At 34.8% G+C, this 64937-nt stretch overlaps 7 protein-coding genes across 12 annotated transcripts in view; 5 read left to right on the top strand and 2 right to left on the bottom strand.

Moving 5' to 3' along the window:
* The first annotated feature begins 5354 nt into the window (after positions 1-5354).
* On the top strand, positions 5355-16732 carry LOC125808534 (uncharacterized). The gene is made up of 20 exons (XM_049488218.1): positions 5355-5529; positions 5713-5801; positions 6047-6156; positions 6445-6499; positions 7347-7435; positions 8794-8860; positions 8938-9000; positions 9197-9367; positions 9487-9580; positions 9664-9740; positions 9851-9923; positions 11493-11536; positions 11687-11754; positions 12596-12681; positions 12783-12940; positions 13033-14368; positions 14787-15055; positions 15481-15684; positions 15763-15919; positions 16243-16732. Exons 1-20 carry the CDS (start codon positions 5418-5420, stop codon positions 16530-16532), a joined length of 3612 nt encoding a protein of 1203 aa, XP_049344175.1. The 5' UTR covers positions 5355-5417; the 3' UTR covers positions 16533-16732.
* A 441-nt stretch (positions 16733-17173) lies between these two features.
* Positions 17174-22434, bottom strand: LOC125808500 (polycomb group protein FERTILIZATION-INDEPENDENT ENDOSPERM). The gene is made up of 13 exons (XM_049488198.1): positions 22171-22434; positions 20823-20888; positions 20600-20722; positions 20181-20261; positions 19922-20014; positions 19718-19793; positions 18899-18978; positions 18734-18805; positions 18334-18393; positions 18151-18247; positions 17754-17817; positions 17607-17666; positions 17174-17522 (listed from the first exon to the last, which is right to left on the bottom strand). Exons 1-13 carry the CDS (start codon positions 22348-22350, stop codon positions 17456-17458), a joined length of 1119 nt encoding a protein of 372 aa, XP_049344155.1. The 5' UTR covers positions 22351-22434; the 3' UTR covers positions 17174-17455.
* A 1610-nt stretch (positions 22435-24044) lies between these two features.
* LOC125839961 (uncharacterized) lies at positions 24045-24694 on the top strand. Its single transcript, XM_049518927.1, has one exon. It carries the CDS (start codon positions 24073-24075, stop codon positions 24688-24690), a length of 618 nt encoding a protein of 205 aa, XP_049374884.1. The 5' UTR covers positions 24045-24072; the 3' UTR covers positions 24691-24694.
* A 1144-nt stretch (positions 24695-25838) lies between these two features.
* On the bottom strand, positions 25839-37923 carry LOC125840874 (pentatricopeptide repeat-containing protein At4g04790, mitochondrial-like). Of its 2 annotated transcripts, XM_049519855.1 has the most exons (17): positions 37467-37529; positions 37096-37143; positions 35831-35938; positions 34913-35539; positions 34420-34599; positions 33938-33999; positions 33400-33507; positions 33157-33270; positions 31737-31832; positions 31536-31634; positions 29607-29726; positions 28528-28632; positions 27897-28061; positions 27690-27817; positions 27535-27613; positions 27074-27291; positions 25839-26157 (listed from the first exon to the last, which is right to left on the bottom strand). In XM_049519855.1, the coding sequence occupies exons 4-17, from the start codon at positions 35433-35435 to the stop codon at positions 25968-25970; spliced, it is 2187 nt and encodes a 728-aa protein (XP_049375812.1). In that variant the 5' UTR covers positions 35436-35539; positions 35831-35938; positions 37096-37143; positions 37467-37529; the 3' UTR covers positions 25839-25967. The 2 variants fall into 2 exon arrangements, with proteins under 2 accessions (XP_049375812.1, XP_049375804.1); XM_049519847.1 differs by lacking the exon at positions 35831-35938 and having other exon boundaries at positions 37467-37923.
* Positions 37924-39706: 1783 nt separating this feature from the next.
* Positions 39707-45312, top strand: LOC125807552 (putative multidrug resistance protein). Its single transcript, XM_049487284.1, has 7 exons — positions 39707-39895; positions 39984-40038; positions 40320-40507; positions 40935-41392; positions 41582-42122; positions 42475-44447; positions 44919-45312. The coding sequence occupies exons 1-7, from the start codon at positions 39707-39709 to the stop codon at positions 45292-45294; spliced, it is 3780 nt and encodes a 1259-aa protein (XP_049343241.1). The 3' UTR covers positions 45295-45312.
* Positions 45313-49100: 3788 nt separating this feature from the next.
* Positions 49101-51273, top strand: LOC125840914 (polyubiquitin 11). 5 transcript variants are annotated; one of them, XM_049519918.1, is made up of 3 exons: positions 49156-49212; positions 49745-50325; positions 50782-51273. In XM_049519918.1, exons 2-3 carry the CDS (start codon positions 49745-49747, stop codon positions 51116-51118), a joined length of 918 nt encoding a protein of 305 aa, XP_049375875.1. In that variant the 5' UTR covers positions 49156-49212; the 3' UTR covers positions 51119-51273. The 5 variants fall into 5 exon arrangements, with proteins under 5 accessions (XP_049375854.1, XP_049375875.1, XP_049375859.1 ...); XM_049519902.1 differs by having other exon boundaries at positions 50554-51273; XM_049519910.1 differs by having other exon boundaries at positions 49745-50553.
* A 12545-nt stretch (positions 51274-63818) lies between these two features.
* LOC125840995 (protein translation factor SUI1 homolog) overlaps positions 63819-64937 on the top strand; it is a 2965-nt gene continuing 1846 nt past the window's right edge. Inside the window, exon 1 of the mRNA XM_049519993.1 lies at positions 63819-63975. The gene's annotated coding sequence lies outside the window, so the exon portion shown is untranslated. The remainder of the gene's footprint in view (positions 63976-64937) is intronic.

Raw genomic sequence — 64937 nt, 5'->3', positions numbered from 1 at the left:
TAGGAGAAGCAAGCGCTAGCTGGTAAGTGTTCAATACCTTCATTCCTAATTCTTTATAGTATATCCTATTTTTCCTGTTTCTTTTGCTTACGGGAACCAGTTCTGCACTCTCCACCTGTAGATGCTTACAAGTCTGTCAAATACATCAGACAAGTAGTTTTTGAACATCATTGATTGGTCGGTTGGGTCATCTAAACCTGAGAAATGGCGATATAACAATTTACCATTACTATTTGAATAATTTCCTTTTTACACCAATATATCACTTCACTCTATTTGACAACATTCAAACATTGAGTGCAAAATGGTAAGTCTATAGGCTCGAAACTTATAAATCACATTCTATTGTTTATGCTCAAATTCCCTTGCATCTTTTGGCAGGCTATTAGCAAAAACTTGTGAGCATTTTTATTTACCTGTTAAGGTTTGGTTTCAGACAGTCACGTGATTTGGTTTTCTCGCTCTCTTGTTTGATTATTTCACCAGGGCACCTATGGCATCAATACGCAATCTTCTTCTATATACTACAAATGAGAAATGGGAGGTAAGTTGCATTTATTTTAGATGAGATGACTTGTGTAGTTGTTGCTTAAGAATGACTCAAACAATATGCTAATGTACTAGGTTGTAAATCTAAAGGAAGCTAGGAATTACTCTAGAGGCAAGGAGAACATATATGTGTTCAAAGTAATTACATTTCCTTTTCTACTATTTAGAAAATTTCCCAATTTATTCTTCTCATGTTTGCATCATTGTGTGGTGTTGCATCATCTACTTTTCTTTTAATAACAGAAACTTAAGTGGGAACATCTATCTATTGACCTGTCACCTCATCCCGATATGTTTGTGGATGCAAAATTTGGAAGCTCTCAAGGGTGGAGTAACAAGAGAGATGAAGATGGAGAAAGATGAGTATTTTTTGGCGGGGAGAGATTCATTGAAGGATTATCTGGAGAGGCTGATGTAATTGAAATTGGTCTCACAATTTTCTTTCTATGATCATAGGTTATGATTTGAGGCATACAGACGATAGATATTAATGGATTTCTTGGATTCACATTGTTATCAGTTTACGATTCAGAGGACTGATCAGCTAAATGGTCCACTAGAGTTTAACGCTAAATTGCACATCACAGAAGGTGCTCGTTCAGGCATGTAGAAAAAATCATGCATTTTGTAGATCTTGTCATGTTTTGGTCTTTACAATCTGCTTATTACTATTTTGATTCTGCAGGATTACGAGCGCTTCTTCACTTCATGACAGGATTTTACCTCTATAAACAGAGGAGATGTTAAGCCAAATCAGCAAGTATGACTGACTCCATTGTCATTATTAACTTAATACTATACGAAAAATATTATAAGTTGTTGTTCTTCTCATAGCAAATTGATGAAAAATGGATCTTAAATGTTGGTATAAGTTCACTAGTTTAACTATTGAAAAGCGAAATATGATAAGTATTTTGTGACGGATAAAATTATTGTCATAATATATATTAACTAAATTTTGGTATCTAAAATCAATGGCTCGACTAGCTCATCACATTGTGTGTTAAACTCATTTTTGTATGTACATATTTTTTTTATGAAGTTAACAGGTGCACATGCATCCATTCTCGCACATGGGTCTACCTATGCTTCTAGGACATTATAATGCCAATGATATACAAAAGGGCATGAAAAAATGTTTTTAGCAACATATACTGTTATGGAAGCAGTGGTGCAGCAGCCACATCAGGCCTGATGAGTTCGAGTTTTGCCTTCACACCAGTACAAGGGATTGAGCTATCGAATCCTCAGGCATATTGGGGAGGAACTCAAAGCACCTATTTCTCTGAGACATGAACATATTCGATGATTAAGAGACAAAAGGCCCTTTTTGGTGTTTGAGATTGCAAGTTCAATCATGTTTCATTTGGTAGACAATGTTGTTGCATTAGCCTATAACTAAAACTAGCAATGAGTTACTTTATAGCTTTATGTTTACTGTGAAATACTGTTTTAACATCTAATAGTACTAGTTTTCCAGTTTTATCTTTTCACATTCAATCCGATCATAATGCTATTTGATTCCCGACTTTAGTTGTTTGGTCAATTTCGAGATGTTCTGTTAGCTTTCTAGCTTCAAAAAGAAACAGATTGATGAGTTTATCCCTGAGAGCAATGTTCCTTTGATTATGTGAGGATAGTATCGCACCTGATTATGATCTTGATGAGGTGACCAATTTTTCTATCTCGCATTCCTTTCTTTGATGTTATGTGCATGTGAGTTCAAACCACTTGAACTATTTGACCTCTTTCAGGAAAGGGCCTTACACACAGCTGATCCCGTCAATAGAAGGAAAGAAAGGTCTCTTTAGCCTACGAGCATATAAAAGGTGATTTGGTGCTGTGATGGTAGGGGTCCTAGTGGACATTTCTTTTGTTTTTATTTATGTTGGATAGATCAATTGTTACTGGTGCCAAGTAAACCTAAGGTAAAAGGAGAAGGAAGAAGATATTTGCTTTTGTATTTATTGTAGATAGAAATACCACACACCACGATTATAAAAATATCTAAAAAAACATATCATATATGCACAGTTCAAATGAATTGAAGTTTATACACCACTTGCCAACAATTGTCATTAAAACAAGAAGTATAGACTATTGATTATAGCTTGTATAGTTTCGCAGCTAGTAAAAGGGTAAAGTTCTCCTGTATTTTGTACCGAACTTAACACAATCAACATAGATAATCGAACTGAGATTCCACAGTCAAATTCCACCTAGTCCAATTTTAAGTGTACAAATGTCTACAAAATCTGGTGGCAAAAATCAGTGTACATATCTACAAAATAAAGTTGCAAAAATCTACTGCAGGCAAGTATATTGCACTAAACGCATGGAATGATAACTTCTAAAACCAGAATAAATAAAGTATTACAATTTACAGCCAATCAGATTATATTAACATGTAAATAAATTCATAAAGAAAGAAAATGATTATCAAAATGAAAAAAGGAGAAAAGGCAAACAATTACAGATTAGACTCAGGAAGCTTGATTAGTGGAATGGTAAAGTGGTAACAGCTAAGACGTAGCAAAATCAATTTTATAATTCTTATCATACGCTCTCCCCCACCTTTTTATTATTAAATTAGTATTATTATTATTTTTACTTTTAATATTATTCATTATTTAATGTTTTCATCATTACTTATTTATTCTTCCATTTGTTTCAAACATGCTCTCTCAAAAAGGTTCTTCAATCAATTATATATCATAAACGATCTTTATTTTAAAATAGAGTAAGTTCTACGTATATTTTATTCTTTCCAGATTTATTTATAAAACTACAAGGCTCTCTCTCTCTCTATATATATATATAAACCGACTTATAGAATCATATCAAGTACTTTTGATTCTCTTTTTGAAGACTTATAGAAAGTTGTAAACGTAAATTTATTCATATACAATAACTGACAAATCACACAAACAATGTAAATTGCTTTAGGTAAGAAACTCAACTGAAAGACATTGACAAGGGTATGATCCTGACAGTTATAAATGGTTGAAATGATTTTTTTACGAATATATAATAGATGTTAAACTTTTTTCATTTTTTTCTTGTGTTTACTTCTTTTCATATTTCGAACTCTTTAGTGAAAATTATGAATTCATCACTCCTATTGCATTATGGAATACTACCTGACTGGGTATCTTATTAGGGATCGTTTGTAGAATGTATTAAAAAAAAAAATGCATACATTAAGGGGTCGTTTGGTAGAGTGTATTAGGAATATAATGCATGCATTAGATGTGTGTATTAGCAATACTTTGTTTGGTACACTTTTTCATGTCATGTATAACTAATAATGCAAGCATTAGTTATACATAAGTTGTGTATTACTAATACCAAGGAATTCTAGGTATTAGTAATACATAGCATTTTAACACTAGCATTAGATTAAATAATTACAAAACTATCCTTAAAGTCTTTTCATTTCTTTGTTGTCATAAGTTTTTATTTTTATGGTGATTTGTTTTTTAGTGTCTTTTAATTTATTGGTGTCTTAATAGGCTTTATGGCCTCTTAAGTATCTTAAAAAAATAAAATCTAATTTCAATATAATTTAATCAAAATTTTTACTATTGTGACGATAAATTTTAAGCAGCCCACTGCTTCACCCCAACTTATTAATCAAAAAAACAAAACTTATTCTTTTTTCACATTCGTTATGCTTTTCTTAATTAGCAGTACATAAATTCATCCTTAAAATATGATTAAAAAAAATGAAGGTAGAATTTTTTTGTTGTAAAAGAATCTGATCTTAGTTGATTTATCTTAATAGCCAAGTAATAATTAGATGTGAACAAGTAAATTACTATCTTCTTCTTGGGTTGATTGCATTACTTTCCTGTATTTTATTAGTATTTGATGACAACCTAAATGCTTTGTTTTCAATGTAGACAAACAAAAATACTTTGCCAATTTTTTACAAAAGTATTTTAACTCAATAGTATAACTATTTAATATTATTTTTGAAAAAGAAAAGAAAAAGAAGAATGAAGAGTTAATGATGTTTTAGCAAAGGAAGTGTACAAATAAATAAAGTGTGAAGGGTATTTTTGTAAACATATATTTTTTAATATAAATTATGCAAAATTTGTTATTTTTAATACATCAAATCAAACAATGTAAGAAATAATGCTTGCATAACTAATGTAGGCATAACTAACCCTATTTTGCATTATTATTTGATGCATTTTTTAAGCCTATATATTAATCATACACTATATTGTGTATTGATATGTATATTATCGTAATATAAAGAATTTTAACACATACATTAGATTGATTAACGACATAACTAAGCTAAAAAGTAGAGGATATTTTGGTAATTAATAGAAATTATGCAACACTTGTTATTTCTAATACATTAAACCAAATCGTGTATAAGAAATAATATCAGTATAACTAATACGAGTTTTATTTAATGCAAGCATTTTAATTACAAGATGAAGAAAACAAAACATCTGTGATGATCAATACTGACATTTCCGTCCACAGTAGCATCCATTGTCCTCTTCCTGACAAAAACACCACTCATTTTTCCCAGATCCAATACATTCATCCATCTCCCCACAATCTTCAAATCTTCATCATTCCCCAGAAAATAAATTCATCATCAATCAATTCACTACTTATAATTGTAGTAATTACTTCAACACCATCACCGAAAGTTAATAATACTGCTCCAGGCCCCACCGAATCTCTATCGCACGTGATTCCTACGTGCTACCGACTCCTCCGTTTTCACCAATCCATATATCCATTTCTGCGTCTGAAGAAAGAGATCACATTCACACTACCCGGCCGCCGCAGTCGTTTTCCGGTGCCGGTGAAGTTATCCGTTGTGTTAGATCTGGTGAGAGATGGAGTCGATACTGGCTAGAGCATTGGAGTATACATTGAAGTATTGGTTAAAGTCATTTACCCGAGATCAGTTCAAATTGCAGGGACGTACGGCGCAACTTTCCAATTTAGGTCGATTTTTTCTTCTTATTGCTTTTCGAGTTTCGAGATTCCCTTAGTATATTTTGAATCGTCAATTAGTTTCTAAATATGTAAAATTCTCTGGAAATTCGAGCTGGCCTCATTTATTAGGACAGAGATAGTAAGTTATTTGAAGCTTGTTACTTAATTATATTGGTGATTGATTTGTCGTAGATATAAATGGAGATGCGTTACATGCGAGCACGGGATTACCACCGGCATTGAATGTTACAACGGCGAAAGTTGGGAAATTGGAGATCATTGTTAGTGGTTTTTCTCTCTTTAGTGATGTTTGGATTGCTAGATTCATTAGTTTATGAATGAAAATACAAAAAAATGATCTTTATTAGCTCAGTTGGTTGGCAATCTAAACTTTCATCTTTTTGCTGAGGGTTTGATTTTCCGATTTGTAATCCCTCTGCCCCATTTTAAAAAAAAAAAATTGAAGTCTAATTGTCTATTGTTATAATTGTCCTTTTTTTGTTTAACTTTGGTTTTTCAACTCAAGCTTCCGTCAGTGAGCAATGTGCAAACAGAGCCAATAGTTGTGCAAATTGATAGACTTGATTTAGTTCTGGAAGAAAGAGATGATCTTGATACACCTAAGAGCTCTAGCAGGTATTATAGAGGCTCAACGTGATTGATTACCTTTTTGGATAGTAGCTCACGCGTTTGGCCATATATTTTGAAGTTAAAACTTGAAAAATTGATTTTTTGAAGTTGTGTTTGGACATGCATTTTATTTGGAAAATATTTGAAGCTTTTTGAATGGAAGTTCAAATTTCTGCAAAACAGAGATTTGAAGATGAAATTTTCAAAAGTTGATCCAAAATCTATGGCCAAATACTAGCTTGAGCTTGGTTTGATTATTGTTGTCTCACTTGGTATCGTACTGCTTTCCATCAGTCCGGTGTCATCTGGTAGCTCCTCGAAGGGAAGTGGATATGGATTTGCTGACAAGGTTAGCAACATAATAGTATCAGCTCACTTGGTTTTGATGTTATGTAAGAGTGTTTGAGTTAATTCCTTGCGGGGCAATGGGAATTGTGTGTGCATAATTTGTTTAGATTTGATGATTTCATACACAATTTTGAATGTGATAATATAAAGTTGATTACTAACTAGCAAGTTGCAATTATGATATCCATCATCACACGGGTATTTCAAGAGAAGGATGAAATACTTAAAAATGCTTAAAATTTTAAGATTGCTGATGTAAAGCATAATTCAATGGATTCAGTAGACCCTTAGTATTGTTTAATCAGCTTAAACTTTTTAAAGGTCTACAGATGGTCATATCTTTCCAAATAAGTGGGTAATTAAAGCACCAAGTTATTGATTTAAGCTCTTGGTCATGGTGTTGTAATTATTATTTTGCTTCTTCATATTATCCATCACCAAACTGAAAAGGGAAGGCGGTACATAGGGCTCTTCTACTGTTGAAATCATATGATATCCAAACATCAACATGCATCAATTTGGTAATTGCAATATGCCTCTTTTCTTTTAAGAAATCAATGTAACTGTGTTTCTTTGTTTTCCCTTTTTTCTTTGGCAGAAAACTCTAAGCAGAACTGAGTTGTAATAGATATTTTGTTACATGAAAGTAACTCTACTTTGGTCAAGTGCCCTGACTATTCTATGCTAACTGATTTCTCTGTGTACTACATTCGTCACTACTCTTCTTATTTTGCTTTGTCTTTGTGTTTAAATTCTCAAGTTCTGGAAAGATCATATACTTGTAAAGAGATTAGGTTTGGGTGACCTTTCAGGATGAGTGATCATGTATATTGGTCTTTTATTGTCAGATTGCAGATGGCATGACATTACAAGTCCATACAGTTAATCTTCTACTTGAAACTCACGGAGGTGCTCGACGCCGAGGAGGAGCAAGCTGGTAAATGTTCAATACCTTCATTCCTGATTCTTTATATCCTATTTTTCCTGTTTCTTTTGCTTACGAGAACCAATTCTGCACTCTCCACCTGTTTCAAAATTGGACTGGATATCCTTACCCGTCAATGCTTTCTGATTCTCTATTCTATTATCAGATCCTCAAGCAAGAAACAAGTACATAATTGAATAGAACAAGATGGACCATGGTGATGGTAGTGGGACTAATGTTGATCAGTTCCGTCTAAACTCTAGCCCATCACATTTCACGTGCGCTTTAAACCCAATTTGAAACCATTCTTCCTTAACTGCAGAATTTAAACTTTAAGAACATAACTAGAAATTTAGTACACTCAGTGAGCCTGGTTATATTTCTGCAGATTCTTTTAATGAATGACTGAGAACTATTGAGCTGCTGACATTCAAAGTAAAATTAAAGATTTCAGGCAGAACAAAATTTTACAAATAGTAATAGGAGCAATAGGCGAAGAAGCTTAATGAAGAGACCACTTCTGATGCTAGGAGTGAAAGCATGTTAATAATATGGATTTGGATTTTTATCAAAAAAAATAATATGGATTTGGATTTAGGCCTGGACACCACGGTCATAAAATTAAAAAAAAAAAATGGATTTGGATTTAGAGTGGCTTCACAGAAAAGAAAAACATATGGGTTTGAAGTCACTTTGAACTTGGAAAAGAACAAGGTAGTGACTCCTAGGGTTGAGATTTTATAGATTATAGCTTGATATAACAACAAAAAATGTTCCAGAAGCCAATAGCAGTAAAACTCAAAGCAAAGCATAAATAAATCACTGGACATGGTTTAGATATTGGCATATTGCTCCATATAAAACAAAAAGTTGTTCTTTTTTCTATTTATGTCCAGATCAAAATCGCGTATTATCCTAGTTTGATCTTTTTGATACTCAATTCTATGTCCAAAAGAAAAGAGAAGAAAGAAAAGCATGTAGATGCTTAGAAGACTGGCAAATATGTCAGATAAGTAGTTCTTGAACATCATAGATTGGTTGATTGGGTCATCTAAACCTGAGAAATGGCAATGTAACAATTCACGATTTACCATTATTATTTGCATATTGCCTTTCTACACCAATATATCGCTGCACTCTATTTTGAGAGCATTTAGATATTGAGTGCAAAATGGTACGTCGAAAGGCTCCAAACTTATAAATCACATTCTATTGTTTATGCTCAGATTCCCTTGCATCTTTTGGCAGGCTCTTAGCAAAAACTTGTGAGCATTTTTATTTACCTGTTAGGTTTGGTTTCAAACAGTCATGTGATTTTAGTTTTCTATGTTAGATAATGTTCTCTCTTTCTTGTTTGATTATTTCACCAGGGCATCACCTATGGCATCAATCACTATACGCAATCTTCTTCTCTATACTACAAATGAGAACTGGGAGGTAAGTTGCATTTATTTTAGATGAGATGACTTGTGTAGTTGTTGCTTAAGAATGACTCAAACAATATGCTATTGCAGGTTGTAAATCTAAAGGAAGCTAGGGATTTCTCTAGTGGCAAGGAGTTCATATATGTGTTCAAAGTAATTACATTTCTTTTTCTACTATTTAGAAAATTTTCCCAATTTATTTACATGAATGATATTTTATACTTCTCGAGGTAATATCTACAAGATTGTTCTGAGTACCTTATTCTTTTATGCAGTGTCCTAAATCCTTAATTACTCATGTTTGCATCGTTGTGTCGTGTTGCATCATCTACTTTTCTTTTAATAACAGAAACTTGAGTGGGAACATCTATCTATTGACCTGTTACCTCATCCTGATATGTTCGCGGATGCAAATTTTGGAAGCTCTCAAGGGGGGAATAACAAGAGAGATGAAGATGGAGCAAAGCGAGTATTTTTTGGCGGGGAGAGATTCATTGAAGGAATATCTGGAGAAGCTCATGTAATTCAAATTGGGCACTCAATTTTCTTTCTATGAATTTTGGATATGAACATAGGTTATGATTTGAGGCATACAGACCATTGATATTAATGGATTTCTTGCCTTCACATTGCTATCAGATAACGATTCAGAGGACTGAACTAAATAGTCCACTAGGACTTGAAGTTCAATTGCACATCACAGAAACTGTTTGTCCAGCTCTTAGTGAACCAGGCATGTAGAAAAAATTGTGCATTTTGTGGATCTTTTCGTGTCTTGTTCTTTATAATTTGCTTATTACTATTTTGATTCTGCAGGATTACGAGCGCTTCTTCGCTTCATGACAGGATTGTATGTCTGTATAAACAGAGGAGATGTCAAGCCTAACCAGCAAGTATGAATGACTCCATTGTCATTGACTTACTAAAATGGAGCCTAAATGTTGATATAATCTTATTGTACTTCACCTTTCTGATTTTTACAATGGATTGTTAACTGTGACAGCATACAGAAGCAGCTGGGCGGTCTTTGGTCTCCGTTGTTGTGGATCACATTTTTCTACGTTTGAAGGACACAGGTTAGGTTGGCCACCTCTAATAGATGTATTATTTTCCCTTTGTAGGGGGCAGGCGGTGAGAGGATTCATAACTACGAAAAGCTAACTATATATCTATCTGAATTAAACCTATTAAACCAAAAAAACAGAGATGAAATTTAACACTTAGAGTTTTTTTTTTTTCTAAAGGTAATAGTATATTCATCTCTGTGCTGGTAGCACGTTAACAAAAATGATCAATAAGTTCAAACTGTCCTTCTCTACTTACAAGGACACTAAAAAGTGTAGTATTGGTTCTGTTTCAATCTCAGGAGACAAAATATAATCCAGCTTAATCTTTTGTAAAGAATTATATTTCTAAACAACTTTGTTATATTTACTTCTTTTTATCTTTGATGTTTGCTTTTGTTCAACTTCAAGTAAACTTTAGTCTTCATGAAACCTTAAAACAAAAAGTACTCCCCCTCTAATAGCTTAAGCTTTTAGATTTGGTAACTCGACTGAGCAGGCAAAAGTCTTGACTTCGTGCGTCATATCACCCTGTGCTTGGCTCAAGAAATGAATCAAGCCCACATGTAAGGATGCTACTGCAAAATAAATGTGTCCTCACTCTAATAGTTATTTGTATACATTTTACACAAAAGATAAGGAAGCAACGAGAAAGAGATTCTAGTACATTTTACATCCCTTGCACTCTTTTGTAAGACATTCCATTTCTTTCATTTGTGTTGGAGAAAAATGCACAAAAAGTGTTTTTATATTGCCTTTCTTCTCTTAAAATCCAAACTTGCGAGTTCCTTTGTGATAGTCCTAGGTAACACTTGTGCTATGTTGAACATTGAGAATGTAGATTTGAAAAAGATGTTGACAAACCTACGATGCACGTGAAGATGACCGTTTTCCCCTTTGAACTCCTCACACAAGGAGACAAAATTACCATCATCTGCCTCCTAGTTACCCTTCAGATAGTTTCAAATTAAGGTGATTTTACATCATTGATTTGTGTATAAATTCTTCAATATCCTCCACTCCCAGTCCTCAGTGGCCTTCTACAGAAACAATATCCCAAGTGATTTTGTAACTATCTGTTCCTAAATAGTTTCCCATCATTGCCTAACTATAATTATGCTGCTCCAAACACTAATGGGAAGTGTGAACCTGTACCATTTGACTGTGCTCAATGCCCCAAACAAATATCTGGAATTTTCTACTTTTTGCCTTTAACAGCACTGAACTTCATTTTATGGAAGATCAGATTGTTGCATCTCATGGAGGAGTCCACTTTAAGATTTGTTGGGTCACTTTGCTGGTTTCCTTTTTGTTTTTTTTTGCTTGAAGACAGCTGAAGCAAACAATGCTTCGATGTAGTTCAATGCATGAACTGTCTGCTACCCCTTGAGCAATCTATAACATCCAAAGTGATCTGGATATATTATGTTTTTATTGAGGATCTATGAGTGGATGTTTTGCTTGCCTTCTCTGCAAAGTCTTTGATTTAAATGGAGGATACTGTAATCCATACTGTAAGGTTTCTTACATCACATTAGTTTCTTTCAAAAGTTTCACTAATAGTGTCGGTTTGCTTTGCAGAATTTCAGCTTGAACTTTTGATGCAGTCTTTATTCTTTTCTCGGGTACAATTTCTTATTGATCCAAAAAGGCTTCTATTTTATCTTCTTTGTTGATTCATGAACTGAGATGCAGCGCATTATATGCTGGTGGAACCAGCGGTTATTTTGTTTGTTTTTCATTAGGGCCTTTATATTGGATTTTCCCTTCTGCAGGGAAGTATTGCAGGTGGAGAAAGTGCCAAATGCTTGACTCGTCTTATGATAGGAGGAGCCTTTTTAAGGCAAGTTTCTGTGATTATGCTATCATTAGCACAATGTCGCATACTACATAAACTGCAAAGAATGCATTGACTGCAAATTAAGATTATCTGAGCAAAAATATTTTTATTGTTTATCACTAGTTGCAACCAAATAACCATGTTTGCTTAGAATTTTCTGCATTCTATATATCTGGCTCTGGTAACTCTGTATGTAAGCTTAACTTCAGTTTATGAGTCTCAGAGATATCATCACAAAATCTTTACCTTCACAGTCATGCAAGAGATGAACTAATTCTGTTGTCACTGTAACTATAGCTTGAATTATGCAAGTTTTCAAATATGAACCGTTTTAACCTGTGAAACAGTGAATGACTGTCTTAGAGCTCAGTTCACTAAACTATTTCATTATTATGTTTTGTATCTCATAGAGGGCTGACTCAATCTGCAGTAGTTTCTGCAGCGTACTGCTCATATCAATTGTTCTCTGACAAACTGCTTGTGAGTATATGTTCTTGTACTTGGAGCATTTGTGTCATCAAATACTTTTGGGTTTGATCCTCATTAAAAGGAGTAAATGGAGTTTCCCTTTGTTCTACTTCTAAACTATATCTATTTGCTGGAGTTCATGCAGTTAGCTTTAACAATTCTTACTTTGCCCTTCTGGCAAGAGGAATATGGAGCCAAAGATCTCAAAAACAACTTATGTCGGCAAAAGTAAACTCTAATTTAGTCTCATAGGGTCCGTTACTTGATAACAATCTGATTAAGTTGATACAAAGTCCTCCCTGAAAAACTCTTTTGCTGAATTTGAGAGTTGAGTTTCTATTGCACGTTCTAAGTGCACCAAATGATTTAAATGCAGGGATACATTTTCACGCCCTCCGTGCACCTTGGTGCAGCCATCTGAGTTGACAGATTCTGATGATGTTTTGAACATTCCAGACTTTGGTACTAACATCAATTTTGGGGGACATTTGTTCTGTCGATAGATTGCTTAATTTAGAATTTATGGTTGAAGTTGAATGTATTTCTCATTTTTCTTAATTCAGGTAAAGATTTTTGTCCTCCCATTTATCCTCTAGGGGACCAGCAGGGGAACTTCAGAGCTGGGGTCCCCCTGATCTCTCTTCATTCTCTTCAGCTCAAACCTTCGCCATCTCCACCAATTTTTGCTTCTACCACAGTTATCAATTGTCAGCCCCTTATGGTATTCATGTACTACTAGATACAACCTCATATTGTCTTTTTCTTTTGGCTATCTGATGATGAACTATGCTGCTCTTCTTGTTTGTTTGCCAGATTCATCTTCAGGAAGAATCATGTTTGAGGATATGTTCCTTTTTAGCTGATGGGATTGTAGTTAATCCTGGCGGTGTAGTGCTATCAGATTTCTCGATAAACTCCCTCACATTCAATCTTAAGGGGTTAGATATCATTGTCCCGTTAGACACGGGAACAGGAAATCATACTGTTCCAGGTGGAGATGATGTTTGTCATAGTTTGTTTGGTGGGGCAAGCCTTCATATAGAAGATTTCATCCTTTCTGAGTCACCTACTCTTAAGCTGGGGCTACTAAACCTCGATAAGGATCCGGCATGCTTCAGTCTGTGGGAAGATCAACCAATTGATGGTAGCCAGAAGAAATGGACTGCTGGTGCTTCAGTCATTAGTCTCTCTCTACAAACATGTAACGATTCAACTGGACTCCAAAATTCTCTTGCATTACCTTCAAATTCATGGAGATGTGTTGAGCTGAAAGGTGCTTGCCTTGAAGTAGCAATGGCTACTGCAGATGGAGGCCCTTTAACAAATGTCCCACCTCCGGGAGGAATTGTTAGAGTGGGAGTTGCCTGTCAGCAGTATTTGTCCAACACTTCAGTTGAGCAATTATTTTTTGTCCTAGATTTTTACACATATTTTGGGAGAGTAAGCGAAAAGATAGCGGTTGCTGGGAGGTTCAATTCGCAGGAGGAAGTAAGTCATAAATCTTTAGGTCGATCATTAAGCAAAAAGGTTCCCGGTGATGCTGCTGTTTGTTTATCAGTAAATGATCTGCACCTAAGATTTTTGGAATCTTCTGCCGCTGACATTTCAGGAATGCCGTTGGTTCAATTTATAGGCAAAGGGCTGTCCATCAAAGTTACTCATAGAACCTTGGGGGGTGCTATAGCCATTTCGTCGAGTTTCCTTTGGGAAGGTGTTGAAGTTGATTGTGCAGACACTCTGAGTAGCTTGCCACGTGAGGACAGCTTGGCGTGGACTTCAAACCAAAATGGCCAATTTGTGGAGAATGGACGTCAACTTAGATCTGTCTTTTGGGTGCAAAACAGGAAGATCTATCAATCAAATGGCAATTTTGTTTCAGTTCCCTTCTTGGACGTAAAAATGGTACAGGTGATCCCTTATAAAACACAGGACATGGAGTGTCACAGTCTAAATGTTTCAGCTTGTATTGCTGGCGTCCGCCTTGGGGGAGGAATGAATTACACAGAAGCCTTACTTCATAAGTTTGGAATTCTTGGGCCAGATGGTGGTCCTGGGGAAGGGCTTACTAAAGGATTGAAGCATCTGTCTGCTGGGCCCTTGTCTAAACTTTTGAAAGCAACACCTCTTACCCTTGATGAACATCAAGATGGTTAGACTCTTCAACTTATGATGATGCTATATACTTCTGCCATCCTTTTTTGGTTGTGCACTTTTTCTTTGGCACTTTCGCTAAGAGAATAGTTGAATATATGGGCCATTTAATAGTTGTGAGTAAATATAGTGGAGCCACAGTATGCCTTTTTCGCTGAAAAGAATAATTAGACGATAAAATGATGTAAAAAAGAGGATAGATGGTCTGCAAAGCTGTCTTATTTTGAACGTGTTAAAACTTACCCTTTAAGGAAAGTGGGCTGCATTTGTAACAACTTAAAAGGGAAATTAGGCACAGGCATTTCGAGATGGAGAGAGTATTCATTTTCTTTGCCATCTATGATTTCAGTGATTAACTTTGCTTGTGATCTTGATCAATGGTCTTCTCATTTCTTTCTGGTTTTCCTTCTTTTTAGATGGAAAGGACACTGGTAGATTACAGTTGGAAACACCTGATGACGTGGACATATCCATAGAATTCAAAGATTGGTTATTTGCTCTGGAAGGTGCACAAGAAGAAGCAGAAAGGTGGTGGTTCTGTGATCATGAAGATTCTGTCAGAGAAGAGCGGTGTTGGCACACAACTTTCCAGAACATTTGTGTCAAAGCAAGCAGTTCTAAGCATGTACCAAATGACAGCGGAAAATCTCCTGGCAAAAAAAGATACCCCCTCGAGTTGATTACTGTAAGCACTTTATTCTTACTGTGCAATATATTTGCCTTGGTGGAAACGATAAACTTGACTCATGTTAGAAAATACTTCATATCTTGCATATGGGTTTTTTCCAACTGTAGCTTTAAAACAATGTCTAGACAAGAAACATGGCAATGATTGTTTTGTAGTTTTCCACCTATCTTTATAGCTTAAAACAGATAACTATGCACTAACCTTAGTCTTTATGCAAATAACTAATTGCTTTTGTTCTCTTGTTTTAATACTGGCCTGAGATGTGTTTAAATGGAGCAACATGGTCAGTATTCATATAGTCGATCCCAACTTGATTTGGATTGAGGCGTAGTAGTTATTGTCATTTTTGGTCACTTACTTGTAACCGTTTTTCTCTTCATGAAGATTTTTAAGACAAGGAACCTAACTAGGAGCTGCTGCAGGTTGGTATGGAAGGTCTGCAGATCTTAAAACCACGTTCTCCACATAGTATCAGGCAAGATGGTCCTGAAGGACCTCTTAAAGAGACTGCTGAGAGATTTGGTGGTATGAACATCGAAGTAGACATAGTGAATTGCGAAGACGATATTGATGATGGATTGGGGAAGTGGATTGTCGAAAATTTGAAATTTTCTGTCAAACAGCCGGTACAAAGATTTTGCAAGTTTGTCCTTTGATTTCTATCTCCCTGCTTTGTGTAATAAAGAAGTTTGTGTATTTGGCAGATTGAGGCAGTAGTGACTAAGGCTGAGCTCAAGTATCTTGCTTTCTTGTGCAAGTCTGAGGTTGACTCCATGGGTCGGATCGCCGCTGGAATTCTACGGGTACTTAAGTTAGAAAGTAAAATTGGTGCAGGAGCAATCAGTCAACTAAGTAACTTAGGTAATTTTGGCATCTTATTTGGAACTTCATTTTCACAATATATTTCTTCATTTTGTAGTCTCGAGATTCTATACATAAGCAAGCTTACTGAATCAGTAGCACTTCTAATTACTAAAATAGAAGTTTCTGCCCTAAGGTAGCTGAGCTCGGCTCCAAAATATTCCCTTCAACAAAGAGCAATGCCATATTTGTAGGATATTACACATTGAACATTTAGTATATGGTGCCATCTCTTGGCTTTTTCCACTCTTGACCATTATATTGTGCTAATGCATTGTTTGCTGGTTGATGATTTAGTGATTTGGACTCATTAATACTTGCAGGAAGTGAAAGCTTTGATAGAATATTTACTCCTGAAAAACTCAGCAGAGATTATAGCAGCAGTAGTATGGGACTTAGTCCATCGTCAAATGTCACTGGTGGAAGCCGAAACCCATATCTTGAGTCAACAGTAGCTTCTCTTGAGGACATGATCAAGGAATCACAGACCAAATGTTCTGCTTTAAGTGTTGAACTAGCTAATTCGACATCTTCTCTCGATGACGTTAAAGAGCTGAGTCAGAAACTGGAGAACATGCAGAAATTATTGATGCAATTGCGGACTCAAGTTTAATTTGTTTGTCCTCCCCCGAAAGTCATTTTTGGTAGTATGTTATTTTGCTATAGTTAAAGAATCATACAGGCTTTCCATTCTTTTTGTACATATGTACTACCCAAAATATGTTGAGCATGTAGCACAGCGAGAAAATGTAGTAGAAGAAGAAACCTCAGTTGCATAGCAAATTTTGTATCGATGTATGGTCGAATTTCATCACCCAATTATGTTAGGGTTTATCGATATTGTATTGTATTTGCCATCATTTTGGAAGATCATTATGTTGGCCAAATTGAACATCATTGATTTTTAGCACAACCTCTGCGTTTCTTGATCCTTGAATGGAGTATTTTGCTGTTCTGCTTTCAGTATATAGAAAATCATTATGTTAGCCAAATTGAGCTTCATTTTTGGCACAACCACTGCCTTCATGAGATACAATTAGTCACATTTAGATGGTGTTTGGCTATGGTTATAAACTAGTCAAGCTGGTTTATAAGGCACTTTTTAACTTATGTACAAATTTGGTAAACATCAAAGTATTAATAAGCTAAGTACGTACAAGCCAAAATCATCAATAGTTTTTCTAATTCTCAAAATAACTTTTGCAAAAGAATATTCCCAAATACAGAGTGATTGTTTTTCCTCCTTACTTTTACAAGGTATTTTAGTCAATCGAAATAATACGAAGAATAAGATAAAAGGGGAGTCATAATAATAATACTCATAAAGAAAACTAGACAAGTTTGACATCCTATTAACCTTCCCATCTTCCCTGATCATCGACCTCCATATGTCCAGCACTAATAGTACAAGTTTAATTCACTGGCACATCGAGATGGTCTCACGAGAAAGAGGTCAGAGATAAAGTTAAGCAGAATTTACAGGTGTGCTTGCATGTTTAGATATACTTTGGATCCTTCATAATAGTACATTCAAACTCAAGAAGTTGTTGCTACCACATCCCAGCGCCATATAGTCCCATCTTCACAGCAGCTAAGTATGGTGCTGAAGAATAAAGACAATCGGTTAATGCAAAGATTGCCAAAACATACACAAGAAGCAGTTAAAAAAGTGATTTTGGATCTTAACCTTCCATCAAAAGACATGGCAGTCTGTCTAATTGGTTGTTTAGATTGAACATGAGACAGCCTGCAAAAGTTAAGCACAAACACTTCAAATCCAAAACATTAATGAGGAGCATCAGAAACTAGGGAGAGGGGATGGATAGAGATTAACTTTGCAATCAAAGTTGGCGGGCTTGTTTGTACTTCCCAGACAAAGATCTTGCCTTCTCTATTTCCTGTTAGACATAAGGTCAACGGGTGAATTCCAGTACAAGCTTGAGTCGAAACATACTATGAGTAACCTAACATGCATGCAACGAATGGACCTAAAAACTTTCCGTTTATATTTTACTTGGGATATTATTAGATAATCTCGACAGCCTTTGGGTTACAAATGACTTCATGCCACACTCAGCAACACCAGATTTGGGGGGGGGGGGGGGGGGTACACAAGCAGTAACATTTGATTCCAAATTTGAGCATTATCCAGTGAACAGTCCACTAACAGAAAAACTGTTGAGAAAACTCAGTAAGCAAATACAAGATTTTGATTTAACACTTAGAATTACCTATAGCTGCTGTTTTGTAGTGATAATCAAATGAAAGCTTGATGAACCATATATCACACTCCGGCACAGGATACTTTTGGAGGACGTCACCGGTGCCCTAAACGTAGAGCTATATACATTAGGAAATTTTCCAATTTTAGAAAATAATTATCAAAAAAATGGTTCAAACATGACCAAACTAACCTCTCCAGCAGATTGTTCTTTCATCTTTGGTTCCCATAATAGAATTTCATTGTCAACACTCTTGAGTATTTCCAACAAAATTTATGGATCAGTACAAGTAAAATATGAGAAGACCATGTAAAAGACCAGAAGATATCCTCAATCCATTATTAACATGTAATTTTCAACTTGAGGTAGACAACTCATGGTTAAGAAAGAAAGCTATTCTTTGCTTTTCCAGAGGTTCCCAGATTTGCTCTGATTTCCCCTTTGATGAAATCAGAAGAGTAAATATCTCCCAGTAAGGAAGATAAAGCCAACCAATAATTTATACAACAGAACAGTTCTTTTCTACTAAGCTCATATAGAAGAACAGTCAGAAAAGAAAGAACTTAGGTAGAAAGCAGGTCAATGTGAATACCTTGGACAAGATAAAATCACCAAGCCATCTGTTACAGTCAACGTAGTTGTTATGGACAGAAGCTATTAACAACTGAAAGGATAAAAAGAAGGTTACGACAAGAAACCAATCAAACTTTCAGAAGAAAGAAGGCAGGGAAGGAGAGAATTAACAAGAGTTACTCACTGGAAACTGTACATATTTAGTGGGAAACTTGGAAGGAAGATCCGTCCAAGTAAACGATTTCTCCACATATGTCCAGAATTCTGTAGCACAAGCAGTTCATCAGAAAAGAAATATCAGCTCATGTTGATGTTACTTTTTTTATATATACTGTTAACATTACTCAAATTGATGCTACTTCATTTTATTTTTCAAACTTGTGTAACAACAGAGCACCAATGGAACAGATGACACAATACATAATCTGACTCATAGCCAATGCTACATCCTTTCCAGGGACAACAGTAAGGTAATTGCTGATAGGTGTGACTATAACTAGGGAAGTAAAGTAGTTTAGATAAAAAGCATTGTGAACACCAGAATACATAAATGTCTAGGATAACTGCATGCTGCCTAATATTCCTTCTAGGTAGTTGGTACATTGATAACTACGGTTGGATCTTTGAAAATATTGACATCATTTTTACACTTGTAACCGAAGACAAAGATATCCTTGTAGAAATATGTGCTAATAAATTAATGTATTCCACAATGAAAATTGTGTGCAAGTCATTAGTTCAACACGTCCAGGTAGTCGTGTGAGATTCAGGATATATAGGTGACAAAATCACCAAATCCAGAAAAGTACAGGCATAGCACAACATCATCATCCTAAAGGTTCTGGAAAAGCCTTGTGAATACACCCAATAACAAGTTGCTCCTCTAAAGATCACCCTCCGTTTTTCTCTTTTTCAAAGTTTTAGTCTGTGATGATACGTAGTTGTATATCATATGTCATTTTTCAATAATATATGTGAAACTGAAAAGGGTTACAGGTTTTACCTTTCATTGACCAGATCTTAACAGTGTTATCCATTCCACAGCTAGCAATCCGATATATATCAGTAGGATGGAAGTCCTACAAACATCACAAACCAGCTGATATGCTTAAATACTGGTTCCCAGTATTAGTAACAGATGTGAAAGACATTACTTTGCCACAAACTCCATCCTTGGAGTGGAACTGCAATTAACAGAGAAACTTACCACACTAAGTACTTCATTCCGATGACCTCCAGCACCAGCAAATACCAAAATGCATATTCCAGTATGAACATTCCACAAACGAACAGATTCATCCTGTGACACTCGTGATAATTAAAATATGCCATGTGAAATAGTTGCAAAATTGATTGATACTCCACATACATCTTGCAACTGTGCAAATGTTTTTTTTCCAATAAAGAGGATCAAATATAATTTTCCTTGCGGGGGAAGGAAATAGAGGAATACATAAGGTACATACTTTGCTGGCAGATAATACAAGAGATGGTTTCAAGGGTTGAGTCCTAATTTCATTTACTGAGTCTCCGTGCCCCACAAAGCTCTGTTCAATCATAAGCAAGTAGATTAAAATAGATTAATAGACATATGATATTAAGTTAACATGTAACTAGCTTCAACTTTTAAGAGAAACCTTCTCTTTCAAGTTTGTAGTGTTAATACAACTTAACATGGAACGAATCATGAAGGAATACTTAACTTGTTAATATCATGATGAATAAGATGGATTGAATAATGGAAAAAGGAAATACTTTAGTTTTCAGATAAAGATTAATTAGATGGCTGTTAAAAACTCATGCAGATATTCATTTTTTATAACTAAAAGAGCAACTACTTTTGTTTGATCATGTAAAATGTGAATCAAAGATTTCAGGTCAAGACCTTGTGTATCTTCTCTTTCCCAGCATCAATAACACGAATAACTCCATTTATTCCACCAGCCACTAAGAATGGACTCCCATCAATATTGCAGGCCCAGCTTACAGTGTAAAAGGATTCATCTTTCTGATTTATACAGCACATGGAAAAACCAAAAGTTTTTTAAGTCTATGAGATAACATATGTACGGAACAGATGGAACAACTGTGTGCTTGCAACTTCTTACATCTTCATCAATATAAGACTGCAGCACAGCAATAACACCACCTTCGAGACACTGATATACAGTCACCTGACAAACAACCAGAAAATAAAGACACTAGTCAGGGTATCGACAATTGGCATACCATAAAAACATATCCTAACTTCCTGAGGCTAGCACTATTCTTCTGCAGTTATCTTCTTTCAGGTCGGTTTTCTGAAACAACTCTCAGATGACATATCTAGACCATTAAAAGACACATCATTTACAAGAGCATGCACTTTTCCAAATTCTAAATTTATTTTTACATCATCCATAACTCTCAACTTAGATAAGAAATACAACAAGATATATAATAGCATAACTCCACACTGCTTAAGAGATTATACAAGATTACAATCCATACCCAATTCCGAGAATCATAACCTTTGACATGAACAATTTATAATAGTAAGGTAAACCATTAGGTAATTATTATCAATCTGTTAAATATGTGGCACTCCGCAAGTGTGGAGAAACATACAGAAATTGTCGATCATTACACCATATAACATAAGTTTGTACAAAGCTGGCTCACCCATCCTATGTCCTAACTACATAAAGACATTTTAGTTTGTGATGCATCAATGAATCTACCAAGATAAGCATAAGAGCAATTGTAGGAAACAAAAAGGGTCCTTGAACCATCAATCAACATTAAAGCAACTTGCGAGTCCAATTTTAGCACATTTCATCTGAAACAAGCAGCAGCTCAGCTAATATTGACCCCGAGGCATTTAAAAAAATAAGACGGACCAAGATGAAAAAAAAAAGAAAAGATTGATACTTCCTACCTAAATTGTACAAATTTTGAACTTCCATACTAATACATGAACCCAACAATCACAACAACAACAACAACAACCCTTCAACCTAAAAAACCTGGGTCGTTTATACCCGTACCCATTAACCCGTTTCATTTCAGAACTCAAGACAAATGAATGAAAAAATTGAACTTCCATACCAATACACGAAGCCAATAATCACAAGAATAACAACAACAACAAAAAAAAAAGAGCAACCCGTCAGCCTCAAACAATTGGGACAGTTACACCCATACCCGTCAACCCGTTTCATTCTAGAACTCAAGACAAATCCTAAAAGAATGAAAATTTCGAACTTTAATACTAATACATGAAGCCAACAACCACAATAACAACAACAACAACAGCAACCCATCAACCTCATACAATTGGGTCGTTCATAACCGTACCCGTTTACCCGTTTCATTGCAGAGCTCAAATTAGTAAAAGAAAAGTGTTATATTCCACAAATTCGAGTCAGCACAATAAACTAAATACAATTTTGACGAACCCCAAATGAAAAAACTCACTCGATTTCCGCCCACAGTAGCAAAGACATTGAAGTAGCGCGAATCAATGAAGTTGAAGACGACGCCATATAATGGGCGTTTGCCTTCTTGGAGTCTGTTCGTCACTCTATACTCCTTTTTTCTTGACGGCGTTAATGATCCAACAACAGGTTCACATCCTAGAGGTACTCTAGCCGCCATTGCTATCACTCTGCCAAAGCTTAGAGAGGAACGAAAAACTCTACATATTTACAGTGTCCCTAAAATATTTGTTAAAAAAAAAAAAACGTACGTGACATTTTTCTTTTTTTGGAATACTAAAGTAAACGTTTGGACATATGATTTCATATTATGAGATGAAATTAAACGCTTGTGACCTGATCCAAATTTTACAGAAAGCATGATTTGAGAATTTTAAATCATGATTTAGATTTTTTAAATACAAAATTGACTCATGATTTTATATTTTGCTAAAAAATCCACTTTATTTTATATGTAAAAAAAAAATTATAATTCATATCATTACTGTTTAAACCATTTATATCTCATATAATTATTTTCATCAATATAAAATTTATTTTATTTTAAATTAATTCTTACTTTACAATTTATATTACCAAATTCATTATTTTTATCAAGTTTAACTATTTCATTCAAATCAATGTTTGATAAAAATAATTTACCATCATTAACAAATCATTGTGACATTAATTGAAAAAACAATTTTCTTTACTAACAACTTGAATACTATTCATGTTTGATCAATAAATATTGTATTTTTTTAAAATAATTTTGTGATAGTGTATATGCGATTTTATAATTTTTTGTTTATTTGGTAAGATTGTATAAAAATTAGGATAATTCTAATAGTTTTACAATTTATGAAATTTTGTGTTTATGAGAAAACACATAATATAAAAAAGTCCAAATTGCATGTCAAAACAAAACTTTCACTTCATCTCATGATTTCATATCACATGATCAAACGGGCCCTAAAAAAGAAAGCGTCTCACGTAAACTAGAATGGATGAAATATAATACTCCCTCTATTTATTTTATGTGACACTATTTCAGTAGGAGAATAAAGAGATTTTTGAAGTTAAATTATTTTTAATTAGAGTAGGTGATATTCTTCTATAATGAACTAAAAAGAAAATAGTATCACATAAAATGGGACAAAACAAATGTTGTATTCCGTCTGTATTAAAATACTTGTCATATTTTATTTTTTCAAGAGTTAATTTAATAAAATATTAGTTTTAATTAAAGGTAGGTCGAACAAGTATATGGGAGAGCTCATTAGGCAAGACATGACGCATCTTCAGCTTATCGAAGACATGACCTTAGATAGGAGGGGTTGAAGATCGCGTACCAAGGATAGTTGGTTAGGAGGTACTAGAGAGTTATTTTTACTTTTCGAGGGTGTAGGCTTGTTGTTGTACTAGTTGTATTATTCTTGATGATATCATCTATCATCATTTGTTGTTTAATATGTATCAACATTCCTTTCTTATCGACTTCGCACTGTTTTCTTTGTTAGTTACTTCTACATTGTTTTACTTCTTCTTTATATTTGAATTTGCTGAGATGAGGGTCTTTCGAAAACAATCTCTTTACCTCTACAAGATAGTGATAAAATCTGCATACACTTTATCCTCTCAGACTCTACTTGTGAGATATCACTGCATTGTTGTTGTTCTTTACTATTGCCAAGATTACACAAGAAATAGTGTAAGTCGTACCTTTTTTCAATATCGAAAACTAAACGTGACAAATATTTTGAGACGTGATCCTAGTTCAAGTTGCCTTGTCAAGATATTTAGCTCAATCAAGATATTCACTTTTATCAAATAGTATATTGACAAAAGTAAATACTACGTACACTATATAGACCTTATCAGCTTTGTTGGAGAATTTAAAACAATGGCTTCTTCTTCAAATATTCTTCAACTCCACCATATCCATCTTCTTCCTTCAATTCATCCAATTTCTTCCATAAAGCAGTTCACTATCAAATGCACTTCCAATTCATTAACTGAATCTTCTTCAGACCCAGAATTCCTGACCCCAAATTCAGAAACAACAATTAGCCCAGAAAAATTCCCAATAGAAAAACGTCGAAAATCCGAGATAATCCGTGAGAGAAAATCAAGAACTGAGCTCATAAAGCAAGACCCACCAAATTTCGAAATTGGGTGGAAGAGAACAAAGTCAATTCCATTAGATAAGCCAATTGGGTATGTGATAATGGATTTTTTGGAGAAATTGGAAGAGTTAATGGCTAGGGATTTTGGGTCGACGGCGTTGTTAGCGAAAGTGGGAGAAATAGTTGCAGAAAGAGCTAGGGAAGAAGCGGAAGTGTTGAAGGAAGAAGGGAAAGTGGAGGAGAGAATGGTGACGGAATTGTACAGAGTTTTGAAGCTTATGGAAATGGATTTAGCTATGGTGAGTGCTGCTGTGAAAGAAGAGACATTGAATGAAAGACTTGAACAAGCTAAAGCACGTTGTAGGCAAGCCATTCTTGTTGCTAATTCTTTTTGAGAGGTTTTTGCTTGTGGAAAGGTAGAATCTTTTTAACATTTGTACTGTATTTAAGTGTGTATTTTGTTATCAACTTGGGTTGTGGTAAGATGATTGTTGATCCTTCCATCTTTACTCGAGATTTTGGGTTCGAGTTCCAATGTAAGTACCAAATATCTATGGTAGGATGATTGTTAATCCTTCCAAATTTATTAAGAGATTTTGGATTTGAGTTCCAATGTAAGTACTGAACATCTGTGATATGATGATTGTTGATCCTTCCTTCTTTATTTAGAGATTTTGGGTTTGAGTTCCAATATAAGTACCGAACATCTATGGTATTATGATTGTTGATCCTTCCATCTTTATTAGGAGATTTTAGGTTCGAGTTCCAATGCAATTATCAAACGTTTGGTGAAAACAAAAGTGTTATCTTTCATTTCCCATTGGTGGTGAAAATGAAAACAAAGGCCTTTGATATCCCTCTTATTAGGAATTCTAAATTCATATTCAAATTAGTCAAATCAACCTTTCATAAAGAGCCTTTACCTCCTCTTGGTAGCAAACTCAAATGTGAGTTCTACCCTACTTCATTTATATAGCTAACCTGCTTTTTAAATGTAGACATGGTCATCGTCACTTCGTAGATTTTTTATTTTTTTTTGGCCAAAAGCTGAAATTTTCCTATTGTATTACAAAAAATCATCAATAGTCATTACATATTGGTTCAGATCATCTTTACTATCAAGGAGTACAATTGAAATGTACTTTCTAAATATAGTAAAATTTGTTCAAAGAGGCAACATCTTTGAGCAATAAAGAAAAGGATTATCAATTTCTTCCTTGTTGTTCTCCCTGATAGATTATTCGAACACCACGAAGCATTTTTTGAAGCATGTATGCGTAAAGCTTGTTAAACATCTCTGCGCTGCAGTTCGTCTCTTTCTATGCCATGGAGAATATATGTTTATCTTTCAAGGTCAGAAGGAACACCAACCTTTTTAGGCATGATACCAGAAGTCAAAAGAAGTGTCTTCTCTTGATCAACTTCCAATTTGTTAATCTCAGGGAAACTTTAAAGCAGGACTTATATAGAGCTCTTACAAGGTACATGAAAACGAACGAGTTCTCAACACTAAAAGTTGTACATCTACATGAACTGCTGCACCCAAAAGAAAAAGGACAAAGAAGAGTGAGCACAAAGAGGAAGGGAAAAAAAAGTAGCAGGAACAGAGACCGGCAGGTTCAGAACTTACACATACCGAAGAATTTTCTAAATCCCCTACGAACTCCACTTTTCACATCTTGTAGCTCACATTCTTCCCAGTCTTCCTTTTTTTCTTTTTCCCTTTTGCGGGGGCAGACATTCCATGAGCTGTTTGACAAGCTTTGACTACACTGCAAACATGAATATCATCCCTTGGTATATTCTTGAGAATATTTGCTGCAGATTTGTAGTCCCCTAATGCCAACAAGGCTCGATACATCCTGCATCAAACAATGATTTTGAGCAAAGAAGGAAAACATAAAAGGACAAATCACATTCGTGACATCACAAGTATCCCAAGCCTAATAAGGTTATAATACGGCTAGTTTGAAGTGTAGTTGCTTCATATTTGTTGTGTTCTCAATAGCATGTTGATCCCAATAGTCACATAACACCATGTTACTTTGCAATTGAGCGAAAAGATTGCAGATTTTTGGCAGTGCTTTTTCCTTTAATTAAAAGGAGACTGGAAACTCCAACGGTGTTCTGCTTGAATAAGATTGGAGAAAAGAAAATTGATGTATAACTTGAAAGAAAAGGAAAGGGATGATTTGACTGTTGGCACACATGTCATAGGAGAACAAGATATCTTAACAAGAACCTTTTAGCATGCAACAAGAAGACCTACCTACCATCATTACAAGTAAAAACTCCATAAAGCTCCCAATGTCTCTCATGGGTCTAGAACCTTAGACGATGGAACACAGAAGAGAGAAGACATAAAGCAGTCGAGAAGCATTGTTAGTTCGATGACTTTATTCTTTCTTACTTTTTTTCAACTTCAACTTTATGTTAGATTGTAGATATCGTTGACCTAGTTTTAAATGACAAATGTTTTCTTTTTCATTTCACTCAAAACCAAGAAGGATACAAACCAACAAATATATGAAAATGCATTGGTCTAGCTTAATTATATCTTAGTGTTGATTAATTAAGTGGTTTCTCAACAGATGCACCAAATGCATTGATCTAGCTTAATCAAATCTCTGTGTTGAATGATTAATTAAGTGATTTCTCAACAGATGCACTTGTAGAGAAATCAAAATAAAAAGATATGAGTAACTATCATGAATTTCCTAGGAACAGAATTTTCAGGCAAGCAAACAAGACTAAAAAACACTAGTTATTTGAAATTACCTCACATAACTTAAAATATTGTAAGGAAGGCCAGCTATCTTGTACTCCTTCCAAATTAGATAACAAGCTTGTAAATCTTTGGCATTGACACAAGCACTGAGGAGGAAATCAAGACTTTGTCGTGAAGGGAGGAGACCAATCTCTTTCTTAATAGCCTGAAGGAGATCCAAGCCTAACTGTAAATTTATTGGGTCTTGTTCCGCAATCTGGCAGAAAACCTGCTCCATGATTACCAAATATGAATACCAAGCAATAAAACACATCAGAGCTAAACAAAGGCCTCATTATTAATGAGAATAATTTTGTCAAGTAAAAGTATCATATGCATTGGGGAGCTTCATCTTGCACACAAGAACTGATGAGAGAGTATATGAATCACAGGAACCCAAAAAGAACTGAGTTTCTACGAAATATAATTATATTTTCCAATATAAAGCAGAGAAAATGAAGAAGTGCAAAACCTCATCGAATAGAACTTCCTTAGCCACTTCATCAGACTTGTATGCATCTACCAGCCTTTTAAGCAAGTCGACAATAGATCTATTACAAAAGAGGGACAAATTAAAGCAACTCCAAATTTCAGCAATATTCTCAAGAAACAATAATGAAATTAGACCTGAAATGATTTTTCCGAATACAATATGTTATGACCCTATAGGAGGCATCCACCCATTGATCGAGGCCATTTAATTGCTCAAGTAGGTGGAGCAATCTATGCAAATCTCCTTCAGTTTGAAGGTTTTCCTGCAAGATTATAATTTAAAAGGTAAAGGTGTCAAGGAAAAGATCCTGGGAAAGAGCACATATGCAAAAAAGCACTTACAATGAGACAGATAACCGCTTTTGGCTCCAACTTGCATTGGGCTTCTTCCATTTCCTTATATATATCAAGGGCATCTGATATTTGCCCATGTGAAGCAAGAGCAGAAACAAGCACACTTCTAATTTCATTGAAACCCTTTGCATGTACTCTTTGATCACAGATTACCTGCACATCCGTTGATGCTTCTAAATCATCAGGAGAACTCATAATTTCTTCTGGCAAGATCATGCCTCTTACAAGAAGAGAAAGTAAAAAGAATATACTTTCGCACAGATGTTCTACACTGCAGTTATCAGTTTTAGAGCAGTTCAATTTTTTTCTCCAAGGAGTATATTTCACATGAAAGCTTCCGATTTGAGAAGATAAAAAGCACCACATTAGAATTTACACTACATGTAGCATAGCTTCAAAGAAGCTTATAAATTTATCTCTTAATATTCACATATGCACCCACCAAACATGTGGCAGAAGAAACTTCAAGAAAATTAAATAAATATAGTGAAGTAGACAATTGAAATCAGGGGGAAACCAGCTATTAAGAATCTATGGATCTAACAAAGGATTTAGCATGAAAAAAAGGAAAAAATATGGCCATGAAAGATTTATAGAACCGAAAATACTCATTGTGGACCTGTTTAGCCTTTTCAAACTGTCCAGAAGCTGCATATCCATTTATTAGGGCCATATATACATGCTTTGTGAGTTGAACTCCAGAATCTTTCATCTCATCGAGCAACTACAAATTTTCAAATTACCAACTATTATAGTTCCACATTTGTAGCCAATGTCAACAAGATAAGCATCTATCTACTAATATGAAAAGAAAAGGCAGATATTTTATAAACAAAGAAGGAAAACAAAGAGCAAAAGAGCCTATGTTACCACTGAAAAATATTTTATGAAAATTTTGTGTAGATCGCTTTAAGAGAATTGCATTCACATAAAGGACAATTTTTACATTAAATGGAAAGACTAGCACCATGTTGATGGATGTATTGATGAAACACAGTTAAAATTTGTATGCTAATTATACATCATTCAATAGATTTCCTCTCTTTTGATATGAGGGTTAAAAGTAGAATTTCTTATGCCTTCACTAGTTAATTTGCAATACACGGTTTCTATCCCACTCAATGAACCGGTTATCAACTTCTTGTTTTAGCCACAATTTTCTTCCAAAGCAGTATCTACATAAAATATGAAGGTTTTCTACTTCTTTTATATGGTTAACTCCAACCCCCAAACTCTCCATCCTACCCAGGAGTTCAAAAAGTTTCCCTTCCACACTTGTCTCCATAGGAATGGGGGGATTTGCAAGATGCTTGCCTGACTTTTGATAGTGTATGAGCTGAACTAGTCTTGTAATCTTAATAAGCTCAATATAAGCTAGCTTTCATTCTTATAATCTTAATACGCTCAATATAAGCTAGCTTTCCTTCTATAATCAAGCACATTATATCTCCATTTTAACTTTTACTAAACAATTACTGAACCACCATCTCATAAGAACGAGAAATATGAAAGAGAAAATAATCTAGAACAAGCTAGTAAATGAAAATAATGCATCCACTTAGATTATAAAACATAGTTACACCAGAGAAATGAGAAAAGCAAGAATGATCTACAGTCATATTCCCAAAAAAAAGTTTTGCCAAGTCAGAACAAATGTTCTTTATCAAGATCACAAAACAGATATGTAAACCCAAGGACCTTAGATATGTTATCCTCAGTCGTGCAATTGCTTATCAGATAGCTGAAAGTCTGAGAGTCTGACTTCACATTAGCATCTTCCATTCGTTTGAGAACCCCTAATGCAGCACGAGTGTCTTTCTGCCAGAATGTTCAGCAAAAAAAGGTCAAAAGTCTAAAAAAAAAAAAAAAAGTAATAAGCACCACCCAACCATCATCACATCCATAGATAGGGAAATACAAGCAACAAAATTCCAAAATAGAAGTAATAAAAACCTTCAAGCAACCACTATGGTTCGCATGGATTGGACAGCCTTTCACACACACAAAAAGGCAGTTTTCTGTATCTAAAATGCATGCACAAGATATTACTTTTTAAAAAAAGCAGTAAATTTGTATTCATCAGCATTTTGGCTATGCTGTCCACCTCCAAAAATTTACAAGAAAAGACACACATACTTACAAGGATCCTATAGTTGGATTTCTTCTTCTATATTTTTTTCGTTACACCAAAAGCCTAAAATAGTAATAACTTTTCTTTTGATCTTCTGTAATGAACATTCTTTCCCTTCAAAAATCCTCTAATTTCTCTCCTAACATATAATCCACCAAATGCAAGTTGGAACTATTCTCCACCATCTCTTCTGATTTTTACTTCCATGTTCCACCTCTCCTCATTCAGCAGCTAAGGAAGTCTGCGGTGTGTTCTGGCGTGCTCCAGTTCACACTAATGAGTTGGGTTTGAACATATGAATTATCTATTTCTAGTCCGGTCCATTCAGGTTTGTTTTATTGCAATACTAGATAATTCAAGGAAACTAGGAGCTCTCTAAATCTCGTAAGCCCTGACCTGGATAACTACTTTGATCCCAATTAATTGCCATCACGTAAATTTTTTTAAAAATAATTGTGGTGTATGTGCGAACTTATGCGCACCTCGACTAATTCTATGAAATACTTGTTACCTACCACCAAAAATAGACACCATGTACTCTGTTCACCAAAGATTAGACAAATTGAAAGGTTCAATGGGATTTGAACCTGAGACCTCATGATTCTCCTCCCACTTTATTGACCACTAGGTCACACACCCTTGGGTGCTTGCCATCATATATATATTTATCGACTACATGATTTATGTTAGTATAAAAAAGCTAAAGATTATAATAATTAATTCTTTTTTTTTGACAAAGGATTATAATAATTAATTCTTAATAATAAGTTTTAAATTCTCTCAAAATAATGAACAATTTTAAGAGGAAATCTAAAGATCATGTATCCTAAAGTATGAGATGATGAATTTTTAACATTGAATTACTCTTAGAATCATGAAAAAACATTTTTAAACATCTTTTTCCAATTTTTAAATAGAAAAGCACTACTTAAAATTAAATCAATACAAAAAGTATAATCAATTAAACACATAGTAATATAAATAGCATTTTTATGCATTTAGATGTGTGTAGGCACATACTACTAATATGTGCATTTCACATTCGATATGCACATAACCCAAGTGGGTTTTAATAAGGAAACAAATATGGAAACCAAGAAGATAACATTTGATGCAGAATATGAAACCGGAATTATTTTCAAAAACACGAACCAGATGACCCTTAGCTCTAGTTGTACAACTCTTGTAGAGATACAATCAACTTCTGCCACATAATTTAGTGAAATTATTAACATAAACTTGCTAGAATTCTTATAGATCCACTAAAAAAGTTAAACCTTACTGCTCAAATGATACAACTTAAAATTATGCAATATCCTTCAATGTATTGTTCCTTTCACTCAAAAAGATGTTCTATAGGTACTCTGAAAGAGGCCCGGTCGAATGAAGACCACAAGATGCAACAAATGGGTTTGAGAGCAAATTTAGTTGTTCTGCACATAGATAGTGTATGACAACTCAAGCATAGAAGATAACACGATAAAAGGGGAACGCACCTCTCGGAAATATCCTCCCATTATGGCATTGTACATGTTTGTGGTAGGCATCATGTTAAACTTCTCCAAATCCTTGAGCATGCCATATGCACCTTCAAACTGCAGTTAGGACAACATAGAGAACATAGAGCTTGGCTAGTTAAGCGACTCATTCAATATTTATATACAAATATTATCCCCTGATAAGAAGAGGAAACTTACATCCTTTATTCTCACAGTCATATTTATCATAATCCTGAAGGTCTCACTATTTGGCTTGATATCATGACGAAGTATCATTGGATACATTCGATGAACCTAAGATTCATGAGGATAAACATTAAAACATGATTTATGCCAACAATATATGAATCAAAGATACAAGAGATACACAATGGACAATTTGAAATATAATCACTCGGGTACTAGCCGCTCATGGGAAAAACTCCTAACGTAATTTTCAATTCAAAGAATTAGCCAACCAGTAATCCAGTTGACAATGAAGGAAGAAGAGAACATCCACAGGTTAAATTCAACTGAAAAATCTATCATTGCCATGATTTTACCTTTTACTACATCATGAACTTAGTACTTATTCATGCACTGATAAGACATGGATTAATAATTGTGAAGTCCATTTGCTATTTAATACATAACCTATTTGGAGACTCCAACTTTGTTGCTCATAAGGGTTAAAAGCTCCAACTGAGCAGATCGTGGGAAATAAGTCCTTTCTCTTTTGAGAAGAATAACTATTTCTTTACTTTTGCCCCTAAAGATTGGCATTAACATTACAACAACAACATATATAGTGTAGTCCCACAAAGTTGATCTAAAGATCAACATTAACCGCATAAAATAACTTCTTAGCGCACACTAGGCAATCACAAAAAAACTAATTAATGCAGGGCAAAAACCACCCATATACAAGAATTATACCAACAAAATAGAAACCTTAAAAAAGGATATGCTTTTCTATGAACGACACCTAATCTAGTAAAGAGAAATAATGGATAAGAGGCCATTCCTTGAGTGAAAAAATATCCTTGTCTATGCACTTTAGCAACCATCTGGTTGTTGATTCCTATAATTTTCAAATGTCATGGCCAGTGCTAAAGTGCAAAGACCCCAAGGGTCTTAAGACCATCACTAACTACTTAGTACATTAGTTTTTCGAATAAAACATGCTGCCCAGGATGGTCTAAGACTAATGTACATTCGGTAATGAGCATCAAAACTGTATTCTAACTACATATACATGTTAGCAATTTTTTATTTTTTATGTTTTTTATGACCGTGGTATCCAGGCCAGCTTTCGCGCACCTCGACTAATTCCACGGGATACCTGCCACCAGTACCAAGTAACTCTGCCACCAAGGCAAGTCTAGATGGGAAGAATCACCTAGTGTTTTTTGTCTCCCCTGAGTTTTAAACCTGAGACCTCAGGATTCTCAACCCATTCATTGACCACTAGGCCACACCCTTGAGTGCTATACATGATAGCAAATTTATGAGAACCAAGGAACATTTGTGACAGTTAAATCTCATATTATTTATGTGTCCTAGCCCAAACTATACAATTAAAGTAGATTAAGCTAATGAACTAAAACATCAAAAAGATAAGGGATTCAAACTAACCTACCAAATTATACTCACAGCTTTTATCGCAGGCTTCTAGTACGGAATTAAATGTCTCCAACGATAATGGCAAACCTGCTTCAAACATTTGATCAACCATATCTAATGCAGCATGTACCTATTTACAAAGTTGCAACTATCAGTACATTAGAGAACTTCACATATTAACCAGAACATGTAATGACTCTAATTTTGCACAAAGAAGTCCAAGCACTGAATAGAATATCTCTAGATAATCAGTTCATACCTTAAATAACTCACAACAGTACATAATAAGCTTCTGATACTGGGACGATGTTGGCCAAATCTCCAACTCCGCATGTAAATTTTTGAACTCAAGGATGACATCTTCAACCTGCCATCAATAACAGAGCAATCAGAGTAATATTTCACTGATGGACAGATATTGAGTACTAGCATAACTACAGATCAGTTTGCAACTGCAATAATTTACTTACAAATTTCCAACCAATTCTGTTAGCAGAGAAAAGAAATGCTTATCGCAATCCAGGAGAAAAAAATAATTAGAAGCGCAAAATACAACAACACGCTATACTCCCTTTAACTTCCATTATTCCAGTACATGTGACATCAGTTGACACTGTTTGACTGAACACAGAACTTAAGGTGCTAATTTAACTTGTGATTTGCGCAAACAAACAGCCCCTTAGATATTTTATCCAATAATCTTTTGATTCAGCATTTAAAATTCTCTAACTTATGCAAGGATCATGTGAATGTATACCAAGGGAGATTACAAGTGGAATTAATGAGAAGTTCCTCACCGCACTTGGCATGCTACTTGTATAATTACAAATGAATTTTGAGATGTCTTTTGCTCCAATACCTGCTTTGAGAGAGACTACATTAGGATGCCTGAATGGAATACAAGTTGAAGAGATAAGGACACTTTGTTAATCAACAAGATTACCATAGAAGTAAAAGATCTTCTAACAGCAACAGAAAGGAAAATCTTCAGTTTCCTTAAAACTGATGCCAATACTCACAACATTTTCCCTATACAGTAATTTTTATTTATTTTTTAATCGTATAGCAATATCAATTCGCAGAATCAGATAATAATCCTTTCTAAGATGTATTGGGACAAGATACCGGCATAGAGGTCACACTATGAGTTAAACAATCATGGTAACTTTCACTTTAAAGTACCCAATGCAGTTAGAAACAATTTGGCTAAACATGAGGCCCTTGATTGTTGAATCAGCTATATAGGTGCCTCTAAAGAAAAAAAAGGTGACGAGTTTACCTATTGTTACCAACTCCTGAAGAAACATCTTAGCGAAGGACTCCAAGAGCAACTTCCCCAAGAACTTGAAGATATTTGTGACAAAATCAGTAGATGAAACTTTTGTTATGTCAATAGTTCGTAGAAGCCTCACAAAATCCTCAACTCGGTCACTTTCGCACAGTGCTAAGAGATAGTTTTCTGCAACATGTTAGCATTGTGAAGACAGGAAAGCATCTGCCAAAACTCGTCATGAGATGCATTTAAGAATGATTCGTCAGATTCTAAGATTTTACCACATTGCAAAGACAGACTCTAAATTCATCAACAATTTGCAAATGCATTATAAACATCATGTACAGTAAACATGATAAAAGAGACATGCAACTCAATCATTTTTATCACTAATCATTAAGTGCAAGGTACCACAAGTAATTTCTGATCAGCAGGATCAAACAACCAGAGTAAAAAAACTAAAATAGTGATAGGGGTATATGCACAGTAAATTGCAAACCTTGAAAGGCAGATTTATCAGCACCATCATAAAGAGAAAGATGGTAGAGGAGTTCTTCTATTTTATCTTCATTTTCCACTTTAGTCCAAAGCAACATCTCATAGTAAGCTAATCTTGCAAGTGAATCAGTATTTCCATCCATAATGAGCTCACAGTAAAAATCAAACTCTTGTACCATGCCAAAATCAATAAAATACACAAGAATTGAACCATAGCTCTCCTCTTCTACTTGGAAACCCTGTTCCTTCATTGATTTAAGAAGTTGATAAGCCTTTGAAAGCTGCTTCAACGACACCTCTTCATCATTACTTTCTCTGGCCTTCTCTATACAAAGTCTTATTAGAGCATTATATTCTTTTAGGCCAGTTTCTCGTCCCAATTTACCAAACACTTTAATGGTAGTATCAGTCCCCAATTTACAGGCACATTGTTTAACCAACTGGTGGAAACGACCTATCTGAGTACTCTTGAAGGTCCACTTTTCCTTCCTTTCTCGTGCTATTTCTTTCCGCCGCAATGACATGTTGCATTTTTCTACATTTGATAACCATGGTACATCCAATACATTTTCCAAGCAACTTCCAGTACTACTCTCTTCTGGATCGCTCAAATAAGAATCTAAATCACCTATAAAGATAATCAGAAGAATATGTAGGTAAAATGGGATGTAAGACAATTGCATACAGACAACATATGAAAAGATAAATAGATATTCTAAGTTGTGCATTCTTTGTCCACATCTAGTTACATCACAAGAAATCTAGTAAAAAGAATATGCAGTTTCCAAGCCACTAAGCAGACATGAGAAAAGATCTCAAAGCACCATCTTGGAATGCTCTAGAAATAACAATAAAATTTTTAAAAAAAAAGGTACTACCTCAAAATGCTTAGCTAGTTTGTTCAGTTGGAATTTCATACCTCTGTAAATAGCATTGATATATTTTTGGATTTTCTTAGCTCCTTGATCTTAGCATTGTACCGGAGGTAACCTTTTGGACCTTCTGTAACTATGCATCTTCTTTATTCCTTGATTAAAATTAACTACTTACTTCATCAAAAAAATAAAAGATAATAATACAACCACACATATTACTTTCTTAATATCTCTTAAGCCCCCAGGATAATGCATAAATATCAATACAAGGATAAGAGTAGCTGGACAAACATCATAGTTTACATGTTTGTTCAACCTCTGGCTATCAAATATCATTATAATTACAAGAATTCCCAAGACAGAGAACCACAACAGATTCAGATAGATTCAAATCCTAAACTGGGGAATGACATTTTAGACATTTGTGGCAGAATTTTCCAATTTGGCAATTGAAAATTTGTGGTGACTCATTTAGGAGTTCTCAAACTATTATTTAAGACTTCAAAGGTCACAGCATGAATTATTGAAGCTCCAAGATACCCCACACTCCAAAAATCTTAACTCGTGAAGGAAGGAAACAAGACACTGACAGATATATTTACCATTTCAATGTACATTTAGCAGAGAAAGGTAATAACACCTTCTAGCTCGTGGTAGAAGTTAGGAAAGCTGCGTACATAGCGAAAGTTCCCCAAATCCGAGCCAAAGGAAGAATTAAATTTAGTCAGTACAGGAAAAGTACAACTCGCAGGAAAGCTGGAGAGCTTCTTCACTATTACTCTAACACACTAATATTGTCCCAAGTACAATAAACAAAACATGTTGTTGTACCAATATGATGGTATCTATCATAAGGTGCATTCATATTTAACAAACTCGTCTCTAATTTGAACAACTGGGTCCACGCATATACCAAAGTAAAAAAAAAACAATACGAAGAGTCAACAAAAGAATAAACAAAGAGAAGGAAATATTATTTTTTTAAAAACAAAAGTTAGCTGTCCTCCTCAGATTTTAACTTATCTAAGACTTAGGGTCCATTTGATTACTGGTATTAGGGGGTTTAAGGTCATCAACTCTTCACTTATAAATGCATTTGATGTTCAGTTGTGGCCTTGTTGGTATAAGCTAAAACTAGGATAAAACTTATACCAAAATCATGAGAATAAGTGGGACTATCTATCCTGGTTATAATCAATCTCAGGATTTAACCTTGCTTTGAACCAAACAACCCCTACAATACAAACTATAAAGAATACACCTAATTAATCAAATTAACACAACCCAAAAAAGAAAAGAAAAAGCATACCACAGAGTATCGATGATAGTTCACTTGACAGCAGTTTTGATGATTCTCCTACACAAACAAACAAACCCAAAACACATAAACTAATTAAACACCTTTAAATATTCCTCCTTTTGCCTTTATAACAATGAGTTAGATTTCTCAGATAGTCACTCAACTAACCGTTATTATATCTCATAAAAAGTTCACTTTTTTTATCAAAGAAAATTGAAATCTAACAAAAAAATAAACTTTCTGAAATAATAACTATTACAACAACATATGAATCATAATTCCACAAGTGGGATTTGGCAATGTAGTGTATACACATACCTTACCACTAACTAAGAAATCAATAAAGTTAGAGCAAATAAGAATTGGGAAAATGTGCTTACCATAGTCAGCAGCAGACTTAAAGTTGAAACTTTCAGCAGCTATTTCACTGAGAGACTTAGAAGAATCATTAGAGGGTTTAGAAGATGGATATACATATTGTTTTAGGGGAACATCTTTGGCTGAAGTTGAAGGGGAAACAGATTTCCATTGCTTTGATAATTTAGTAGCGGCACGGAACAAAGATGTTAGGGTTTTGGATTTGGAACCGGGCATGAGCAATGACCCGATTGGATTCTTGCTTCACTGTCAACTCAAAGGTACCAACACAGCACAGATGAAGCAAATTTTACAGAGACACTCAATTACAACAGTTAGGTTTGGTTATGTGGAGTTAAATCAGTGTTTAATTTTGATAATTTGATCTAAAAATTGGATTAGTTAAATTGAAACTGTCTAATCCAAGAAAGGAATTTGGTGAATGAAGAAATTAAGGAACTGATTATGAAAGGAGCCAACAATGTTTTTTACAATACTGATTATGAAATTTGCACAAGTACTGTTAGATCATAATCCCACCATAATTAATCTCGAGAAAAATTATTTTCTGATTTTATCTTAATCACGTATGAAATAAATTTATTTTAAAATTAGTTATTTATTATTCCTGGTACCAAACAAGCCTCAAGGTTGTACTTTGTAGATGATGCATTTTATTGCTCACAAGATTCTTTCTACTCTATTTTTTGTTTTTTTGGTTGCTCCTCTCTTTTTTTTTACTATATGCTTTGTTACTTTTTATGTATGTGTTTAATTTGATTGGTGAAAATAAATATTTTTGAATCTTGTCGTCTTAGTGTGATATGATTTTAAATATGTCATGAGATATTGAATTTTAAAAAATATTTTATTAAATATAAAAAGTAAGATACACAATTAATACTTACTTATTCTTGTATTCCTTGTTACTGAAAATATCAATGGAGGAATTCTACCAAGGAAAGGGAGAAAAAGTTTATTCTCTTTAGGAAACACATGTGAGTTCCTTTCCTTTTTACTTGTATTGGCAGACAATTAATTTTGAAATACTAGAAAGAACTTTGTTTTCCTTCCTTTCTTGATAAGTGAAATAGTTTACGGGTTACATATATCTTTGAATTATTTTAAATGAGTCAGTTTTACTCATTTTAAATATCCTTACCACTAACACCTTACCACTGACACCTTGTTTGGAGGGTTGTTATATGTTGTATTGTATTGTTAGTCTAAATATAATGTTTGTTTTGATTATTACTTAAATTTTATTGTATCGTATCGTTTAAATCCATCGTAAAGTAACGACAAAAAGACTAATTTTATGTAACGAACAATTTGGTGCGATCGCATCATTACCTTAATATTTTATTCTTGTTTTATCTCTACTTATATTCAATAATTCTATTTTATCATTTACTATGTCATTTCATAGTATCTCTACCCCAAAGACTACAATTTTTTAGGTTTTTCATTCAAATTATGGATATGTGACATTATGTAACGATGGAGAACAATACAATTTATCCATTGTATTCATTAAAACAATACAATACGATACAACACAATACATACAATACAATACATTCACAATGATGGACAATTAATTTATCACCTAGACAAGATTTTATTTAAAATAACGTGTGGAGAATGATGCTAAGTTACCTTAAACTAGTCCGGCCAAGTCTCAAGAATCTAAAAAAGACACTTCAAATAAAAAAAATATTATACACTATTATGTCATTTTTAATAGATAATAACTACAACTTTAGTAAAAAGTATAATAAATAACCTAGAAAACAAAGCATATTACTTATTATAATATGTTGATATACATTATATATTATTATGTACTTTAAATCCCTCAACACCATCAAGGAATATGATGCACTGGATTATGACTACTAATTCCTTAAGCAGGAAGTGTTATCCCCAAATAGACCTACTCAGCGCAAATCCAAATTAATTAATCGAGATTCAATACAAATATCGAATTGACCAATTTAGTACTAATAACTTTAAATTTTGTATCGACTCACGATAGGAACTAAGAAATAATTAAAAACAAGGAGACCAAGCAAGCTATCATTGTCTTGCAGGAATTGACAAAACCAACAAATTTGTAAAGTTTTAAGGCTACCAACAAACAAAGCCGGCAAATATAAACTTATTGCATATTCCCATTTAGTTAATAATCTGCCCTGTGGCCTGCAACAAGCATGTTATAAAAACAAGAATAATTATAGAGTTTTTGTGTATTGTTTCTATAATGGGAGGTAATAATAAACAAGGCATGTTTAGATTTGCTGATAAAAAAGATAAGTTGTTAATGTTCTTTGGGACATTAGGAAGTATGGGAGATGGTCTTCAGATTCCTCTAATGATGTTTGTGCTTAGTGATGTAATTAATGATTATGGAAATCTAAGTAACTCTGTTTCTATGAAGACTGTCAACAAGGTGACACAATGATTAATTAGCTTTAATTTGCATATTAATTAGTAGTAAACATTAGTTAAGAGTGTGTTTTGTTTTCATTTTATTGCAGTATTCTCTCAGGTTACTCTATGTTGCATTTGGAGTTGGACTGGCTGCTTTTGTTGGTAAGTGAAGCTAAGGTTCATTATGTAGGATTTCTCTCTTAATTTAACACAAAAAGGCGGATCAACGACAAGTGAGGCTTGTTCAAGTGGTTGAGCACCTCCAGCGTGAGGGTAAATAGTAACACTATTAATCCTTGGATTATTTGACTGTGAACTTGATCATTAGTATTATATATTAACTTGAGATTGTTATAAAAACTTGCAAACTTCAAATCCTGGATTGTCTTTCTTTTTTCGTGATTGTAACAAAAGATGACATATTGAAACATTTGTGAGTGCAGAAGGATTATGTTGGGCAAGAACTGCAGAAAGACAAACATCTAGAATGAGATTAGAGTACCTAAAATCTGTTCTGAGGCAAGAAGTTGGATTTTTCGATACACAGGCAGCTGAATCTTCCACTACTTATCAAGTAATTTCGACTGTATCAGCTGATTCAACTACCATCCAAATCACCATAGGCGAGAAGGTATGTATATATTCTCTTCCATTAGTGTTGTGAATATTTTTTTTTGTTGTAAATAGTTATAACAACAACAATATACTCGTCAAGGGAGCCAAGATTTGGTATACATGTATAAAAGGTACTAGAGTAATATTTAACTTATATACATAGTATAATTTTCTAGCGAGAGATGTTCAAGTGACGACCCTTGTGTCAATGGAGTTCTGCCACTGCAAGGTGATCTGTGAAGAAACATCAAACATGATGTGTTTATATGCTGCCATACTTAACCAGAAGATTTATAGTAGTAGTAGTAATACTTTTGCTTCTCAAATAATGTAGTATAACTATAGAATTATTTTCAGTTAATAGGAAAAAATGTAATAGCCAATCTTTATTCTCAAGTTTTACATTTTATGGCCTCTAATCTTTATTTTGTGCTTTGATGCAGATACCTGATTGCCTGGCTTACATGTCATCCTTCCTGTTCTGTCATATCTTTGCCTTTCTACTCTCATGGAAGATTACGTTGGCCGCGATACCATTCACCTTAATGTTCATCATTCCTGGACTTGGATTTGGTACACTGATGATGAATGTGGGAATGCAGATGATAGAGTCATATGGAGTCGCCGGGGGAATAGCAGAACAAGCTATCTCTTCTATAAGAACATTGTACTCTTATGTGGCTGAGAACCAAACTCTTGAGAAGTTCAGCCAATCGTTGCAGAGAGTTATGGAACTAGGAATTAAACAAGGATTTGCTAGAGGGTTGTTGCTAGGTAGCTTGGGAATGGTTTATATTAGTTGGGCTTTTCAAGCATGGCTCGGATCGATTCTAGTTAGCAAACATGGAGAAAAAGGTGGTGATGTATTTGTAGCAGGTTTCAATGTTCTTATGGGAGGATTGTAAGTTTTCTTACACCCTATGTTGCTCGGACTCTTCAAAATATGTCACTAGGTAGGTGTCGAATCCTCCAAAAGTAGTGCATTTTGGAGGATCCGAGCAATATAGTTCTTACCTTAATACTCATGTTTTTAGTCTCTCTCTATATGTTGCTAGAAATGATGTTGATTAAGCTGTTCATGTTTTTGCAGAAACATTCTGTCGGCTCTTCCAAATCTTACAGCAATCACGGAGGCAAAGTCTGCTGCAATTCGGATCACAGAGATGATTGATCGACAACCTGCAATTGACACTGACGACAAGAAGGGGAAAGCATTGTCATATGTAAGAGGAGAAATTGAATTCAATGGTGTATACTTCAGTTACCCCTCAAGGCCTGATACACCTATCTTGCAAGGCCTGAATCTTAGAATTTCACCTGGGAAAACTACAGGACTTGTTGGGGGTAGTGGTTCAGGAAAGTCCACAATCATTTCATTGCTTCAGAGATTCTACGATCCCATTGAAGGCGATATTTCGTTGGATGGTCACAAGATAAAGAAACTCCATATAAAGTGGCTGAGGTCCCAAATAGGTCTTGTTAATCAAGAACCAATTCTCTTTGCAACAACCATAAAAGAGAACATACTATTTGGCAAAGAGGGAGCAACTATGGAAGAAGTGGAAAAGGCAACAAAAGCTGCAAATGCTCATGATTTCATTGTAAAGTTACCAGATGCATATGAAACTCAGGTACATAGCCGCAGTTTCATAATACTCCCTAGCTCCGTTTCAATTTGTTTGTCTGGTTTTGACTTGGCACTGAGTTTAAAAAAGTAAAGAATACTTCTGAATCTTATGATCTTAAATTAAAGATATGTAGAATGTATCAAAATGTCGTTTAATCGTGTAGTCTTAAACATTCCATCTGGAAAGTGAGAACTAACGAGTTGCCAAAAAAGGAAAGCGGCATTCTTTTTTAAATGGACTAAAAAGGAAAGTAAGACAAACAAATTGAAACGGAGGGAGTAAAAAGAAAACCACATCACTACAAGTCTTACTGTGTTCTAAGTCCTTTTTATAATTGTACCTTCAAATGTTGCAGGTTGGGCAATTTGGTCTGCAGTTATCTGGAGGACAAAAGCAGCGAATAGCCATAGCGAGGGCTTTGATAAGAGATCCAAAAGTCCTGCTGCTTGATGAAGCTACAAGTGCATTGGATTCACAATCTGAAAGAGTTGTACAAGAGGCCCTGGATCATGCATCTATGGGAAGAACTGCAATCGTCATAGCTCACCGTCTGTCTACCATTAGAATGGCAAATAGGATAGTAGTTCTTCAACAAGGGAGAGTAATCGAGTCTGGAACACACGAAGAGCTTATGCAAATGACTGACGGTGAAGGTGGAGAGTATTACAAAATGGTGCAGCTGCAGCAACTAGCCACATTAAATGATGTTGCCAATACCCCTAATCAAAAAACTGGTGGAAGAAGTAGCTATCGAAAAGGTAGTAATACCCCTCAAAGTCCATTCAACATGATATCTAGTGCAGCAGCCACACCGGTTATGTACTCGTTCAGTCCAGCATTTTCTAGAAGTACACCATTGTCAGTTCCTTACTCCGTCCAGTACGAAGAATCATATGAAAGTTATGATAACCATTTCACAAAAGAGGCTCATCCAGCACCTTCACAATTGCGTTTACTCCAAATGAATGCTCCTGAATGGGGTAGAGCTTTGCTCGGATGCATAGGAGCGATAGGCTCGGGAGCTGTTCAGCCAATAAATGCCTACTGCGTGGGGGCAGTTATATCTGTTTACTTCCGGCCTGATAAATCCTCCATCCAATCCCACGCGAGGATCTATTCTTTCATATTCATAGGTCTTGCTGTTTTCAACTTCTTCACGAATGTTATCCAACACTACAATTTTTCTGTCATGGGAGAAAGGCTAACCAGAAGGATAAGGGAAATGCTGCTTGCCAAACTCATGACGTTTGAGATCAAATGGTTTGATCAAGACGAGAACACGAGTGCAGCCATATGTGCTCGGCTATCAACTGAAGCAAACATGGTTCGTTCCCTTGTGGGAGACCGTATGTCATTACTAGCTCAAGCATTCTTTGCTGCTACATTTGCTTATACATTAGGACTTTTCCTAACATGGAAGCTGTCCTTAGTGATGATGGCAGCTCAGCCTTTGCTCATTGGAAGTTTTTACGCGAGGACTGTACTGATGAAGAGTATGTCTGTAAAAGCACAGAAAGCTCAAAGAGAGGGAAGCCAATTAGCAAGTGAAGCTGTTATTAATCATAGAACAATAACTGCTTTCTCATCTCAGAAAAGGATAGTAGGACTCTTTAGAGACTCATTAGAAGGTCCTAGAAAGGAAAGCATACGACAATCTTGGTATGCCGGTGTGGGTCTATGTAGCTCTCAATTCCTAGCTGCAGCTTCTACAGCTTTAGCTTACTGGTATGGCGGAAAACTATTGTCACAAGGGGACATATCTCCTGAGAAACTTTTTCAAGCATTTCTAGCATTGCTTTTCACTGCTTATACTATTGCTGAGGCAGGAAGCATGACTAAAGATATATCTAGAGGAAATAATGCTGTGGGTTCAGTCTTTGCAATCCTCGACAGAAACACCGAGATCAATCCAGATAATTCATCAGCAACAGATGCAACGAGAACACAAATAAGGGGACGTGTGGAGCTGAAAAGAGTATTCTTTGCTTATCCATCAAGACCAGATCAGTTGATTTTCAGAGGATTAAGCCTCAAGATAAGTGCAGGAACCACAGTAGCATTAGTTGGACAAAGTGGTTGTGGAAAATCAACGATCATTGGGCTTATTGAAAGATTTTATGATCCAGATAAAGGATCAGTCTATATCGACGAAAGGGATGTAAAAGACTACAACTTGAGATCCCTGAGGCAAAGTATTGCATTAGTTAGCCAAGAACCAACTCTCTTTGCAGGAACTATCTATGAGAACATTGCATATGGAAAAGAGAACGCCAGCGAATCTGAGATAATAAAGGCTGCTGTGCTTGCTAATGCTCATGAATTTATAAGGTCAGATATACATTCATCACCAATTTATTTGAAGTTCTTCCATAATAAATGTCATTTGCTAAAGAAAACTGTTGCACGAACTTTAAATTTACCATAATATGACACCTAAGCCTAACTCAACCCCAAAAGTTAGTTCATGAGCGAGAATTGCCCAAGTTTATATAAACAAATCACCAGTCCATTCCCCACCAATGTGACACTCTAACACCCTCTTCACACCCAAGCCCAACTAGAGCGTGATCAAGATGGACCTGACCTGGCTCTGATACCATGTAATCGAATGGAGTTAGTTGTTGTCTTATTCCAATAGGTACGCAATGTATAAATACAGTACCTTAGTGCTAACTTAGGAAAGAAATAAAGAAGGATCACTACGAGTCTGCTACCTAACTATGTCTTATGTACATTACTAAGAATAAAGTCTATATACATTCTGTAACAACCAATAACTCATTTACTTCTGTGATGCAGTGGAATGAATGATGGATATGAAACACAATGTGGACAAAGGGGAGTGCAACTATCAGGAGGTCAGAAACAACGAATAGCCATTGCCCGAGCAATACTCAAGAGCCCGAAAATCCTGTTGTTAGATGAAGCAACTAGTGCTCTTGACACTGTATCTGAAAGCGCGGTCCAAGAAGCACTAGAGAAAATGATGGTTGGACGAACATGCATTGTCGTGGCTCATCGCCTTTCTACAATACAGAAAGCTAGTTCCATTGCTGTTATAAAGGATGGAATAGTTGCAGAACAAGGCTCACATTCTGATCTACTTTCTATAGGAAAATATGGTTCATATTATTCTTTGGTCAAGTTACAAGGGGGAAACTCTCCTTACAGGTAAACTTGGAAAAATAACTTGTCTTGTGCTACATTTGCCATCATTTTTGTAAATTGAGATATGGTATAGTACTTAAACTATTGAATATTCTGATCACATTTCATGTATTTTTTACATAAATGCGAGTAGTAAATCAGAAACCACCCCTTTAGTCGCCACAAAGTTAGGGATAAGATATATGTATATCATAACTCTCTCTAAACGGCCACTCTTGGGATTACACTGGATAAATTATTGTTGTAAATGCTACTTAGTATATTTACTTTTGACTGGAGACCTATGCTGTAGTAGGAAAAGTTCTTCAATGAAGAACAAAAAAATTAAACAAGAAAATTTCGGATGTATATAGCATTTGAATAGATGGTATATAGTTTCTGTTCGTTTCATAATGTTACGTATCAACGATACGAAAAAATAAGCTTATATAAGATTACAAACAAAAAGTCAGATACAAGGTAGAATTCTAATAAAAAGGGTAGGAAAATCGATAAAATAAAATAATTAACTAATGAATAAGGCAACAATGCAAAAAAGATAAAAGGTAATGAAAATCACACCAAATCTTTATTATATAAAAAATAGCAAATTTCAAATTTAGCAAACATAAAAATCATATTTGTATGTTATAACTATAGTTTGCATAATTGCGCTCTATAACAAACTTTATGTTTGCTATGGAGCATCAGATTGTATAAATCGTTGGGGGCATCAAATTTGTATAAAATTGATGGTAGCCTCTCATTTGTATAAATCGCTGGCAGCCTCTCGTTTGTATAAATCGTTGGCAGTCTCTCAATTCAATTTTATGTGTTTGTATATATGCATAAAATTTGAATCTGTATACAATTGAATCGAAATAAAATGTTTGTCTATCAAATATCTCTCTCTTGCTTTATACAAACACAAATTATACGTTGTATTTTGTATAATATGTGTTTGTATAAAACGAGAAAGAGAGAAAGACAAAAAAGAACTGGGCAGGGGAAGATTTGTATTGTATAATTATAAGTGTATAGGACGAAGATATAGGTTTTTGCATGTGTATATACAATTTTCTCTCGTTTTATACAAATAGAAACACAATTTATACATTTGTGTTTGTATAAAGTGAGAGAGGTGAATGACAACAGTTTGCTACGGGTTACAATTAAATCAAATTGTGGTTATAACATTTAATTTGAATTAATAGTTTGTTATTAAATACAATTTTCCCTATTAAAAAAAGACATTTTTCATCTTTAAAAAAAAAACAACTTTTACCATATATATTATAACTACAATGAAAGTAAGTATTAGGAAACTAAACTTGAAGGGTGGTTTGTGCAATTATCTCTTTTACCTTTTGATTATAATTTAATTGTAGAAAAATTAGTTTACTTGAATGACTTTATAAAAGAAAATCCATAAATTAAGTGTCTTTATTGATACAAAACTAAGTTGAGTGACTTTCTCAAATAAATTCACATATTTGAGTGACCTTTTGATATATTTACTCCTCTTCTTTGTGTGTAGTTTCAAACTCAAGACGATCTTTTATGATAAGTAAGTAATTCATTGTGACAAATATTTTTAAATATAACATAAAATAAATTGATTAACATAACTCTTGTAGACATATATTTTTATTTGTAACTTTGTATCATGACATAATTTATGAATAATTCATCAACTTAATTGAATATACTATAATAAAAACTCAAAAAATAATTTTGATATCCCCTCCTCATTTTCTTGTTTATGTCGTTGAAATTATAACAAGCCAAAGTGATTTATGAGTAATTTAATATAATAACTAAGGCATATTAATTTGTGTATCTCAAAGTTATCGACGTCGTTGCTTTATCACCACAATTCACAACTACTTTACTTAAAATCCGTGCCCACCTTGAATGGATATGCATTTTTCTAACTTTTAAAAAGACACCACTTACAACAAAAAAAGAATCTTTCATTTTAAAATAAATTATTAAATACAATATAATATTAAGTAGGTCCATAAAAATATCTTAATCAAGTAAATTCAAATTGGGGTAGTTGACAAAAAAGAAAAAAAAAAAACCAAACAAAAGCAAGTGTCAAGTGGATGCATAATAAGTGCCCCTAGTTTTGAAGAAGAGGTCAATTATGCCGCTTTTAACGTAACGATCCACGAAGAAGCCGTTTGCACCTAAAACATCTACTACCCACAATAATATGAGTAGTAATCGCCAAAGAATATGATGCACTGAATGCGGTTAATTAATAAAAAATATTTTTTTAAAAATTGAGTCATATATAACGTAAATTAAATAGTTATATAGATATCAAATATTAAACGAAAAATAATGACAAATAAACAATATGAGTAGTAGATTTGGGCTCTCTTTGTTGAATCTTGTTTATCGAAAATATTTTTTATTTTTCAAATAATTTTTTGTATATTCTATTTATTCTAAACCTCATTTTGAGGAACTAAATACCGTGGAAGTAAAAAAAAAGGACAAAAATCTTACGTACAATTTTGGTTCAACTAATCCTTTTTTTTTGCTTTTAAAAAAGAGGAAAGTGATGATTAATAAATAATTAAATAATGAAAAAGGAGGAAAGAAATTTTCGAATAAAAATGTAAAAGAGAAAAGGGGAGGGAGTAATCATTGATCAACTTTATACAGAATCAAATACCCCAATTTGATTTTACATGTATATCAAATTTTACAAGGTTTTTTTGAATATGGGTACCGAGTAATTTTATCAATCAGATTTGAACATATAAATAAATATAAATTGTCTAATAATTCTACACTAAACTAATATTTGAAATCTCAATTTTATGATTTTTTAAATTCACTTTATATCCAAGACAATTTCAGCTTAAAAAGTTTTATTAATATTTACATTAATTTTGTTGATGAGGATGACAAGATTTTGGTCATCAATTACATATACCCAGATTGAAATAGTAAGCAACTTGATTATTTCTTCATAATGATAACGACAGACACACAAAAAAACAATTCATTATTCACATTGATTGATTTTTATATGCAATATAATAATAATAATAATAATAATAATAATAATAATAATAATATTTCTTATAAAGCAAGAGGTCAATTTAATTATTTTATTATACCAACGTCACTAAATTATATTTGATAATGTAAAGCAATTCAATCTTACTTAAATTTCATGAAATAAACTAATTTTATAACCAAATTACTAAATTTATCCAATAAAAAAAAGGTCATTAAGAAGACATAAAATAAATTTTGTATTACTTAAATAAATTTGAGTAAAAAGAGTGAAGTCAAGTGACTTTTTTTTATCAATAAATTATTAACTTTAACCTAATAAGACACTAATATAATTTCATGGAATCTAATACTTACCTCTTAGATATAAAAAAAAAAAAGTGTTTCTAATAGACTCTCAATTTAAATAAAATATTTTCAATCAAATTTAAATAACAAATATCAATATGGGGTTAGAGCTCGATTATCAACGATTATTATACCCTAATTTGCTATATTTAAACTCTTATATTTAAGGTCATGTTCATGTTAAACTTAAAATGCGCTATATTAGAGCATATATTAAATAATAAAAAAATACCTAAAATAAAATAAAGTTATTTTTAGTATATTTTTTCACATGACCTACATTTTTCTAGTTTTTTCTAAAGGAGCGTGTAAGTGTCAACCTCATTCTCCTAATTTTCCCCACCACATAAATAAAAAGGAAAGGTAGCTTTTGCGTGTTGTTTTGGTACACTACACCTCATTATTACACGTGTCCTCATATAATTGGTTAACCCAATGAGGCGGTTTCGTCTAGAGTCGGCCATGCCATCTATAAAATGAAGCTTTCTGCACCTCAATTTTTCATCTTCTATCTGATTTCTATTATAATTTCTCTCAATTGCCTTCAAATTTCTCTTTCAAGGTTAGAAATCTTCTCTATTTTTTGGTTTTTGTCTGTTTAGATTCTCGAATTAGCTAATCAGGTGCTGTTAAAGCCCTAAAATTTGAGTTTTTTTCCCGTTGTTTTGATGAAAAAGCCCCTAATTTGAGTTTTTTTTCCGTCGAATTGATGCTAAAGGTTTAAAATTAGAGTTTTTTCGTCGGTTAGATTCTAAAGGCCTAAAATTTGGGGTTTTCCGGGTGATTTGATGATAAAGCCCTAGAATTTGAGTTTTTTTGTTTGTCGGTTTGATAAAAAGGCCTTAAATTTGATTTTTTTTCCCGGTTGATTTGATGAAAAAGCCCTAGAATTTGTGTTTTTTTGTCGTTGATTCTAAAGGCCTAAAATTTGAGTTTTTCCGGTTGTTTTGATGAAAAAGCCCTAAAATTTGAGTTTTTTCCCCGTGTTTTAGATTGTTTGGTTTTAATTCTCGAATCAGATAATCAGGGAGTGTAAAAAGCCCTAAAATTTGAGTTTTTTCGTTGTTCTGATTGTTGTTTTTATGAATTTGCAGATGCAGATCTTTGTGAAAACTCTCACCGGAAAGACCATCACCCTAGAGGTGGAAAGTTCTGATACAATCGACAACGTTAAGGCTAAGATTCAGGATAAGGAAGGAATTCCCCCGGATCAGCAAAGGCTTATCTTCGCCGGAAAGCAGTTGGAGGACGGACGTACTCTAGCTGATTACAACATCCAGAAGGAGTCTACCCTCCATTTGGTGCTCCGTCTACGTGGTGGTATGCAGATCTTCGTTAAGACTCTTACGGGTAAGACGATTACCCTTGAGGTCGAAAGCTCAGACACCATTGACAATGTTAAGGCTAAGATCCAGGATAAGGAAGGCATTCCCCCAGACCAGCAGAGGTTGATCTTTGCAGGGAAACAGTTGGAAGATGGCCGCACCCTAGCTGACTACAACATCCAGAAGGAGTCTACCCTACATTTGGTCCTCCGTCTCCGTGGTGGTATGCAGATCTTCGTTAAGACTCTTACCGGAAAGACCATCACTTTGGAGGTGGAAAGCTCCGACACCATTGACAACGTGAAGGCTAAGATCCAGGATAAGGAAGGAATTCCCCCAGACCAGCAGAGGTTGATCTTCGCTGGTAAGCAATTGGAGGACGGCCGCACCCTAGCTGACTACAACATCCAGAAGGAGTCTACCCTCCATCTTGTCCTCCGTCTCCGTGGTGGTATGCAGATTTTTGTTAAGACCCTCACCGGAAAGACCATCACTTTGGAGGTTGAAAGCTCCGACACCATTGATAATGTCAAGGCTAAGATCCAGGACAAGGAGGGAATTCCCCCAGACCAGCAGAGGTTGATCTTCGCTGGAAAGCAATTGGAGGATGGCCGCACCCTAGCTGACTACAACATCCAGAAGGAGTCCACCCTTCACCTTGTCCTCCGTCTCCGTGGTGGTATGCAGATTTTTGTTAAGACCCTTACCGGGAAGACCATCACCCTGGAGGTTGAGAGCTCCGACACCATTGACAATGTCAAGGCCAAGATCCAAGACAAGGAGGGTATCCCCCCAGACCAGCAGAGGTTGATCTTCGCTGGTAAACAGCTTGAGGATGGCCGCACCCTTGCGGACTACAACATTCAGAAGGAGTCCACCCTTCACTTGGTGCTGAGGCTGAGGGGAGGAATGCAGATCTTTGTGAAGACCTTAACCGGGAAGACCATCACCTTGGAGGTGGAGAGTTCTGACACCATCGACAATGTGAAAGCTAAGATTCAGGACAAGGAGGGGATCCCACCAGACCAGCAGAGGCTGATCTTTGCTGGTAAGCAGCTTGAAGATGGACGCACCCTTGCCGACTACAATATCCAGAAGGAGTCCACTCTGCACCTTGTCCTCCGTCTCCGTGGTGGTTTTTAAGTTGCCTGTTGTTGGTTGTCGTGTTGTCTGGCTGTGTCTGTTGCCCATTGTGGTGGATATGTGTTTGCATTATGGTCTTAAAGGATCATCAATGTGTTTTCGCTTTCTGTTCCTTTCTGTCTCTCATTTGTGAATAATAATGGTGTCTTTATGAACATCCAGTTTCTGGTTTCTTTTCTGATTGCATTTGAGTTATTTGTTTTTGCTTTTGCTTCCGTCTACTACGCCACTTTGCAATTACTATATCACTTATGCAGTGTTGATATACTAAAGCCTTCGGTCCATCTTCTGTTTGATGATTCGAATGGTATTTATTTAACTCATACCTAAGTGAAGCATAAAGTTAGAGGAGAGTTCCTGTTCCATTGCCTGTTTGTATCATGAGCAACTCATCTTAATAAACATAAGAAAAACCATGATGCAATCTGTGTAGCTGATAGACTTTGATGACAGACGGACTCGCAAGTAACAAGAGATAACAAGAGGAAACATAATAAACGTGTACGGGAAGTCCTCCAACAATGACTATAATCAAATGTTTTTGTAGATTAGCAATTGTACATGTCAAATGATCTTGGATTAAGGAAGGAGCTTGTGAATCAAAACATCTGAATTTGGACCTAGAGTCTTGATGTGATCGTACTTTGGATGGAGAGACCATGAATAAGAATATATGAATCTGGAACTGAGAACTAAATGGAAGACAACACTGATCCAACAGATTGAGCCTTATGACATTAATCACAGAAGGTAACTCGGTGACAACCAAGAACGGAGAGCTGCAAATTCTATTGTCTTAACAACGGACCTTTACTGGTTTAACTGTTATGATGTCTTTTATAGGTGGCTTTTGGATTGTTCTTCGCTCTATCCTTTTATGTAACTTTCAAGAACCAACCAAATGCTGGTGTTCTAGATAGATATACGTGGCATGTGAGAAGGGACCCTGAAGAAGTTCAGATGACGGTTCATTCTAATGTGTTCCCTTGAAGCAGTTTTCCCTTGTCTGATTTTGCTGTTCTACATGATTGAATGCTCATTTACTCAAATAGTAGTAGTATTTTTGTTGCAGAACACGTCATTGGTCACGGTTTCGACTTTGTCTGAGGGGCACTCGAGTTGTTGCGCTGTGTGCGTCAGTCCATTGCTCTTTAAAGAGTATTTATCTTGCTAGTAGAGTTTTGTTTGATATGTTTAGCTTATTGTGGTAGGATTTTTCTTATGCGAACTAAAAATTTATCACATGCTCCTCCTTTGCATCAAATAAGGAAAGGTAATGTATAGAAGCTTTTTAGAGGTACGATTGCCAACATGTTCTGGAGTATTGTGGCTGTTGGATATCTACAGTTTATGCTTTAGAGAGTTCTAGTATTTGCTTGACTGACTTCTTGTTCTGATTGATCCATTATGTGCCCACTGTACTTTGTGGACAATTATGATGTGAATTGTGTAGTATTGGATCTTGGGATGTTCTAATTTTATCTGTGGTTTGCAGTTCATATTGGTCATATTTGTACACGATTTGTTTTGTAGGTGGGTAGTCACCTCCTGTAACCACTAATTTATGTGGCTCATACTGCTACAATTAAACCACAATGCTAGGTAGTCTGCTCTAGTTATAGCATCATGGCGTCGATCGAAGTACTTTGTGATTACAGTTGAAGGGCTCCACTCTATAGCCTGCAGCATTTAGAAGGAGTCAACCCAGCACCTGGTGCTCCATCTCTGTGGACTGTGGTGACGTTTTGATTTGTGTTAGTCCCTAACTGAGTAGTCCATAACACTGAAGGTTGAAGCTGGTTGAAAGTTCCAACACTATCGATGGCAACAACGAGATTCAGCACAAGGTGGGAACCTCCCAGACCATGATGATCTTTGTTGGCAAGCAGCTGAGGATGACAGCATCCGTGTGGAGTAGAATACCAGAAGGAGCCCACCCTTCACCCATGTCTCCATGATGGAATGTGATTTTCTTGAGGATATACATCTCATACATGCCAGAAGGTACATCTGAGACCTTCCTTCTAAATTCCGACAAATCAGGGGAAGTTTGTCTTTGCAGTGAAGCAGCTGAGAGTGGAAGGATCTCTAACATGGAAGCAGACCTTTGCCAGCATACCATCCAGGAGATATCAACTCTGTATCTTGGCTGCCGTCGCCATGGTGGTTTTTTAAACTGTTACTGGATGACGCTGTCTTCTTGTGTCAGTCGTTTCTGACCATCTGGTTGTATGTTGCTTTTCATGATGTGCTCTGTCCAATGGGAACCTAGAATGTATTTTCTCACGGTTCTGTTCATTACGACTTGTGTAATTCTGTGTTATGCACAAGCAAGAGGATGCATATCTTGAATGTCAAATCTCTGTGTTCCTGGTGATGGTGAATTTATCTTGCTCCCTCCTGTAACTACTGTTGCGGCAAATCTACATTACCTATGATGCCACCTAGAAGACAGATGCATTTCTGGTCAGTTCTGTTATTGTCAGAAAGAAGTTGTAAGTCACCCCTGGTATTTTTGTTTGCATGATTGCTCTTTTTTTTTTTTTTTGGTGTGTGTGTGCGTGGGGTTTCAATCAGGGAAGCAGAAGTCGATTACCAGACAATTTTTTCTTGGGATATAGGGGTTAACGCCAGTTACATTTCGGACAACCTTGATCAATGAGAACTACCGAATCAAAATTTCTGAATCGTGACGAGAAATTCTTAGAAGAGCATGACTGATGGTAGTTATCTCAGTATGAAATTGATGCCACACTGTTATCCATGATTGGATTGGACCCTGCTGATACTTTTGGATCTTACTAGGAAGCACAGTTCTTTGCAATTATTCATGTTGTGTTTATCAATCTGTTGAGGTGCAGCATACCAGGGTCTTCCCTAACAATCGGAGACGTGCGGTTGAACTGTTAACAGAGTGCTACTTTTTGAGGTAGAACTTTGGACCCTTTTTTTTCCCCTATCCTTCTAAATTAAGTTCCATGAAACAATGGCTGTGTGAATTGAAACCAACTCCAGATTACTATTCTCTTCCCGTAATTCTCCTTTCAAGTCTTGTTTTCTGTTTGACATCAATATTCAGTATAGTTATCTCTATGCTGATCTCTCATCTTTTAGTTGCAGGCATTGCTAGATTGTTTCACACCTGTTAGAATTATTCAAACGGGGCAATGAGTCTCCTAATACTCACACAACGATTCCTCTAATATATTTTTTTACATTTAGGAGAGAAGAAGACTATATTGACAATGATGAGACAATTGGAATAACAAGGACATCACTATGTACCTCTGTTCTCTTCTTTGTATCAACTCCCGAGCTTAACTCCTGAGCTTAAGATATCTCATGAACTCAGCAGTACATGAAGTGCAACAAGAGAGCATAACAAACTTAATAATGAAATACCTCATGCAATTTTCTTTTGGTTGAGAGTTGAGATGGCATACATTTCAGGCAATTGATGGAATGGGAATTACCAAATAAATATATTCTGAATATCAACGAGGAATTTGAGCAGAGCGAGGCAGAGGTAGCTATCCCAGTATGCAGATGATGGACCATTGGCCCCCCATTGGAGCATACTAATTAGCATCTATTCATGGAGTGCTTAATTGCTTATAGTCTATTGAGGTTGTCCCTATGGTCTTCCCTGTCTATCTACCTTCAAGTAGAGGTTCACGTACTTCATGAATATCAGTATTTTATTGGCACGACTTTGCAGCTATATAATATCTTGACAGTCTATATGTTTCTCTATGCTAAAATCTCATTTTAAGTTGCCTTTGCAGAAGACATTGTCTAGATTGTTTTCACTTGTTATGGCTACTCAAACAACACAATGACCATCCCGAGAACTCACTCAAACCATTCCTGTATGGATGCCTCTGTTTTCCTCATTCGGAGAGCAACACTATGTACGTCCATTTTCTTCTTTGGTACCAACTCTATTGGGCTTCCGGTAATCGTGCTTAGTACATTCCTGGCTTTGTTATTGATTCAATAATGTTGTGGGACTCAAAGCTTGTATGCAAGTCGTCAACTGTTCAAATCGTTGATCTATTATTTCACATAGGATATTTCACACTTAAAGTACGTGAAGTTTGCATGAATTTGTGATCAATTGCCGCTAGACGGACTTTAGGGACCGGAAGTGCAATAAGAGAAGCATTATTAACTTACTGGTCTTCTCATGAGAAGTACAAGACCATTTTATACTGTAATCAGCACTGCTTGCAATTTTCTTTTGAGATAGTTGATGGTGCATACATTTCAGACAACTTTGATCTGCATGGGAATAACAAAGCAAAATTTCTGAATCATGACGAGGAATTTGATGAGAACGAGGCTGATAGCTAACTCAATAAGAAGATGATGCCATGCTGACAGTTAACCAGGGATTGGAGCCTGCTAGTACTGTTGGATCCAACTAGGTGAAGCACTACGTAGCAACTCCCATAGGGTGCTTTTCAGTCTATTGAGGTGCCATCGAGTCTTCCCCATCTCTCTTCCTTCAGGCCTATTTATGGATGTCAGTATCTTTTTGGCTGGAACTTGAGCTACATAATGTCTCAACATTTGGAGATGACTGGTTAAACTGCTTATGCAGTGCTATTTTTCAATGTAGGACTTTGGGTTGTTCATTTTTCTCTTATATTTCTACACTACAGTTTCAAGAACGACATACAGGAGTGTGATGGATAGATATACATGGCTGCCTGGAGTGGAACCAACATATTCTCTTCCCATATCTTTTCCTTTCAGAACTTGCTCTCTGTCTTATGCTGCAATTTTATATATTTTCCTCTAATTTTAATTTCTCAGAATGTGTATTTCTTGCAGAAGGCCTCGTCTGGACTGTTTTACGCCTGTTATGGTTACTCAAACAAGGCAACGGTGCCTCCTTTTAACTCAGTCAAATTGTGTTGTATGCTATGCCTCCCGTTTGCTTTCAATCAGGAGAGCAGAGAACTGTTGACAATGGAGAAAGACTCTCAGAGTAACGAGAGAGGGCCATCTTCAGATTTTATTCGGTAATGTTGCGGAGCTCCAATGTTGTATCTTCAAGACTTCAACTATTCAAATCTTTAATCTATTTTCCCATTTAGGATACTTTGCAACCTCCGCAGTATGTAGCAACTCCCATAGGGTGCTTTTCAGTCTATTGAGGTGTCATCGAGTGTTCCCCATCTCTCTTCCTTCAGATTGAGGTTGGCTTATTTTATGGATGTCAGTATCTTTTTGGCAAGAACTTGAGCTACATAATGTCTCAACATTTAGAGATTCAGCACAAGGTGGGAATCTCCCAGACCACGATCTGTGTTGGCAAGCAGCTGAGGATGACAGCATCCGTGGGGAGTAGAATGACCACCCTTCATCTCCATGATGGAATGCGATTTTTTTGAGGATATACATTGTATATGAAGTTGAGAGAATGATACAATCCACAGAGGAAAGAAAATCTCATACATGCCGAAGGTACATCTGAGACCTTCCTTCTAAATTCCGCCAGATCAGGGGAAGTTTGTCTTTGCAGTGAAGCAGCTGAGAATGGAAGGATCTTTTTCATGGAAGAAGACCTTTGCCAGAGTACCATCCAGAAGATACCAACTCTGTATCTTGGCTGCCGTCTCCATGGTGGTTTTTTAAACTGTTATTGGATGTCGCTGTCTTCTCGTGTCAGTCGTTTCTGTCCATCTAATTGTGTGTTGCTTTTCATGATGTGCTCTGTCCAGTAGGAACCTAGAATGAATTTTTTCATGGTTCTGTTCATTACGGCTTGAGTGATTCTGTGTTGTGGACACGCAAGAGGATGCATATCTTTAATGCCAGATATCTTTGTTCTTTTGCTGATGGTGAATTTATCTGGCTCCCTCCTTTCCTACTGTTGCCGTAAATCTACATAACCTATGATGCCACCTAGAAACCAGATGCATATCTGGTCAGTTCTGTTATTGTCAGAAAGAAGTTGCTAGTCACTCCTGGTATATTTATTTGCGTGACTGCTCTTGTTTTTGTTTTTGGTGTGTGTGTGTGGGGTCGGTGTTCAATCAGTGAAGCAGAAGATGATTACCAGATGCAATTTTTCTTGGAATATAGGGGTTAATGCCAGGTACATTTTGGAGAACCTTGATCAATGAGAACTACGTACCAAATCAAAATTCCTGAATCGTGACAAGAAAGTTTTGGCAGAGGATGGCTGAGGGCAGTTATCCCAGTATGAAGTTGATGCCACTCTGTTACTGATGATTGGACTCTGCTGATACTTTTGGATCTTGCTAGGAAGCACAGTTCTGTGCAATTATTCATGCAATGTTGACTAATCTGTTGAGGTGCAGCATACCAGGGTCTTCCCCAACAGTTGGAGACATCTGTTAATGGAGTGCTACTTTTCGAGGTAGAACTTTGGACCGCCTTTTTCCCTATCTTTCTAAGTTAAGTTCCATGGACAAGTGAAACAAACTCCAGACTACCACGCTATTTCCGTATTTTTCCTTTGAAGTCTCTTTTTCTGTCTGATGTCGCTATTCAGTGTACTTATCTCTATGCTGATCACTCATCTTTTAGTTGCAGGCATTGCTACATTGTTTCACACTTGTTAGATTATTAAAACGAGGTAATGAGTCTCCTAATACTCACTCAACGATTCCTCTTATGTTTTTTTTTCTTCATTTAGGAGAGAAGAAGACTATTGACAGTGATGAGACAATTGGAATAACAAGGACAGCACTATGTACCTCTATTCTCTTCTTTTGTATCAATCCTGGGCTTAGGATATTTCGTGAACGCAGGCAGACTACTGACTAGGAGTGCAACAAGAGAAGCATAAAAAACTTAATGGTCTTCTAGTGACTGTTTAGTTATGAACACCTATTTTCTTTTGGTACATTTCTGGCAACTTTGAAGGAATGGAAATTACCAAATAAGAAAGTTCTGAATATATTTGAGCAGAGTGAGGCAGAGGTAGTTATCCCAGTATGAAGATGTTGGACAGTTGGCCCCGATTGGAGTGTACTAATATTGCTGGATCCAACTAGAGAGACGCTAATTAACATCTATTCATGGAGTGCTTAGTTGCTTGAGTCTATTGATATTGTCTCCATGATTTTCCTTGTATCTCTACCTTCAAGTAGGTAGTGGTTCAGGTTCTTTATGAATGTCAGTATTTTATTGGCAGGAATTTGCAGCTATATAGTATCTTGACAGTCTTATACATTTTTCTCTATGCTAAAATTTCATTTTGTGTTGCATTAGCAGAAGACATTGTCTAGATTGTTTTCACCTGTCATGGATACTCGAACAATGCAATGGCAATCTGAGAACTCAACTCAACCCGTTCTTGTATGGATGCCTCTTTTTTTTCTCCTCACTCAGGACTCAGGAGAGTTAAAGACTATGTTGACAATGATGAGGAAATTGGAATAAAGAGGACAACAGTATGTACGTCTATTTTCTTCTTTGGTATCAACTTTACTTGGCTTCTGGTAATCGTGTTTGGTACATTCCTAGCTTTGTTATAGATTCAATAATGTCATGGAGATTCCAGCTTCTTCAAGTCGTCAAGTCAACTATTCAAATCGTTGATCTATGTTTTCACTTTAAGATATATCACGTCTTCAAGCACACGGAGTTTGCATGAATTTAGTTCGAGATCAATTGTTGCAAGGCAGACTTTAGGGACTGGAAATACAATAAAGAGAAGCATTACTAACTTACTGGCCTTCTAGTGAGAAGTACAAGACCATTTTATACGGTATTCAACACTCTTTTGAGATAGTTGATGCTGCATACATTTCATAGAACTTTGATCTGCATGGGAATCACAAAGCAAAATTTCTGAATCATGACGAGGAATTTGAAGTGAACGAGGCTAATAGCTAACTTAATAAGAAGATGATGCCATGCTGACAGTTAACCAGGGATTGGAGCCTGCAAAAACTGTTTGATCCAGCTAGGTGAAGCACTACATAGTGACTTCCATAGGATGCTTTTCAGTCTATTGAGGTACCATCGAGTCTTCCCCATCTCTCTTCATTCAGACTGAGGTTGACATGTTTTATGGATGTCAGTATCTTTTTGGCTGGAGTTAAGCTATATAACAATGTCTTAACATTTGGAGATGACTGGTTAAACTGCTTATGCAGTGCTATTTTTCAGGGTAGAGCTTTGGGTTGTTCCTTTTTCTCTTATATTTCTACACTAAAGCTTCATGAGTGACATACAGGAGTGTGATGGGATAGATATACATGGCTGCATCCAACACATTCTCTTCACATATCTTTTCCTTTCAGAACTTGCTCTCTGTCTTATGCTGCAATTTCATATATTTTCCTCTAATTTTAATTTCTCAGAAAGTGTATTTCTTGCAGAAGACCTCATCTGGACTGTTTTACTCCTGTTACAGTTATTCAAACAAGGCAATGGTGCGTCCTTCGACTCAGTCAAATCATGTTGTATGATTGGCCCTCCTTTTTTTTAGTTGGCTTTCAATTAGGAGAGCAGAGAACTGTAGAAAATGGAGAGAGACTCTTGGAGTAACGAGAGAGGACCATCTTAAGATTTGATTAAGTAATGTTGTGGAGCCTCCCATGTTGCATCTTCACACTCTCAACTATTCAAATCTTTGATCTATTTTCCCGTTTAGGATACTTTGCAATCTCGGCAGTATGTAGTTTTACATGAATCTATAATCAATCACATTGAGGCAGACTTTACTGACTGAAAGCCTGACAAGAGAAAAGCACAACAAACTCACTAGTCTTCCAGTGACAGTTTGAAGGCTATTTGATAATGAGAACTGCTTGCATTTCAGACATCCTTGATCAGAATGGGAGTGAATCAAAATTTCAGGATCTTGACAAGGTATTTGAGCAGAATGAAGCTCTGATGGTACTTATCCCAGTATGAAGCTGATGCCCTTGATCCAGCTAGGGAAAGAGATACTATTTAGCAACTATTCATGGTATGTACACCACTCGAGTCTTTCCCTATCTCTTTTCGTTCAAAAAGAGGCATACATATTAGATCGCATGAACTTAAGCTCTATATAATATCTCTCTGTTAACAATTTAGAGACAACTGGTTCACTGCTAACATTACTAGTTGTCAAAGGCATGACTTTGGATTGGTCTTTTTCTCTTATCTTTGAAAAACTAGTTTCAAGAAACCACATACAGCAGTATAATGAGATATACATTGCTGCGCGAAATCAATAGTTTATCATTCTCTTCCTGTCTTGTTTTTCTTTCAAGACTAGTTTTCTATCTGACATTGCTCTCTAACAGATATTTTTCTATGCTGATTCTCATCTATAATTGTATGTCTCTCGCAGACATCCTAGTTTGTTTTACACCTGCAATGGTGATACAAGTTGTCCAACTATCGGATTAGGAGTGTGAAGGCTTGTTCAGAATGAGACCGGAGAAAGAAAGAGCTATACTGTTGATCAGGCATCTTTTGTCTCAGTTTAAACTACTCAATTCATGATTGATGAATCCCAAGTCCAATTCATGTTGAATATTGTGAAACCTTTCAGTAAAAGTTTAAGCATTTTTGACAAGTTGTAATCTCAACCTTTCTATTACATGTTCTATATTGGATTTTATCAGCTCATTGTTGATGAATTGTAACTTCAATCCCTGCTAGATGTTGTGATACTTTTCAATAAATATAGAGGGGCGGAACCAAGATTTTAATCTTCTGGGTTCTTAATTTTTGAACTGACTACTTCAAGTGTTAATAACTGAGTTCTAAATTTAGTATTTATATATATATTTAATGAATTTCTTAACACAAATGCATTATTGAGCTAAAGCTAATGGGTTTAACTGAATCCACACTTGAACTTCTAGCTCTGCTCTCGTAATTATAAGTGTTTTTAATATAAAAAGAGTTACTATCATTTATTTGTGAACGATGAAACTTGCACAACGAAACGATGATTCAACTTATAATTGTGGTGTTTTTGCTCAATTCCTACACATGTCAACTATTGTTTTTCTTTTATATAAATCACTTAGAAATAATGTGACAAATTAAATGAATTAACCAAATTAGTTGACAGATTGTATTTTGCTCAAAAACAATCACTAGCATCTTATAGAGTAATCAAGAGTTTGAGAGTGAGAAAAGAAAGTGAAAAATAAAATCTCAAGACAAGGACTTTATATATCGAATAATATAAATATAATTTACTAATTAACTATTGGGTTTTCAATCAATCCGTTAAAAATAAAAAGCTCAAACTGTTAAGTACTAATTACACGATAAATGTTGTTCGTGCTATGCACGGGCCCAATAATATAAATGGTATGTTTTGGGGCTAAAAACGGAGTTTTTGAAGCGATTGTTTGCGTGAATAAAAGAATAAGTTTTTTTATCACAAACATGTACTTTCTTTGACGCTATTTAAGGCATAATAAGACTACCCACATATAACATTTTTGAAATATTTTATGTTGTCAATTATCATGATTTATAGTATTTTTATGATAGATTCACTTCATGAATCAGTGGAATTTTTTGTATTTTTTTTAAAACATATTTTATGTTGTCAATTATCATGATTTATAGTATTTTTATGCAATTTTTAAATATAAAAAACACTAAAAAAAATAAGACAAATAAATTAAAATGGACCCAATATATGTTATTTTTGTTGTCTCAATTTATGTGACACAAATAAAATTTGGAGAGTCATCAAAATTTTCATATATTTTTTAAAAAATGTTTTAAGTTATTAATTATTGTGATTTATAATATTTTTATGTAACTTCCAAATAACCTACATTACTGGTCACTTTGTCCTAATTTATGTGATATGGATAAAATTACAAAATTAACCCTTTTAAAATGTCTTTTAGATATTTTAAGTTGTTAATTATTATTATTTATAATACTTTTTTGATAATTTTAAAATGATATGTGTTATTTTTTCTATTCCAATATAAGTGAGCCTGATAGAATTCTGAGAGTGAACCTATTTTATTATATAGCTTTTAAATATTTTAAATTGGTAATTATTGTAATTTTTAATGTTTTTTAAGTCATTTGTAAATGATATATATTGCTTCCTTTGTCCCATTTTATATAGCATAAATAAAATTTCCAAAACCAACTCAATTTTTAATATATATTTTTAAATATTTTAAATTATTAATTATTGCAATTTATAATATTAAAAAAAATTAAATAGAAAATGTACAAAACTTGTATCAGCCTAAAAAATGACCACGATAATTCGAAGCCTACAGAAAGCAATAAGGTTGTACGTAATTTTAAATACTTAATATATATTACTTTGTTTGTCTCAATGTATGTAGCATAAATAAAATTTCAAGAGTCAATCAAATGTTGTTAATTGTTAAGATTTACAATACATTTTATGTATTTTTCAATAATTTCACATTAAATAATACATATTACTACTTTTGTCTCATTTTATGTGACATTGATAGATTAATTTTAAGAATCAGTCAATTTCTTTTTTTGTGTTTTTTTAATAAATATTTTAAGTTGTCAATTATCACGATTTATTATATTTTATACATAATTTTTAACGATAGATTAATTTCAAGAATCAATCGAATTTTTTTATATGTATTTATTTTTGAAATATTTTATGTTGTCAATTATCATGATTTATAGTATTTTTACGATAGATTCACTTCAAGAATCAGTGGAATTTTTTGTATTTTTTTTCAAACATATTTTATGTTGTCAATTATCATGATTTATAGTATTTATATGCAATTTTTAAATATAAAAAACACAAAAAAAAGACAAATAAATTAAAATGGACCCAATATATGTTATTTTTGTTGTCTCAATTTATGCGACACAAATAAAATTTGGAGAGTCATCCAAATTTTCATATTTAAAAAAAAATGTTTTAAGTTATTAATTATTGTGATTAATGGTGTTAAATTGTCCAATAATGTAAATTTTAAAGGTACAACCATAAAAGAAGAATGTACAACACTATCTAAGTATATATCATCCAACACTTGTCATGTGCTAAGTAGTAGATATTTCCACTTATTATATATAGTAATATACTAAAATATTAATTAAAACCATTAAATTAATAATTTATTACCGATAAATCAATAACTTTTTTAATTCAAGTTATTAATTTTGATTCGATTTGAAACAACCCTACTAATCCTACAACGAAGTCGAACTCAATCAGACTCTATCATGTTTTAAGAGTCAATTGAGTTCGACTTCGTTATTATAGAGAAGAAGGCAAAACATGAGGACTAATTTTGAGACAAATCTATTACTCCCTCCGTCTCATTTTATGTGGCAACATTTGACCCGACACGGAGTTTAAGAAATAAATGAAGACTTTGAAATGTTTACCAAATTGTCCTTTAAAAAGTAGATCCACTTTTTCCTCTCTTCATAAATGTATTGAAATATTATTTTAAGATTAAGTGGGACCAATAATGATAAAAGAGGAATTGTACCTTTAAATACTTACCATATAAAAAAATGTGACATTCTTTTTTAGACTGACTAAAAAGGAAATTGTGTCACATAAAATGGGACGGAGGGAGTCTATCTTTAATGGGCAAAACTCAACTAACTGAAAAGTTCAAGGACTAGACAGTAATTTAACAGTCCCACGGGCCTACGCTGGTCCATCACACAGGGTATCGTGTCTCCCTCCTTACTTTTTTAGACCGACCTAACAAAAAGGGGCAAAAGCATATTTTTATTAGCTGATTTCACATTACAATTTGCTTTTTTTCTTCGGTGTACCGACTTTTCTGTGCTTTGCTCAAAAGACTTATCCGGATTTTGGGGTCTGCTGTATTGCTATCGTCTTCAATCTTTACAAACCCTAACCTTCGGATCAGGTATATCTTCAATACCCACTTGTTTCTTTTGGTTGATAAGCTTCAGATCCGGTGAATTAGGTTTGTTTTGTTTGTCTAGAGGTTGTTTTTGTGATAAAGATCGGATTTTTATTTCAAGAATTGGGGGAATTTTGAGGATTTTGGGATAGAGATGTTGATTTATGATGGTTTGTGGGTTTCTTGTGTTGGTTTTGCATAGCTTGATTAAGTTCAGGGGATACTTGTTACTGGATAGATGGGAAGAATCATCTAGTGTTTTGTCTATGTGTTCTGGTTGTTTTCTCTGCTTGGTGTTGTTATGCTTGTTGAATGATCAGGTTATGTATTCATGTTTTATGAAATTTTACTTCGAAGTTGTGAGGTTTTGGTGTCTTGTGAAGCTTTTGTATTGGGTTGTTTTTATCTTTTTTGTCTAATTGTGATTGTATTGTTGTTTGAGGATTGATTATTTTTTTTGAAGAAGTTAGTTTAGAGCTATGAACTTTTTCTGATGCAAGTTATAGAACTTTTTTCTGTTGGGTTGTTTCCTTTTGTGATAGTCTGGTCATATTTCTTGAAGAATTGGATTTTTTTAGGAGTTTTATTGTAGACTTGTTTAATTTTGATGTTTAGTGATAATTTATTTTGGGTTTGTGTTCTCTTGCTGAATTCTAGTTGTGTTCTCGAAGGATTTTGATATCATTTTGGAATTTGTATGCTTATTATAGTTTATCTGTTGAGTGGCCTAGTATGGTTGTTGGGGGAACAAAGATGTGTGTAAGATTTACCTTTTTCAAACCCGTTTGTGGTGAAGGATTTCTTCTTCTGATGAATAAGTTTCTGTATTTCATTCTCTAGCTTTTTTTTTCTTTCTGTTTTTGGTTGGATATTGGATGGGCTTTTACCAGTTCTTTTGCCTCCTGTTGCTCTTTATACTAAAACATATGTGGATCGCCTCTTTCTGTTGTACATACAACTTGCAA

The sequence above is a fragment of the Solanum verrucosum genome, unplaced genomic scaffold (assembly GCF_900185275.1).
Source record: "Solanum verrucosum unplaced genomic scaffold, falcon-dt-bn FXZP01000277.1, whole genome shotgun sequence".
Lineage (NCBI taxonomy): Eukaryota > Viridiplantae > Streptophyta > Magnoliopsida > Solanales > Solanaceae > Solanum > Solanum verrucosum.
The sequence above is the reverse complement of the archived record's forward strand: the minus strand, read 5'-3'. Positions and strand labels throughout refer to the sequence as shown.

What these genes read in the sequence shown, in the direction of transcription:
- LOC125808534 (XM_049488218.1), top strand. Translation starts at nt 5,418, where the DNA reads ATGGAGTCGATACTGGCTAGAGCATTGGAGTATACATTGAAGTATTGG. An exon ending in TTGGGAAATTGGAGATCATT is followed by an intron (nt 5,802 to 6,046) that starts GTTAGTGGTTTT and finishes TTTCAACTCAAG; the next exon opens with CTTCCGTCAGTGAGCAATGT. An exon ending in TTTGAACATTCCAGACTTTG is followed by an intron (nt 12,682 to 12,782) that starts GTACTAACATCA and finishes TTCTTAATTCAG; the next exon opens with GTAAAGATTTTTGTCCTCCC.
- LOC125807552 (XM_049487284.1), top strand. Translation starts at nt 39,707, where the DNA reads ATGGGAGGTAATAATAAACAAGGCATGTTTAGATTTGCTGATAAAAAA. An exon ending in TGGACTGGCTGCTTTTGTTG is followed by an intron (nt 40,039 to 40,319) that starts GTAAGTGAAGCT and finishes TTGTGAGTGCAG; the next exon opens with AAGGATTATGTTGGGCAAGA. An exon ending in AATGTTCTTATGGGAGGATT is followed by an intron (nt 41,393 to 41,581) that starts GTAAGTTTTCTT and finishes ATGTTTTTGCAG; the next exon opens with AAACATTCTGTCGGCTCTTC.
- LOC125839961 (XM_049518927.1), top strand. Translation starts at nt 24,073, where the DNA reads ATGGCTTCTTCTTCAAATATTCTTCAACTCCACCATATCCATCTTCTT.
- LOC125840874 (XM_049519847.1), bottom strand. Translation starts at nt 37,680, where the DNA reads ATGCCCGGTTCCAAATCCAAAACCCTAACATCTTTGTTCCGTGCCGCT. An exon ending in TGACTGTGAGAATAAAGGAT is followed by an intron (nt 31,635 to 31,736) that starts GTAAGTTTCCTC and finishes TCCTAACTGCAG; the next exon opens with TTTGAAGGTGCATATGGCAT. An exon ending in AGGAAGTTCTATTCGATGAG is followed by an intron (nt 27,292 to 27,534) that starts GTTTTGCACTTC and finishes ATCATGGAGCAG; the next exon opens with GTTTTCTGCCAGATTGCGGA.
- LOC125808500 (XM_049488198.1), bottom strand. Translation starts at nt 22,350, where the DNA reads ATGGCGGCTAGAGTACCTCTAGGATGTGAACCTGTTGTTGGATCATTA. An exon ending in CTACTGTGGGCGGAAATCGA is followed by an intron (nt 20,889 to 22,170) that starts GTGAGTTTTTTC and finishes GTTGTTTGTCAG; the next exon opens with GTGACTGTATATCAGTGTCT. An exon ending in AAGAACAATCTGCTGGAGAG is followed by an intron (nt 18,248 to 18,333) that starts GTTAGTTTGGTC and finishes CTCTACGTTTAG; the next exon opens with GGCACCGGTGACGTCCTCCA.
- LOC125840914 (XM_049519897.1), top strand. Translation starts at nt 49,745, where the DNA reads ATGCAGATCTTTGTGAAAACTCTCACCGGAAAGACCATCACCCTAGAG.